We start from the raw sequence: 72,089 nt of genomic DNA, 5'->3' as shown, positions 1-72,089 counted from the left end.
TTCGTCTTCGCCCCAACGACGACAATCTCGCTCTCCCCAGTGTTAGGGTCGGCGTCTGACACCGCATGGCGAAAGGAATTTCATCCGACCATCTTCGTCGAAATGAGGCGTGACTTCTCCAGCGATGGTTGCGTCTCGCACATCGTGCACAAAGAACTTTCTCTCAACCGACCTTCTTCCACCAGGCCTCGTCGAAATGAAGCGTGACTTCTTAATTCGCCATGACCGTTTCGACTGCCTACCTGTCTGCCGGAAGCCCCGCAGTGTACAGCCTCTTGTGTGTGTGTGTGTGTGTGTGTGTGTGTGTGTGTGTGTGTGTGTGTGTGTGTGTGTGTGTGTGTGTGTGTGTGTGTGCGTGCGTGTGCGTGTGCGTGCGTGTGTGTGTGTGTGTGTGTGTGCGTGTGTGCGTGTGCGTGTGCGCGTGTGTGTGTGTGCGTGCGAAGAGGCGGACAGACGTCTACAATACCGGGAGGCGGGACGACTTCTTCCTTTCAGCAGGCTCGGTATAACGAGAGGAGGAGGGGCCCTCTTTCAGTGCCGGTCACGTGACATCGACGGAAGCAAGATCCCGCCCACGATTGTAGAGGGCCTATTTAAGGGGCTCCGAAATGTACTTTTACTCACTTCATGCTCTTCTCATTTTCTTTCATCTACCTTTGAATAAACCGCGCAAGTTTCGCACTAGAAATTGTCTCGCCCTTGCTTGGTCGCCGTGGTCTACCGGATGCCTGCAGCCCGCCGACACCGCCACGCTACCCAATAAGTAACGTCGGTCGAGCTTCGATAGGCAGGCGCCGCTACTTCTCTGCAGCAGTACGATACGCTACCTTGGAGTACGCAACAAACTGACTGGCAGCGATTGGGATACGGAACCCTGGAGACCCCAACTTGGACGAAAACTACGAGATCGTAGCATCTTCGTCCTGGCGACAACGTTCGGAAGGAAGGTGTCTGGATTCATGACTGGAATAATGAGTGCACGGCTTTTCTTCACTGATATATCACTTGGCATTACGTATTTTTTTTAAAGTACAGTGCAGTGATTTTTCTTTAACCGATTGATGGAAGTTTTGAGTACGTCAAGGTTATAACAGATTGAAGAGTTAGCAGCACTAAGGGCAGCCATGAACTTGAAGGCACTAAAGAAGCCGGAATTGTTGAGCTTGGCCAAAGAGTTGGACCTCCGAATTGCCGAATCAAGGAGAAAGCCGGAGATCATAGAAGCGATCGAAGCGACTGGGGCAGACAACGATGAACTGCCGGAATGCTTAGAGAGCATTGAGGAGAAAGAGCAAGAGCGTAAGCGCCTAGAGAAAGAGGAAAAAGAAGAGCGTAAGCGCCTAGAGGAAAAGGAAGAGCGTGTTGCCCGCGACGCACTCGAAATGAAGCGCCTAGAGATTGAGCTCTGAAAGCCCAAAATACTGGAAGACCTAGCACAGAGGCACGCGAAAGCGAAAGCAGAATAACAGGCTTGATGGCACCCTACACAGTAGGAGGGGACATAGGTCTTTTTCTGGTACAGTTTGAGCGCACCTGTGAGAAGGCAAAATTCGCGAGAAACACGTGGCCGCAACGCTTGCTTGCGTTACTGCCACGTGAGGTAGCTGATATTATCGCCTGCATGGGGAAAGAAGCAGAGGATTTCGATGAAGTCAAAGAAAATCTGCTTAAAATGTACAGATTATCAGCGGAATCATTCAGACGAAAATTCAGGGAAGTCGAGAAAATCAAAAGTGAGCCATACTCAGATTTTGCATACACCTTAGAGGTAAACCTGAAGGAATGGCTCAGAGAAGAGGGTGCACTCGGCGACGCTGAAAAGACAATGCAGTGCGTTGCTTTAGAACAGTTCTACCACCGGCTGCCAGTAAACATTAATATTGGGTTCAGGATAGGCCAGGCGTAGACACTATCATGAGAGCGGCCGATGTCGCTGAGGAGTACGTAACTCGCCGTGCGGACGAAGGCAACGAAGCTCCTAAGAAGGAGATGAATAAATACAGACCCGACAAGCCAAAGCGATGGTCAAAGTCGAGTCGGAAAGGTCAGATTCGGTGAAACTAGTGACGAGGAAAGCGAGGGAGAAAAGGAACCACCCGAATGGAGTGCAGAAAGGCAGAAGGAAAAACCTTTCGAGGCAAAGAAACCAGTAGTTTGCTACAACTGCCAGCAAACGGGGCATATCTCCGTGGAGTGCAGAAATCCCAAACTATTTTTGATGTCACTAAGTAGGGACGTAGAAAATCTGAACTTGCTAGAGCCATACATTCGAGACCTTATGGTAAACGGCAAACCGTGTCGGGTGCTTCGCAACTCGGCAGCCACAATGGACGTAGTGCACCCGTCGTACGTTTAGGAAGGCCAGTTCACGGGAGAATGTGCATGGATAAGGCAAGCCGTGGAAACCTCCAGTGTTTGTCTCCCTGTGGCCAAGATTCATATCGAAGGACCTTTTGAAGTACTAGACAGTGAAGCTGCCGTCTCGGCACATCTCCCGCCTCAGTATCCATATTTGTTTTCTAACAAATCTGAGGATTTGCTACGACGCAGGGGAATCGGGTTTAGTGAAGCGATAGCGCACGCTTTAACTCGTTCCAAGGCACGGGAGCTCGCGGCCAAGGCAGTGTATGAGTGTCCAGTGGTGGAGGAAACAGGTTTGACAGGTGATTCGTCAACCAGTACCGAACAGGAATGCCTTACAGGGGATGAGGCGGAAAGTACGCCAGCTCATGAAAAGGTCAGGAAAGCAGCGGAGCCTGAATTGTCTCGCGAGGCAGAATGCAGCAAGTTATTGAACGTAAGCCCTGCCACAATGATCGCTAAGCAGGAAATGCGTAAGGCACAAAACCATGCTGAGCATTACTATGACAGGACGGCTAGCACGCGACGCTTTGAAGTTGGGGAAAAGATAATGATCCTGAAACCCTCGTTGCTTAACCAACCTGAGGAAATGACTGTCGACTTTCCAGAGTTAACAGCAGTGACGGAGGCAGAATACATTCACGAGACCATAGACAAGTTAGTACAACAGGCGGAGTTGAATCCCAATCAAAGGGCCGAACTGAGGGAACTCGTGTTAGAATTTAAAGACGTATTTTCAGACACACCGGGCAGGACCACTGCGATCGTTCACGATATCGAATTAACCTCGTCGGACCCTGTTCGTTTGAATTTGAATTTGAATTTTATTTCTCGTTCATTCAAACGAGGGTAGACTGAGACTAAAGGCATAAAGCCTGACAAAGGTCTCAGCTCCCGCGAACGACAGGTTTGAAAGCAGGTCACACACATATGCACAATTTTGCGCGTTACAACAGCGTTGGTTACTGTGAAAATTCATGGTAGCAATGTTCATGGTCATTCAGTTCTACAAATATATGGTACAATGTACAACAACGGCTAAGTGCAAGTAAGAATTTGAGATGCTAATGGTATGCTAAAGTTGTACAATTATACCTGAAATAAACGTCAGCTAATTTATGGAGCAATATAGAGCAACAACATGCGCAAAAAAAGAAAAAATAACATCATAATTGTGTGCCAAAAGTAATAAAACACTGGGAACAATACGTGGATGCAAACATATTTGTGTTAATACAAAACCCAACAATAGATATTAAATGAAATGTGTGAATACTGAAAAGAAAAAATATGTAATTCATGGCAGAAACATTTTTCATTTATTACACGCATTCATTCAATTTTAAAGTATATGTCTTCCCTATCTAACCAATCTCTTATTCTTTCTTTAAATGTCTGTAAAGAAGTGTTTAAGGATTCAGATGCACTGTAACTGTTCATTATTTTTGTAGACTGATAGAGAAAGGTTTGTTTCCCGTAATTGGTCCTTGCTTTTGGTGTGTGTCGTGAGCTGTGTCGCAAAGAGTATCCGGAGAGGTTACATTCACTACATTGAGCGCTTCGATTTCTTTTGCGGATTTCCGGAAGAATTTGCATATAATATATCCTGTCCGCACGCAGAATATAATATTTTTGGAATAGTGGACCGGTTCTTAGATCTGAAAAACGGCCATAGTAATTTGTATATAAACGGATAACTTTTTTGTAAGGTAATCAATTTCGTGTAATTTGTTCTGGTGGTTGTACCCCAAACCAATATCCCGTAGCAAAGCTTTGAATAAATAAGTGCATTATACAGTTGTTTTTTCAGCCATAGAGGGATCAGGTGTGCAATTTTATAGATTACACCGATATTTTTTGATAATTCACCGCAGAGGGAATTTACATGTGTATTCCATGACAATTCTTCACTGAAATGTATTCACAGAAACTTTTGTTTTTTGACCTGTTTAATGAGGTAGTTGTTAAATTTTACTTGTATTCTACTATCAATTTTTTTATTAGGCGCCCTAAATATAATTTAGGTTGTTTTAGTTGCGTTCAGCTGGAGTTTGTTGGTCGCCAACCAGTCAGATAACAAAATTGTGTATTAATTTACACACTGTTGTAATTCGGTCGTGTTATCAGCTGTAAAGAACAAATTTGTATCATCTGCATACATTGCCAATGTTTGTGACCCTGATAAATCTGTAATGTCATTAACATAAATTAGAAATAGTAATGATCCTAACTTTGAACCTTGTGGGACACCTTGATGTGGGGTAAGCATGTCAGATGCAGTAGTTCCCAGCTGCACGAACTGTTTTCTATTACATATATAACTTTTTATCAAGTCATTTGCAACGCCTCGAACTCCGTATCTTTGCAATTTTTCAGTTAGGATATAGTGGTCAATCGAATCAAACGCCTTTCTCAGGTCCAAAAACAGGCCAAGCGTTAACTTCTTCTGCTCAGTGTTAGCAATAATTCGATCTTTAATATCCAGTAAGGCTTGCTCAGTTGACTTATTCTTTTGAAAACCGTATTGGCATTGCGCAATAACGTTGTGTTTCGTAAAAAAATTGGATAATCTTGCATAGATAACACCTTCAAAAAGTTTTGAAAATACCGTGAGAACTGAAATTGGCCTGTAGTTCGACAATTGGTCTGCACTTCCCCCTTTGTAAATTGGTGTGACACGCGCTATCTTAAGCTCGTCTGGAAAAACGCCTGTGCTAAGAGACAAGTTTATAACATGCACGAGTGCTGGCCCTATTTCGTGTGACACATATTTAACCGGAATAGGACTGACACCGTCTACGCCAGCTGAAACATCATGCTTCAATGTCTTGATAAGATCACGTACTTCACTCACACATGTCGGTTTGAAAAAAAGTGAGTTTGATATACGTGGTGTGGAAGACCTGTGATCGTTTCCGATTACAACGTGTGCAGGGTTCATACCAGCGTTAATAAAATGCGTATTCATGCAGCTAACCATTTCCGCACGTTCTATTTCCCGTCCGTTTAAGCGTGTCATTTGCGGATGCGCGTTTGGATTTTCTCCTGTTATATCATTAACGGCATCCCATATTTTTCTCGGATTGCTTCGTATATTCGCGAAAAGGCGCTCATAGTAATCACACTTTGCTTTCCTTAAATCTCCTTGTACTTCATTCCTAAATTTCTTGTACGTCGCGAATAGGTCAGGCTGCCGCGTGCGGATGAAGGTGTGATACATAGCGTCTTTCTTTTTGATGCGTTCGTAAGAATCTTTCTCGACCCAAGGTTTGCGCGCCTTTTTATGCTTCTTTCCAGAAGCAGCTCGCTGAAGTGGAAAAGCCAAATCATAGCACGCAAGCACATTTCGTTGAAATAGAGCAAACGCTCTCTTTACATCTGTTTCATTATAGATTTCTTGCTAGTGTACGCACTGGAGGAGACATCGGAATTGCTCTAGGGTATTTGATCGGATTATTCTGCGGAATCGCATTTTGCAGTCATTGTTTTGTTTGTCAGGGTCTTTAGGTATAAGACAAAACACAGGTAAATCGTCACTTACATCTGATATTAGTTCTCCCGACTTGACATCACATTCATTTAAGTTCGAAACGCATATGTCTAACAATGTAGCACTATTGATTGTTACCCTTGTTGGTGCAGTAATGTAATTACTGCAGCCGTAACAAGAGAACAATGTTTTGAGTTCTAGCGACCATGCGCTATCAGCGATCATGTTGACATTCACATCCCCCATAATTACACAAGTCTCACTAGTTGATCGGGTCAAAAGCAGTAGCCTTTCCATAAAACTACAAAATGTGGCCTTGTCTCCAGTTGGGGGCCTATATACGACACTTACAATAGTTTTATTTAGGTGCACGGTCAAGCATTCCACATCATTAGCAATAACAGAAAATTCATCAATGACAACTAACTTCAACGGTTCTTTAACATAAAGTGCTACCCCGACACCGGCTTTATTTTCTCTTCTTACATGATGCGAGCTATACCCTGAAAACTGTGGAACAGGATCATTTGCAGTTAACGATGTTCCCGTGAAAAGCACAACATCAAATTTTTCGGTTTTTAATTGTATTAACTCATTAATTTCATCCAGCTTATTTTTCATGCTTCTTGTATTAATATGTATACAGGATAACGTCTTGCATCCGGAATATTCTTTGTTCAGCTTTTGCATGTCATAATAAGCGTCTGTCACTTGGTGATCAGATGAATGAGTAGACGCCATATTAGTGTCATAGTTTATCATTAGGTCATTTTAGATAAGTCTTCAATAGTGGTGATGCGCAGAATGGGCGAGCCATCATCTTTCCGGGCAAGCACCACGCCATTGGCAGTCCAGACATATTTCCACTTTGTTTCCTTCCTTTTCTGTCGCGCAGACGCGAGAAGCTTTTTGTTTTGTTGCGTCAAATGCTCGTTGACGTACACTGAGTTGTCTGAGGTGAAACCAAGATCTTTACAAGTTAGCTGCTTTTTTCTTGCCTTCATGTGCACACGGTTTCTTTTCATTCTTTGCACGAAGCGCACAACAATGTTTTGGACGCCAGTCTTTGCAGTTGACACCCAGTGACACGTGTCAATATCACTTTCTGAAATGCTCTCGCCAACCGCTACTCCAATTCTTTCTATCACTGTCATGACGTCATTTCCACCGGGCACGCCTTTAATTTCTAAATTATTGGCTCTTTGATACTGTTCTAGTTCGTTTACTCTTTGTGACAACCTTTCGTTCTCTGCCTTGTAATGAACATTAAGTTTCACTAGCTCCTTGATCTCAGCCCTCAAATCAGCAATATCTTTCGTGAGGCCCTGCATTCCATCGCATGCAGTGGAACAAAAATTTACGCTGTCTTTCAATTCTCTGAGTTCCGTTCTCATGTCCCGCTTGAAATTCTCCAGTTGTCGGCACAACTCTTTCACATCCATTTTACCAGACTAGCTCACACAACAAAGCAAGTATACATCAATATCGACACACACTTTGTTCGGCAGCAGCCCACAGGACAATCCAATGAACGCTCGACTCCTAAACAGTTAGCTCATAGAGAAAGAAAAAAAAGTTAAGAGTGGACACTCCCATACACCCCAGCGGCCCAATCGACCCTAGCGCGCCTGACGGTTGGTGAGAGCAACTGGTCTGCACTTCCTGTTTCGGTTTCCCTGGCGCGAAATTTGGATTACCCCGCGTAACCGACGCTAGGCTGTAGCGGAAGCTTGTCATTTCAGTCCACTTTTCGTCGCCCAAATGGCAACGCTTTTATTTGTCGTTTTGGTTTAGCGATTCCCTATTTTGTCGAGTTAAATATTTGGTGTGAATTGAGGTCGTGACGCAATTTTTATTTCGATTAAGTTATAACAGATGGAGATAGAGGCAATCCTAATTCACTTCAGCTTTATCTATCGCGCTTGTCTTCTGTGTTTGGTACAAGCGGTCATATGTATCGAAGAGACAGAGTTTCCGCAACTTTTTTATTCCAAGGCAAGATAGGCTTCTTCTGGGTTCTGCCGTTGTTAAAGCACCACGACACACAGCAGTAGCTGCCGTAGCTTGGACCGCCAGACGGCATGGCATCAGCACGGTCTGAAAATGTCAATAAGTGCACGCTTCCTTAATTACCAAAAACATATGTAAGCATCCCAACTGAACCAGGAAACCGCTTTGAATGAATAGCGAACCGATGCACAATATAAAACCACCGACACATTCTGACCTCTGACCCATAAAACTCGCACTTACGAGGATAAATGTTAAGAACCCGTACAGGGGTGTTCAAAAGTTCCCAGGCCGCCATCCTATGTAATCCCATGGCATCGCGGCCTGTGAACTTTTGGACACCCCTGTACGTACTGAGTATAAGGAGTACATTGGTAGGCAAAATAGCAGTTCACATAAGCGTGGTAAAGATAAATTCGAAACCTCCAAATACGAGGCCTTTGTTCAAATGCGCGCCACGCCGCGCCTATGCGACAGTACGTTATGCAATGTATTCCGCCACGAAAAAATGGTAAGGAACCGAAAGTAACTAGAATGCGCAGTACTTTCCAACACGGCCGCCGCTATAAGTACATGCAGTAGTCATTGGGGACTTTTCCCCACCGTTACTTTTCTGTATAAACAAACCGCACGGACGTACACACCACCGTCCGTCCGTGCGCCGTAGATACACACCTCGCTGCAATACAAAACGCAATAAGCTACGCTCGCTGTTTATATGACATGCCATTGTTTGCAAGCAATATTATTAAAATATTCTGGAGCCCTAACTTTATAGGGGAAACGAGCAAGCAAAGCTTGACTACAGCGTGCCTAACGTCCTGATTTTCTTTATTTAGGTAGCGCCCGTCCCCGGAACGCCGTTTACGGTCTGAATCGACGTGGCGTCTTTTATGTTCTTTCCAGCGTTCGTCAGCCTCTAGAACGGGCCAACGAAAGGACCGTCAACCGTCACGCGATCATGTAAACGCGGGTTACGAATTCAGTTTTCTCGAAACCGGAATTTTCCTCAAATGTGCAATTCCTGATATTGACCTTAAGCGTTGTCCAGCAAATCGTTCTTTGTCCGCCAACACGAACTATTTTAATGGAGCGGCGATACCTTGGTTATCGCAAACAGCCCTGGGCAAGAACGGTTTACCCTGGAAAACCGAGACTCAGCGTCTCGATGGCGTCTGACAAGTTGTGTCTCAGTGCAGTGCACAGCCGTGAACCGGTGCAAGTTAATGGCAGCTGCGCGTTGTTTGGTGATTTTCACGGAACGCAACCAACAAAGATTATTCCGTTCTCGGCGGGGGTAGCAAGAAAGCACATGGTACAGCCCTCTCACTACGCGTTTCTTGAGTGGGCATGCTTTTCGAATTGTTCGCGTGTAGCCGCGTCATATACAGCCGTTAACTGTTTTTTTTAGCGAACCTCGTTGCCCTCACAAGTCGGTTACTCCAAGCTTCGCTTGAAAACGTGACTCACCTGTCTCACACACGAAAACACCGCCGCAGCCGACGTTCACGAAAACTTCCCGCTGGCACGCCGCTGGTACACGAATCGTTGATTTCTTCTCTACGTACGAATGGTGATTGGTGTTGATGGCAGTACGAATGAAGAACAAAAACACGGGAAGTGTCTTGGATAAATTCTGTTTTTATGCATAAGAAACACGCCAAATATGGGCGTATAATTATTATCTTGTAAAACGATTGAGCAGAATTAATTACAACATTTTCTTTTTTTGCGCCTGCGTCCTCTGGCGTTTGGTGAGAACACTAGTTCGTTACGTAGCCGTGACGTAGTTCCTGAGGCCAGATTTCTCGGAGTGTCCGCTCTTAGTCTTTTTCTTTCTCTATGGTTAGCTCACCTACAAAAGCAGACGATGGCTATTAGCGCTGTATGGATGGTGCGCTGCTGCCGAACTGTAGCCCATGCTAGCCGTTCCGTCGCCTTTTATAGGGGCACGGTGACGCCCTTTTCTGGAAGGTGGCAGTGGTAGTCTTGACTGTCACGTGATGCCTCCGATTAGCCCCTGCGTCGCTCCTTCACTTCTTGCTGATATGTCGGACCAGATGCAGCATGCTTCCTGCAAAAGCAGACGATGGCTATTAGCGCTGTATGGACGGTGCGCTGCTGCCGAACTGTGTATACAGGATAGCCTCTTGCATCCGGAATATTCTTTGTTCAGCTTTTGCATGTCATAATAAGCGTCTGTCACTTGCTGATCAGATGAATGAGTAGACGCCATATTAGTGTCATAGTTTATCATTAGGTGCACGGTCGAAAGCTTATCGCGTTTCGCCTCGTCAACGTGAAGTCATGAGCGCGGAAATAAACAACATGTTAGAGCTAGGTGTAATCGAGCCAGGAGAGAGTGATTATACCTCACCTCTTATCTTAGTTGAGGTCCCAGGAAAGGAGCCGCGCCCATGTATCGACTACCGCAGGCTCAATTCAATCACGAAGGACCAGACTTATCCAATACCGCATATCGAGGAAAGGCTTGAGAAAGTGAGCAGTGCTAATTTCATCTCTACGCTCGATTTAGTCAGAGGGTATCGGCAGGTTCCGTTTACCGAGAGGGCAAGTGCGCTTGCGGCGTTTATTTCCCCGATGGGAACCTTTCGTCCGAAAGTCCTGAGCTTTGGATTGAAGAATGCGCCATATTGCTTCTCTAGCCTTATGGACCAGGTGCTACGAGGAATGGAGGACTTTGCACTTCCGATGAAATAGCAATTTTTTCTTCATCATGGGCCGACCACATGCAACACCTGCGAACCGTGCTGTGTCGTCTACGAGAGGCCAACTTAACTGTTAAGGCTCCCAAATGCCAATTAGGGCGCGCGGAGGTAGCTTATCTAGGTCATGTCATAGGGCAAGGTCATCGTCGGCCTTCCGAGGTTAACTGATCGCCATAGACAACTTCCTGCAACCACGCACCAAGCGGGACATCAGATCATTCCTTCGCCTGGCAGGTTATTACCAAAGATATATCGCGCGGTATCCCGAGATTGCGAGTTCTTTAACGGATGCTCTCAGAAAAACAGAACCACAAACGGTAAAGTGGGATGACGCAAAAAAAAAGGCTTTTAGTATGCTGAAGAAAGCATTAACCAGTCAGCCAATGTTCAACGCGCCCGACTACTCTAAGCCATTCATTCTTCAGTGTGATGCCAGTGACAGGGTTATGGGGGTGGTGCTCTGTCAAAAGAGAGATGACGAGAACGAACACCCTATACTGTCAGCCAGTAGAAAGCGTTCAGTTCGTGAGGAAGCATACAGCGCATCATAAAAAGAATGCGCCTGCGTAGTATGGGCGGTGCAGAAGCTAGCTTGCTATATCACTGGTTCAAGATTCACCATAGAGACTGACCACTGTCCCCTCACATGGCTGCAGTCCATGTCTACGAAAAACGGTCGTCTTTTGCGCTGGAGCTTGGCTCTTCAACAGTACACCTTCGATATTCGCTACAAGAAGGGTAAGCTTAACGGCAATGCCGACGGTTTGAGTCGTTGCTCCTAGAGTAACGAAAGCCTCATGTTCATCCGGGTTTCCGTGGCAATTTTTCGTTCGTTCATAGGTTTTCCGAATTCATATGTTTTTCCGAAGTGAAGCCGATTGTTAGCTGATTTTAATAACCACGTCTTAAAGATTTCAAGAAATGGCTGTTTTTAGTGTTCAGGGGGGGGGGGGGAGAACGCGCGTAGGGAATGGGAGAGGTGTAGCGGGTCTTCCTTATTTTTTAAAGCCGGGTGTGTCATGGGGGAGGGTGGCCTTGTTCTCGCTGCTTTGTGGTTGTGGGTCCAGCACTGTTCTGGGGTGATTGCTTGCCCACGCAGGAGGCGAAAAGTTGCGAGACCTGCTTGCAAGACCAATTTCACCGGACCGGACCAGGGAGAAAAATAACAAGAGCGCCACGAGGACTGATGACCACTCCCAGGCATCTACCTGCGACGAACTAAGGGTTCGTCACCTCTAAGGGGAATTCTGCTACCGAAACGCCGATACCTCGTACAGCGTCTGCTGGCCTCTACACGTCTGGATCTTCCTACCCCGCCGGAGATGCTGTTAGGGTTGGCGTCTGACACCACGTGGCCAAAGGAATTTCATCTGATCATCTTCGTCGAAATGAGGCGTGACTTCTTCGGCGATGGTTGGCGTCCAGCACATCGTGCACAAAGAACTTTCTCTCACCCGACCCTCTTCCACCAGGCCTCGTCGAAATGAAGCGTGACTTCTTTATTCGCCATGACCGTTTCGAGTGTATACCTCTCTGCCGGAAGCACCGCAGTGTACAGCCTCTTGTGTGTGTGTGTGTGTGTGTGTGTGTGTGCGTGTGTGTGTGTGCGTGTGTGTGTGTGTGTGTGTGTGTGTGTGTGTGTGTGTGTGTGTGTGTGTGTGTGTGTGTGTGTGTGTGTGTGTGTGTGTGTGTGTGTGTGTGTGCGTGCGCGCGCGCGCGCGTGTGTGTGTGTGTGTGTGGGTGTGTGTGTGCGCGCGCGCGCGTGTGTGCGTGTGCGCGCGCGCGCGCGCGCGAGTTTAGAGAGGCCCTTACCTCGAATTGGACCTAGAAGAGAACTTCCACGAACCCGCAAAGCGCAAAAGAGGCGGACAGACGTCTACAATTCCGGAAGGTGGACGACTTCTTCCTTTCAGCAGGCTCGGTATGACCAGAGGAGGAGGGGCCCTATTTCCTTGCCGGTCACGTGACATCTACGGATGCAAGATCCCGCCCACGATTGTAGAGAGCCTATTTAAGGGGCTCCGAAATGTACTTTTACTCACTTCATGCTCTACTCATTTTCTTTCTTCTGCCTTTGAATAAACCGTTCAAGTTTCGCATTAGAAATAGTCTCGCCCTTGCTTGGTCGCCGTGGTTTACCGGATACCTGCAGCCCGCCGACAACGCCACGCTACCCAATAAGTAACGTTGGTCGAGCTTCACTAGGCAGGCGCCGTTACTTCTCGGCACCTGTACGATACGCTACCTTGGAGTACGCAACACCAGCCCCGTCGCTCCTATTCGCCGACTCCCTTCGGACGCCGCTCCCAGCCGGAAAACTAGACGATGCAGCGCCTCGAGGTGACGCTGCATTGCTCCCTACGCCGCCAAATCCTCTACTGACGTTGCCCACTCATCTGAACCTTCTTGACGTGCAAGTCAACGGTTTCTGTGTCTGCTCTTATAGACACTGGGGCGCATTTGCCGGTAATGAGCGCTGACCTTCGTAACCGGCTCAAGAAAACAATCACGCCCACCACGACGCCTGTTGTCCGTGTCGCCGATGGCGGCACAGCCCCCGTAATTGGTGTGCCGCCCGCGTCTCCTTCGCCGATCGCTCCACTATCGTGCTATTCACAGTCATCGCCCACTGTCCCCACGACATCACCCTCGGCTTAGACTTCCTCTCCACACATTCTGCTCTCATCCATTGTTCCGCCAGTGCTCTCTGCCTTGACCTGCCTGTTCTGGATCCCGCTGAACCACACCCCAGTCGCCTCAGTTCCGTCGACTTCGTTCGCTTTCCACCTTCGACACTGACCCACCAGTCTCCGACGGTCACTACATCGCGGCTCCTACGCAAGACGTCCTCCTTACACACGGGATCACAGTACCTCGTACAGTTTTATCTATTACGGCGAATTGCGTCTGCCTGCCAGTGGTCAATTTTGGCTTGACGACTCAAGCGCTGCCACGCGGGATGTCTCTGGCACAGCTTTGCTTATTCGAGGATCACTCAGTAGCATCTATTGCAGTAGACGACAATTACGACAATGTACGAATCACTTTTTATTCAGACAAATGCATTCATCTTTGGCGTAATTTATCGGCCACCTTCTGCGTCTCTTCAAGAGTTCTTCAACTTTTTAGAAATAGTATTGGGCGACCTCTCCTTACAAAGTAGGCCTGTGGTAATAATGGGTGATTTTAATATTAACCTACTAGAAACGTCAAATTCTGTCAATGAACTTGTTGATATGATGTTGGCCGACGGCTTTTCCAATATAATCACAACGCCTACTCGTATCACAGGCTCCAGCGAAACACTTATTGATCTATGCTTAACAAACAGTGATATTGGTGGTACCACGGCAGGAGTACTCCTGAGCGACATCAGTGATCACCTGTCAACCTTCTGCTTTATGGAAAGGTCAAATAAACAAATATTCGAACATACTTACCCACCAAATAGTTACCGCGTTATAAACCAAAGCAAAATTGAATATTTTCGTCAAATCGTCTACTCTGTCGACTGGAGCCAATTGCAGCGTGATGAAGATCCTAATATTTTATACAACAAATTCTTGCACAAAATGACAGAGTTGTATGAATGCGCTTTCCCAGTTGTAACAATAGCAAAGTGTAGAAAAGGAAGGAAGCCTTGGATTACACGAGACCTGCTCAGGCGAATCAAGGCACGAAATAGGCTTTTCTCCAAGTTTATAAAATCTAAAGACTTGACAGTTTTGAAAGAGTATAAAAAAGTTAGAAATTAATTAGGTGCAGATATAAAGAAATCTAGAATTCAATACTACGCTCATACATTTTCAGATATCTCCTTTGACCCTCAAAAAATGTGGCGTACAGTCAAAAATCTTCTACAGAAATCAGGAACAAATATACCTACACAAATGGCAATTGGAGGAACGGTTCTGAGTGGTAAAGATCTTGCCAATGAGTTCAACAGACATTTTTTGACAATTGGAGATTTTCCTGCCGGAACGCCCAATAATATTGGAAAATACATGGAATATAACCTTCAGCACAGCCTTTTCTTGTATCCAGCTACTCCTGCAGAGATTAATGATATTATATTGGGTTTCGAGAATAACTGTTCTTGCGGTTTTGATGGCATAAAAGTAGCACCAATTAAAGCAATTGCTGACCTAATAGTTAATCTACTTTGTCATATAACAAATCTAATTTTGACAACAGGTATTTTTCCCGAAAAAATGAAGATGGCAAGAGTTGCTGTTTTGTTCAATATAATTGGTAATTATAGACCTATATCAGTTCTACCGTTGTTTTCCAAAATAGTAGAAAAAGTGATTAATACACGGATTACTACCTCTCTTAACAAACACAAGTTAATCTCTTCCAGCCAGTACGGATTTCAGAGGAAGAAATCAACTGAATCTGCATTGCTCAGTATTAAGGATAAACTTATTAACAACATAGAAAATCAATTGTACACATTAGGTGTTTTTCTAGATTTCAGCAAAGCGTTTGATTCTATTAAACATAATATACTTCTTAGCAAACTACCGTATAATGGAATACGAGGCACTTCACTTAAGTTATTGCAAAACTACCTTTCCGGTCGTTCCCGGTATGTTGTTATTAATAATGCTACGTCTAATTCTGAGCTAATAAAATTTGGGGTTCCTCAGGGGTCAATCCTAGGGCCTACTCTGTTTCTTTTATACATCAATGACATGGTATCTATCCCACAAACCCCTTCTATTATCCTTTACGCTGACGACACAAGTGTATTTTTTTCTGGTGAAAATCTAGGTTCCTTAATTCCGCGTGTAAACTTATGGCTTAAGAATCTATCTGACTGGCTTGTTACAAATGAACTCTCATTAAATGTTGACAAAACTAAGTACATTGTTTTTACCCCTGTTCACAGACCTGTTTATATTAATAATGATGTGGCATTCGAGTCGCGACCGCTAAAGAAGGTAGCAGAAATTAAATTTCTGGGTGTTCAGTTTCATGAAAGCCTTCGTTGGTCTTGCCATATTCACTATATTAAGCGTAATATTGCACACTGTATTGGTATGCTTAATAAGTTTTGCTTATTGTTGCCTCATTATATACGACGTCAACTGTATTTTAATACCGTTCATTCGCGATTGCATTACTGCCTGCTTGTCTGGGGCACCACTACAAGGTCTAACATGGAAAGCCTCCATCGATTACAGAAAGAAAGTGTGCGCTTTATTGAAAATTTACCACAACGTGAATCAACATCTATATATTTTTCGCAGAATCGCATCCTGGACATTGAATCACTATACAAACTGCGACTATCAGAGCTTGCATATTCAGATTTCAAAATTGATCCACAACTCTTCTCCTTGAGGTATACCAAACATGAATCCCACTACGAGTTTAGGAGAACCAACTTCATCAAGTTTAAATGCAGGACGAATTACGGGACACAACTGTTAAATTGGCAAATTTCTAATCTGTTAAACCTTTATCCTGCTCTGATAGACTTCATGGAAAACTGTTCCTCTTTGCCTGCTTTCCGAAACCAGGCAAAGAGATTTTTCTTAAATCGTGTATAAACCAGTTAGAAATTTGTTTCCTTTGTTCTTTTTTGTCAAGTGAACATATTTATCATGTGAACATAATTTTTATTGCCGTATAGGAGATCCAGTTAGGATTCCTTGCTTTGTTTTTTTCTTTTCTTGGTCAAGTGAACATGTTTATAGGTATTATACATAATTAATTAGATTGATTTGAATGTACAGTGCATGTACATTGCTGTATGTGAATTGTTATAATCTTCCTGTAAAATAAAATTCCTGTAAAAAATTGTACTTCGCAACTTACCATGTCGAACCTGTGCCTGCGTGAACTCAGGGTGTCTTGGGCCTAGTCAGGTGACCACGTGTGTCACCTTTAGCCCTCTTCACCCGGACAACTGTATATTGTCTAAATTTCAATAAAGTCGAATTCATCCGATCCTCCTTACCATCGCAGTCGGCAACTTGTACCATCGCCGACTTACAGAAAATGGTTGCGCCCGACATGCCTTCCCAGCATGCTCGTGAGCTCTACCGCGTTCTATTTTCCTACCACGATATTTTTTGCTTTAAAGGAGTACTGACACAAAAAAAATCCACGCGGTTTTTTCTGCTTTAATAAGTAGTTAATGACCCAGTAATCACGGCACGAAACCTCATTTACTTCAGAGCGCGACAGGTAATTATTTGCAGTCTTTTTTGTAGCGACCAGTCGAAGTTTCGGTTCCAGAGACCAACGAGACGGGACAAACGGGAATGTAAACAAAGTGGTCACGTGTTCGCAAAAAGCCATGACGTATGCTCTGACGCGCAGCCAGCGTGCGCGACCAACTTGCTGAATATGGTCGTGCGACTGCCGCATCGGTCGGACGATCGCAGCCAATGACAGCGCCGGTAGCGTGAACGTCATGGCCACGTGGTAGACCCGGCGGGGCGGGGCAACACGGGTGGGGCCGGCGAGCGGGCGCCTCGCCGCTCCGATCATGTCTGTTTTTTTTTTCTCTCCCTGGTCGAAACGCGGGCCTCTTTCGCCGCTGACGGTGGCACATAAATGGGCTACAATTTGTTTCTGACACGAAATAACTTCTAGAATAAAGTGACCTCGAAAGAGTGCGAGTTATAAAACGTTGTGCGAAATAGTAAATAGTTGGCGTGATTTCTACTCGCACGCGGTAAGCGCAGACGCGCCAGCAATCGTCTGTATACGAAGCGGCTCGCCTGACTGGCCTGTTTACTCATCGCTACTAACGGCACCGGGAAAACTAAACGTATTTTCACTTCATCATCATCATCATCATCATCATCATCAGCCTGGTTATGCCCACTGCAGGGCAAAGGCCTCTCCCATACTTCTCCAACTACCCCGGTCATGTACTAATTGTGGCCATGTTGTCCCTGCAAACTTCTTAATCTCATCCGCCCACCTAACTTTCTGCCGCCCTCTGCTACGCTTTCCTTCCCTTGGAATCCATTCCGTAACTCTTAATGACCATCGGTTGTCTTCCCTCCTCATTACGTGTCCTGCCCATGCCCATTTCTTTTTCTTGATTTCAACTAAGATATCATTAACTCGCGTTTGTTCCCTCACCCAATCTGCTCTCTTCTTATCCCTTAACGTTACACCTAGCATTCTTCTTTCCATAGCTCGTTGCGTCGTCCTCAATTTGAGTAGAACCCTTTTCGTAATCCTCCAGGTTTCTGCCCCGTACGTGAGTACTGGTAAGACACAGCTGTTATAAACTTTTCTCTTGAGGGATAATGGCAACCTGCTGTTCATGATCTGAGAATGCCTGCCAAACGCACCCCAGCCCATTCTTATTCTTCTGATTATTTCAGTCTCATGATCCGGATCCGCAGACACTACCTGTCCTAAGTAGATGTATTCCCTTACCACTTCCAGTGCCTCACTACCTATTGTAAACTGCTGTTCCCTTCCGAGACTGTTAAACATTACTTTAGCTTTTTGCAGATTAATTTTTAGACCCACGCTTCGGCTTTGCCTCTCCAGGTCAGTGAGAATGCATTGCAATTGGTCTCCTAAGTTACTAAGCAAGGCAATATCATCAGCGAATCGCAAGTTACTAAGGTAATCTCCATTAACTCTTATCCCCAATTCTTCCCAATCCAGCTCTCTGAATACCTCCTGTAAACACGCTGTGAATAGCATCGGAGAGATCGTATCTCCCTGCCTGACGCCTTTCTTTATTGGGATTTTGTTGCTTTCTTTATGGAGGACTACGGTGGCTGTGGAGCCGCTATAGATATCTTTCAGTATTTTTACATGCGGCTCGTCTAACCCCGATTCCGCAATGCCTCCATGACTGCTGAGGTTTCGACTGAATCTAACGCTTTCTCGTAATCAATGAAAGCTATATACAAATGTTGGTTATATTCCGCAAATTTTTCTATCACCTGATTGATAGTGTGAATATGGTCTATTTTTGAGTAGCCTTTACGGAATCCTGCCTGGTCCTTTGGTTGACGGAAGTCTAAGGTGTTCCTGATTCTATTTGCAATCACCTTAGTAAATACTTTGTAGGCAACGGACAGTACACTGATCGGTCTATAATTTTTCAAGTCTTTGGCGTCCCCTTTCTTATGGATTAGGATTATATTAGCGTTTTTCCAAGATTCCGGTACGCTCGAAGTCCTGAGGCATTGCGTATACAGGGTGGCTAGTTTCTCTAGAACAATCTGCCCACCATCCTTCAACAAATCTGCTGTTACCTGATCTTCCCCAGCTGCCTTCCCCCTTTGCATAGCTCCCAAGGCTTTCTTTACTTCTTCCGGTGTTACCTGCACATGTGGGATTTCGAATTCCTCTAGACTATTCTCTCTTCCATTATTGTCGTGGGTGCCACTGGTACTGTATAAATCTCTATAGAACTCCTCAGCCACTTGAACTATCTCATCCATATTAGTAATGATATTGCCGGCTTTGTCTCTTAACGCATACATCTGATTCTTGCCAATTCCTAGTTTCTTCGTCACTGCTTTTAGGCTTCCTCCGTTCCTGAGAGCATGTTCAATTCTATCCATATTATACTTCCTTATGTCAGCTGTCTTACGCTTGTTCATTAACTTCGAAAGTTCTGCCAGTTCTATTCTAGCTGTAGGGTTAGAGGCTTTCATACATTGGCGTTTCTTGATCAGATCTTTCGTCTCCTGCGATAGCTTACTGGTATCCTGTCTAACGGAGTTACCACCGACTTCTATTGCACACTCCTTAATGATGCCCACAAGATTGTCGTTCATTGCTTCAACACTAAGGTCCTCTTCCTGAGTCAAAGCCGAATACCTGTTCTGTAGCTTGATCTGCAATTCCTCTATTTTGCCTCTTACCGCTGACTCATTGATCGACTTCTTATGTACCAGCTGCTTCCGTTCCCTCCTCAGGTCTAGGCTAATTCGAGTTCTTACCATCCTATGGTCACTGCAGCGCACCTTGCTGAGCACGTCCACATCTTGTATGATGCCAGGGTTAGCGCAGAGTATGAAGTCTATTTCATTTCTAGTCTCGCCGTTCGGGCTCCTCCACGTCCACTTTCGGCTATCTCGCTTGCGGAGGAAGGTATTCATTATCTGCATATTTTTCTGTTCCGCAAACTCTACTATTAACTCTCCCCTGCTATTCCTAGTGCCTATGCCATATTCCCCTACTGCCTTGTCTCCAGCCTGCTTCTTGCCTACCTTGGCATTGAAGTCGCCCATCAGTATACTGTATTTTGTTTTGACTTTACCCATCGCCGATTCCACGTCTTCATAGAAGCTTTCGATTTCCTGGTCATCATGACTGGATGTAGGGGCGTAGACCTGTATAACCTTCATTTTTTACGTCTTATTAAGTTTCACAACAAGACATGCCACCCTCTCGTTAATGCTATAGAATTCCTGTATGTTACCAGCTATGTTCTTATTAATCAGGAATCCTACTCCTAGTTCTCGTCTCTCCGCTAAGCCCCGGTAGCACAGGACGTGCCCGCTTTTTAGCACTGTATATGCTTCTTTTGGCCTCCTAACTTCACTGAGCCCTATTATATTCCATTTAGTGCCCTCTAATTCCTCCAATAGCACTGCTAGACTCGCCTCACTAGATAACGTTCTAGCGTTAAACGTTGCCAGGTTCATATTCCAATGGCGGCCTGTCCGGAGCCAGGGATTCATAAAACCCTCTGCAGATTTTCACTTAAGAGAAACATAAATGGTCAGGCATTGATTGTGCTGACGAATTTAGGCGCTTTATTACGAGCTGCGGACGCATCGCAAGGACCCTCGTCCCCGGATAGACGGCCGGCGAGCTAGGCCTACATCGTCTCCCAGCGATCGCAAGCTCGCTTGACATGCTCGTTCGCTTCTGTCGGCGCCAATAAAATCAAATGTGCTGCAATATAAGTGTGACGTAACTGTGTACACGTTGTGCCCACTAACATAGGTGCTTCGTTATACGAGCTGCAAGCGATCGTGTCAGAAGCGCAACCGATGTCGGATTCGATGGCCCAGCGATCTATGCCTGCCGGCTCTTGGCCATCGGCGGCTGTCAACGGATCCGATACTGCTAACGCGGCCTTGCGGAAACACGTCTACAGTGCTCGCACAGACGTGTTTATATTGTCATCGTTTGTTTCAAACAAGAAAGCTGTGCAAATACGGTTGCTGTCACTTTCTGTTCGAAGTTAAGCAGCATTCCGAACTTCTACGCAGGGGCGCCGGTTCTGGGCCGCCGCTCGCTCATTCGTACCATGTGTCCCGAATCGCCGCATGCGGCAAGTCGCACACGACGCGCCGTACTACAGATCGCGCGGAAAATCGCGCCATGTGTCTCGCGCTTTAGACGTGGCCAATCACTTAGCGACTCAGACATTGCGGCCGGCGATGGCGAGGACGAACCTCAACAAAACCCTCGCATCGGCCACTATCAATGGTAAGACAGAACAAATCGGCGTTGAACGTTGTGGCAGCGCAGTCAAGCTGATAGTGTGGGAAATATCCCGATGGACACGACAAAAACTGCAGTTGCAGCGACACGGAGAGCGTCCCACTACAACAGCTAGAACAAGCAACAACAGAGGAGAAGAGCACATATAAGCCGCATGGCAGCCAACGAAAATTCGTGACGTAGACACATGACGTAGCGTTTTCTTGGCTATTTACGATCCCGGTTGATGTCAATGTCGCGAGGTGCTCTGTTTTGCGGTTGGCTGCGCGCACGTACTTTAAAATGGATTTTAAATATGTTCTAAGCGATATTCGCCGCTGATATTTTATAGACGATGTGTATGTGACCAACTAAATCGATCTCACAAGTTATCTCGACTTCAAATTTTTGTGTCAGTGCTCCTTTAACGATCGTTCTTTGGCCCAAACTACAGCTGGTAAACATCGCTATAATACCGACGATGCCCCTCCTATTCATCGCCGCCCGTATCGAGTGTCATCGGCTGAGCGTCAAGTTATTCACGCCGAAGCTCGCAGAATGCTTGCCAAGAACATTATTGAACCGTCATGTAGTCCATGCGCGTCACCTGTTGTACTGGTCAAAAAGAAGGATGGCTCATGGCGCTTTTGCGTGGATTATCGACACCTTAACATGGTTACCAAAAAGGACGCGTATCCCCTACCACGGATTGATGACGCCCTTGACTGCCTCCACGGTGCTCGCTATTTCTCCTCTATTTACTTTCGCTCCGGATACTGGCAGATTGCCGAGGACGATCTCGACCGCGAGAAGACTGCTTTTGTAACACCCGACTGTATTTATCAATTCAAAGTGATGTCGTTCGGTCCTGCCACTTTTGAACGCATGATGGACTCCCTTCTTAGCGGTTTCAAATGGTTCACGCGCCTGTGCTACTTGGACGACGATATAGTATTCTCCCCAACGTTCGCTACGCACCTCGAGCACATCTCAGCAGTCCTGGACGTTTTTCGTCGAGACGGTCTGCAACTCAACGCATCGAAGTGCCGATTCGGCCGTCGCCAGATTATCGTTCTTGGACATCTCGTTGACGCGAACGGAGTGCAACCGGACCCAGGCAAGATCCATGCTGTTACGCACTTCCCTGTTCCGAAGTGTGTCAAGAATGTGCGCAGCTTCATCGGTCTTTGTTCGTACTTCCGGCGTTTCGTGAAAAATTTCGCCGCCATAGCACCACCATTAACCAAGCTTTTGAAAAAAGACACCCCTTTCCAGTGGGGCGATAACGAGGCCTCTGCATTCTCGCATCTAATCGACCTTCTCACAACGCCTCCCGTTCTGGCCCACTTCGATCCTTCTGCGCCTACCCAAGTCCGTACTGATGCCAGCGGTCACAGCATCGGCGCAGTACTGGCACAACGCCAGCGCGGCCCCGACCGTGTTATCGCTTAGCAGGCTCCACTCACCCACGGAGCGCAACTATTCCATCACTGAGCGTGAGTGCCTGGCCTTAGTTTGGGTGGTTGCGAAATTCCGCCCATACTTATATGGCCGACCCTTTTCCCTTGTCACAGACCATCACGCGCTTTCTGGTTATGCTCACTGAAAGATCCTACAGGAAGACTTGGTCGCTGGGCCTTACGTCTCCAGGAATATTCGTATTCTGTCATCTACAAATCTGGCCGACTACACAAGGACGCTGACTGCCTGTCTCACTACCCGGTCGACGAGCCTGCCGACGCCAGCAGTAGTACCGCCAATGGCATTTTCTCTGTGTCTGCCTTCTCTAACATCGCCGATTAGCAGTACCGAGACCTATCGCTGCGAGCACTCATCGAGCGTCTGCGCTCTACACCTACTGACGCATCCGTTCGCCGATATGTCCTCCAGGGCGACATTCTGTACCGAAGGAACTTCCTCCTTGACGGCTCTGATCTTCTTCTTGTCGTGCCAAAACATCCACGACAGACTGTGCTCTTTGAGATGCATGACGCACCCACTGCAGGACTTCTTGGGGTAACCCACACATACGACCGCGTCCGCGGCCGCTTCTATTGGCCTGGTCTCGCTCGCTCCATCCGACGCTATGTTGCTGCCTGTGATTCCTGACAGCATCGGAAAACACCTCACGTGTTACCTGCCGGTCATCTCCAGCCGATCACCGTCCCTGTGGAACCGTTCTTTTGTGTTGGATTAGACCTCCTCGGTCCCTTTCCCACGTCATCCTCTGGGAACAAATGGGTAGCCGTCGCAACTGATTACGCCACCCGATACGCTATCACGCGGGCTCTCCCTACCATTTGCGTCACTGACGTCGCGGACTTTCTCTTGCGTGACCTTACTTGCTTCATGGTGCCCCGCGCCAGCTACTTACTGACCGTGGTCGTAACTTCCTCTCGAAAGTTATCGCCGACACTGTGCGTTCCTGCTCCACTCAACACAAGCTGACTACCTCATACCATCCTCAAACCAATGGCCTGACAGAGCGGTTAAACCGTACTCTTACCGATAAGCTGTCCAAGTACGTTTCCAAGGACCACCACGACTGGGACATTGCCCTTGCTTACGTCACATTTGCGTACAATTCTTCGCGGCACGACACCGCCGGATTTTCTCCATTTTATCTACTCTACGGTCGCGAACCGACCTTGCCCCTAGCCACGGCACTTCCTCCTGCTGCGATCTCAACAAGCGAGTATGCGCGCGACGCCATCGCCCTCGCCAACCATGCACGCCAGCTTGCCCGTGCTCGACTCACGGCCTTACAAACCACTCAGCAGTGTCAGTACAACGCCCGCCATCGTGACGTACACTTTTCGTCTGGTGCGCTCCTGCTCCTGTGGTCGCCCTCTCGTCACGTTGGACTTTCAGAGAAGCTCCTTTCGCGATACACAGGGCCCTACCGCGTGCGGCGCCAGGCGACGCCTGTGACGTACGAAATCGCTCCGGTGTGTTCAACCTCGTCCTCTCCTCTGGCATCTTGTGATATCGTGCATGTTAGTAGGCTCAAGGCTTGCTACACTGCTTGCGAGTCTGGCCTTTACACGCTCCGGGACGGCGCTTTTGCCACCGGGGGTAGTGCTACGGAACAGTATTTGCGATCACGAAGAGGCGAGCAGTGCGAAGACGACGACGGTGATTTGAGGCCAGCGTGGGCTGTTGCCTCTTGGCCAAATGCGGCGTATTTTCTTGGAAATATACTTGTATATAGCTTTTCGTCTGCGTCTTCCTACGTAACAATATGACAGGCTCCCTCAAAGCGGCTGCGACGCAGCCACAGAGCCGATGCGTGGTTTTTGAAAACTGCGCACAGATTGGGGGGGGGGGGGGGGGCGTCGTGAAAGCGTGGAAAATAAAACTCCCATTGCCTTATTTAAATGCACGTTAACCGCAGAAATGCTTTTTGAGACAACCAGTAGGAGGATTTGAACGAAATTTATTGCATTCTAGAGAAAGGTTAGCTTCTAGTCATTACAGGAAGTACAATTTTGATATATTGCCTGAATGTTTCTAGGAAATTTCGAAATATTTCTTAAATTAAACAAAGATAGAAGCACGAAATTTGTAAATTGGTAACTCTGAGAGACAAACAGACATTGCAGTTCTGTAAATTGGATGGTGCTAGATCATCTAAAGGGGACAAATTTTATATATGAATTTGTAGATTACATAAATTTGCTGCACTGTTTCTGAGGGTATTGCAGAAGTTCTGTTCACAAGTTACGGGTATATTATAGAACGCTATATCAACTTTTTCCGCTTTCGATCTCTTCTTAGGAGCAATCGACAGAGTTGTAATATTTTTCTTTGTTCCTGTGTTACAGAGTTGCAAACTTGACACATGAGTGTTTCTTGCAATTTCGAATTTTTGAACAAAGTCTGTTTTAAAAATTGATACAATAAGATAAAAACGGTGCTTCCTACAATCAGTAGATCTCAACTTTTTTTTATGCAACAAAGCTCAATCATTTCGGTTATTGCCGGAGAAAAGGATTTCTTCACTCCCACGTGTATGGGAGCCCCCGAGCTTCCGGTTAAAAGCTAAGAAATGCGCACAACGAGTGGTGGGCTTTCTTGAAGGTCGCAAGAGTTTTCTGCAGCTTGCGGGATCTGAGGGATATTCAAGTGCGGGTGGCTGACTATGTTCGTCCATTTTCCATATTTATTGCGTGTCTCGGACTGCTGTCCCCAGTAAATGAGCTAGAGAATCTGAGTAACTGGAGTATTTTCCTTTTCCACATTTCTGGCACAGCACTTTATGAAGTCGTTCATTGATTTATTCGCCAATATCCCACTGAACTTATCTAGTGTAGCCAAAGCTTGCTTCGTCGATAGTGTTTAACGCTAGCTTGCAAGTTTCAGCTTCCGCAAACTAGCTCAGCTTGGCATTTTAGTTTGGCACCACCAACATTATTTTTTATTACTCTCAATAAATTTGCTGATTATTTGTCGTTCTGCTTTCTCGAGCATTAGTGAAAGCTTCGCGCTACGAGGAAGTGGGCAGCAAAGGGAGGCGAACCAAAACCTGCTGAAAGTTAATCACTTATCGCATTTCTGCTACTTTCAGGTTGCCTTAGGCCCTACACAACATGGTGCAATGCGATTGCTGAGTACAAAGGCATGGCATTGATTACAGGAGAGAAGGTACAAGTGTATGCAAAAGAAAGTAAAGAACGCTTACTTGTTTAGTATCGAATGCGCGTGAAACAACCCCAGGCGGTCAAAATTGATCCGTAAAACTTTGCTACGGCATGTTTCATATCTAACCATTAAGCTCTGGAATTTACAATAGCAAAGACTGTGGGATACGAAATCAGCAAACAAACTACACGTAATTTGGCCATATTTGGGGAATCGGATAACAGCAAGAAGAGAAAGGCACATAGCTGTCATATTTTGTAAATTGAGAATCGGACATACATACAACATTCATTCTTATCTCCTGAATCGCAGTGATCCTCCTGTTTGTAGCAGGTGTTGTAAGACGCTAACGGTCCTCCATGTTCTTTTAAAATGTCGTGAATTAGAGACAAAAACTTTTCTCTTGCCTATTGACCATGCATTACCTACCTCTCATCTACGATCATGTTTGGTGAAAACCGCCAGGGACTGGAACGGTCTGTCTGCCGACATCACGCACCACTCCGACGCTCTTCACTTCAAGGCTGCTCTCGAATCACTGTTTTGTTAAACTAAGCCCATCCCATCTCTGGGGCCTTTGAGCTATAATAAATAAATAAAAAAATAAAATAAAATAAACAAATTCCTATACATAATGGATTCTTTCTTAGCAACGAGCCACTTTTTTACCCCAGAAGTGCTTTAGAATTTTTAAGTGAAGTAGAGGCGCTGCACACGATGTGCCGAATTTATTAGTAGCACGGCGTCTCATTGTAGCTCGCTGCTGTGATATTTTTTTTTGCTAATAACTCTCGCCCCAGTTGTCCTTCTTTAGTAAGGACTTCTACTAGGGTACATGTAAAGCTCCCGCAAGAGTAGTTTACGTATATTGTCTTTATGTTTTCTTTAATATGTCATTGATTACACAATGTCATAGAACATCTACTCGCATGCACGTTCATTATGTATAAATATTGTTATGGTGAAGAGAACGAAGAAGATGACACAAACATGAGGAAGACGAAGACTCTGGGCGTTTCTTGATCACGACATTTATCGCTTTTAAATATACGTTATTCTACACTCGTGGGCCTGCTTTCTTCATGCAACATTTTTGACGGAGGTGGGGGGCACAATGACGGAACTTCGCAGTAGAGGTCAGCAACCTGACGCCACAAAGGCAGACCAACCGACACAACCGACAACGCCTCAGAAGTCCGTGGCAACGGTCATCCTCACTCATCCGCGGGACCCGGGGACGTTTTGTGGCGCGGGTCCCGAAGCCGAAGACTGGCTTGCGATGTACGAGCGAGCGTGCGTCAACAACAGGTGGAATCCGACATTGGTGCTAGCAAATCTGATATTGTATCTGAGAGTAACTGCGAAGCAATGATACGCTACACATGAAGCTGGCCTAACAAGGTAGGATGTCTGCAAAGAAAAAAATGAGACCTGTTTGGCATACCTGTCGGTCGTCGGTTGGCAGCAAAAAAAAAAAAAAAAGAACTTGCGTGTCGCGCTCAGACATCAACAGATTCCTATATCGTGTACATACAGGATGTGCTGGCCCTCTGTCGCAAGGCAGATAAAAACATGACCGAGGCAGACAAGATTGGTCACATATTAAGAGGTATTGCAGACGATTCCTTCAGTCTCCTGATGTGTAAGGACTGTGCTACGGTGGATGCAATTATAAAGGAATGTCAGCGCTTCGAATAAGCGAAGGGCCGCAGCGTCACTCATACTTTAGACAGATTGCCCAATACCGCCGCGACATCTTCGTGCCAAGACCCACCGCGGTTCGTTCAGCCGACGCTACCGGAAGTTGTAAGGCGCATCATTCGCCGGGAACTTGAGGTCATGGCTCCGGCTCCAGTTCGTTCCGACTGTCCAGAGAGCATGCCCTCTCTCTCTCTCTTATACGAGTGGTCGTTCTAGAGGAAATAGCGAGTTTGGGCATTCCATCTCTCTGCTCGGTCCGCCATACGAACCTGATGGCCTGTTGTGCCTGGCGATACCATGGAACAAAGCATGCTTCACCGGCAGACCTCTCGGGGGCCATTCGTCGTTTACTCGAGGCGACTAAATCAGCGAGTCTTACGGACAAGCAATTATGCTTTTCGACCACCTAGAGGTCGAGACGAGTGGCCGCCCTGACTGCGACTGGACCTAGCGCCGACGGTGACGCCTGAACAATGACAGCTCACTTCGATATGACAACGCCCCTATCCGATTTCCGCGAAGGCCAGTCTCCCGATCCTGACGGATTTACTGTCACGAAGAGGCCACTACTTGATAAAAGGGGCTATTGTCAAGGACTCCCAGGGAACGGCGTCGACGACAGGGTCACAGCTTGCCACAGGGTTGCCTCGTATTGTGCAACACTGGGGACAAGAGAGCCGGCAAAGGGGTGGGATGTGAACGGTTCGGCGTCTGTGATTGGCTAGTGAATTCTCTCGACAAGTGAAAGAAAGAAATAAACGGCATAAGAAGCGTGTCTGGACTGCTGCGAGAAAAAAGAGAAGCTCTGACATACAAAAGATATAGCATGTCGTGTGCTCCGAGAGTTGGAGACGTGTTTGAAAAACTCACTCATGTAGATATGAATCTCAAAAATTTTTCTCATCTCTTGAGCATAGCTCGGCACCTTTTTGTCTCCCGGTACCTGGCACGGCACCATACGTAGAACTATCGTAGTCGCACGAACCCCCGACTTCACAACAGATCGCTAGCTCCCACACACAGAGCTTTCCTCCACTCCGTCACAACCCGGCTGACTAGCGCACAGCGGATAATAGACTCATGTGTATTAATTGTTCCTGTATTGCCCACATCGTCCGTCACTACCGCAGCCGCTGGTCGTTGCCGCCTCGGTGGTCATCTCAGAGTCAATACCGCCAAGTGCCAGACAAGGGCACTTTCTCGCCCTAAACGCCGACTAGGAACATCAACGCCGACAGTGCTCCAACAAGGCCCAGGCGCTCCCCGTCTCCGCAAGGTCGTCGCTCCGGTTCGCCTTTCATTAACCGCTCTTCGTCCCAGTCTGCAACCGGTCGCATCACTCCAGGAAACTAGGTGGTGCAGCTCCCGGAGGAGAAGCTGCAACTCCGACCCGGTCCATGAATCCTCTGTTGACCCTGCCTACACGTCGAAACCTACAGGACCTTGAGTTTGATGATGTTCCGATTACATCTCTCGTTGACGCAGGAGCGCAGCTTTCCTTTATGAGCGCTGCTCTGCGCCGACGCCTCAAAAAGGTTCTGGTGCACGCTATGCCGTGCACTGTGCGAGTTGCCCATGTAGTAGTACTTCACCTGTTATTGGAATGTGCACAGAACGTGTGACCATTAGGGGTCATTATAGCGTTGTTTTAATTATCATCCTTGAGCACTGCCCGCCCGACCTCATTCTCGGCCTCTGCTTAATTTCGAAACGCTCAGCCCAAATTGACTGCTCCGCAGGTATTCTACACTTCGATTTGTAGTTTCCTGCCAACGCCTCAACTTGTGCTTCACATCGCTTATGTTCTGTTGAGCTTGTGAGGCTGTCTCCACAAGCTGCTACAAATGTCCTCCCGACGACCTGTCCTCCCGTACCCGATGGCGAGTACGTAGGGCCGCCGCTCAATGACGTGGTTTTGTGGCCTAATGTTGCCCTACTGAGCGCCATAAACCAGATCCTCGAAAACAGCGCTCCTGGGCCCATGCTCAATTTTGGATATGCGACGCACATGCTTCCAATCGGCATCGCCATAGGCCATATCACCCTTTGGAAAAATTTGAGATTTCTTCTTTGGTCTGTGAATTGTTCCTCAGCACCAACGGAGCTTCGTCACCTACACCTTCGTCCTGGACGACTGCGGTCGACGTTTGTAAGATGATTGCGCCTGATCTTCCTTCCGAACAAACAGCAGCTCTTCGTCACCTTCTGTCATCTTATCAGAAAATTTTTTATTTGGACGACTGTCCTCATGGCCAGACAACTGTTGTCACGCATCGTATCAACATCGGTGACGCCAGCCCCATTCATAGCCGGCCATATTGTGTCTCCGCAACAGAAGGGGTCATCGTACAGAAAGAAGTCGACAATATGACGGACGAGGACATCACTGAACCTCTCAGTAGCTCGCAGGCTTCACTGGTTGTCTAAGTAAAAAAAAGACAATTCGTGGCGCTTCTGCGTTGACTGCCGTCCCTTTATCTGAAGGTACCGACGCGATTCGCATCCGCGATGAGAGTGACACTGATAAAATGATATGATGTGCTATTTAGATAGTGTACATCTACTGTGAATGACAGTTCAAATGGATAACAGTCGTTATCACGATGCCAACACTTTAAAATGTATGAAGGTTGCAAAATCAAAATCCGGATGCTTTTCCTTTTATCATCTGAATGAATGCAGTTTAAGAAACAAAAAAGAAGCGGATATTTTTTGTCGTCATTGAACCATGGATTTGATGCACTGGCTTTCACTGAAACCTGGTATGCTGATTCAAATGATGTTCGCTTGCCTGGTTATAGGTGTGAAGCGCTGTTTAGGAAAACCAAAAAGGGGGGTGGTATAGCTTTGTACATGAAACACAGTTTTTCTTATGAAATACTTCCACAGTGCACAGTTTTGAGCCCTTCCTATGTATCACTTTTTATTCGGACAAATGCATTCACCTCTGGCGTAAGTTCTCGGCCACCTTCTGCGTCTCTTCAAGAGTTCTTCAACTTTTTAGATGTGGTATTGGGCGCCCTCTCCTTACAAAGTAGACTAGTGGTAATAATGGTTGATTTTATTGTTAACCTACTAGAACAGTCTCATTCTGGCAATTAATTTGTTGATATGATGTTGGCCAACGACTTTCCCAATATAATCTCAGCGCCTGCTCGTATCACAGGCTCCAGCGAAACACTTATTGATCTATGCCTAACAAACAGTGATACTCGTGGTACCGCGGCAGGAGTACTCCTCAGTGACGTTAGTGAATACCTGTCAACCTTCTGCTTTACGGAAAGGTCGACTAAACAAATATTCCCACATACTTGCCCACCAAATATTTACCGCGTTATAAACCAAAGCAAAATTGAATATTTTCGTCAACTCGTCTTCTCTGTCGGCTGGAGCCAATCGCAGCATGACGAACATCCTAATATTTCATACGACAAATTCTTGCGCAATATAACAGAGTTGTATGAATGCGCTTTCCGAGTTGTAACAATGGAAAAGTGCAGAAAAGGAAGGAAGCCTTGGATTGCACGGGTCCTGATTAGACGAATCAAGGCACGAAATAGACTTTTCACCCAGTTTGTACAGTCTAAAGACTTGACAGTTCTGAAAGAGTATAAAAAAGTTAGAAATTAATTAGGAGCAGATATAGAAAACCTAGAATTCAGTACTACGCTCATAAATTTTAGATATCTCTTTTGACCCTCAAAAAACGTGGCGTACAGTCAAGGATCTTCTACAGAGATCATTAAGAAATGTACCGACACAAATGACAATTGAACGAACAGTTCTGAGTTGTAAAGCTCTCGCCTGAGTTCAACAGACATCTTTTGGCATATGGATATTTTCTTGCAGGAATGTCCAGTAATATTCGAAAATACATGGAATATGATCTTCAGCACAACCTTTTCTTATATCCAGCTACTCCTGCAGAGATCAACGATACAATATTATGTCTCAAAAATAACTACTCTTGTGGTTTTGATGGCATTAAGGTAGCACCAATTAAACTAATTGCTGGCCTAATAGTTGATCTACTTTGTCATATAACAAATCTAATCTTGACCACAAGTATTTTCCCCGAAAAAATGAAGATGGGAAGAGTTGCTGTTTTTTTTTAAAGGTGGTGCTGCAAATATCATACGCAAAATAGACCTACATCAGCTCTACCGCTGTTTCCCAAAATAGTAGAAAAAGTGATTAATACACGGATTACTACCTATCTTAACAAACACCAGTTAATTTCTCCCAGCCAGTATGGATTTCAGAGGAAGAAATCAAGTAAATCTGCCTTGCTCAGTATTAAGGATAAGCTTACTAACAACAAAGAAAATCAATTGTACATATTAGGTGTTTTTCTCGACTTCAGCAAAGCGTTTGATTCGATTAAACACAATATACTTCTTAGCAAGCTACCGTACTATGGAGTACGAGCCACTTCACTTAAATTATTGCAGAACTACCTTTCCGGTCGTTCCCCGTATGTTGCTATTATTAATGCCACGTCCACATCTGAGGTAATAAAATTTGTGGTTCCTCCGGGGTCAATCCTAGGCCCTATTCTGTTTCTTTTATACATCAATGACATGGTATCTACCTCACAAACCCCTTCTATTATCATTTACGCTGACGACACAAGCGTATCTTTTTCTGATGACAATTTAGGTTCCTTAATTCCGCGTTTAAACTTATGGCTTAGGAATCTATCTGACTGGCTTATTACAAATGAACTCTCATTAAATGTTGACCAAACTAAGTACATTGTTTTTACCCCTGTTAACAGACCTGTTTATATTAAGAATAATGTGACATTCGAGTCGCGACCGGTAGAAAAGGTAGCGCAAATTAAATTTTTAGGTGTTCAGTTTCATGAAAACCTTCGTTGGTCTTGTCATGCTCACTATATTAAAGGCAATATTGCACAGTGTATTGGTATACACTGTGCAGTTTCGCTTACGGTTTCGCTTACGGTTGCCTCGTTATTTACGACGTCAACTGTATTTTAATACTATTCACTTGCGACTATACTACTGCCTGCTTGTCTGGCGCACCACTGCTAGGTCTAACATGAAAGCATCCATCGATTACAGAAAAAAGTGAGCGCTTTATTGAAAAGATTTTGCGCCAAAAGACAACACACACAAGAAAGACGACGACACCATAGGCGCTACTTCAACTGTTTAAGGAGGGTGAAAGCACTCGACATATATAGCCCTCCAAAACACCGCGCTTGCGTACAAGGCAAAAAGGAGTACAAGGTTTTATTAGAGTAGGCGCGATAGAAACTTCAACTCAGCCTCGTAAAGAAAAACCGATGCATCACTAAAACAGTTCCGACCCGCTTTCTTGATGTAGAAGGCTTCCAATGTTTCACGCGATGTCTGATGCCTGCCTCTACCCAAAATCCTCCCTTCGCGGAACCGTAGAAAACAATCGGTGCAAGCACTGCAGTGATCAACAAGTCGCTCACCTTCGTTATTCTTTATACCTTTTGCATGTTCCCTAAGTCAGTCGTTGACACAACGCCCCGTCTGTCCAATATAGGGTTTCCCGTAGGACAGAGGAATTTCATATATGACGTTTGTGGCACACTTTACCAAACGCTGGCCATGCTTCTTCTGGCAGCCAGGCATTTGGCTTTCGCAAGTTATGCGACGGCTTAGCTGGGCAAGCTTTTGGGGACCGGAGAACACCACCGGTACATTATACCGGTTAGCCACTTTTTTCACATTATGCTTGACTTTATGGATGCATGGGACCACTATAGGCCACTCTTTTTTCTTCGGCTCTACCCTGCTTAACCCAGCCTTCAACTTCTTAAAAAGCGTTTCTCCCACAGGGACCAAGACCGACTCAGGGAAGCCAGCTGCACCGAGCCTGCCCAATTGGTTGTCAAAACTTGTTTGCATCTCATGGATACACGACTTCCGGAGCGATGACTCCAGGCAGAGGTTGGTGATGGCTCTTTTCACTACCTTTGCGTGGACCGAATTGTACGGCAAGAGCCCTTTTTGCGCACGAGGGGAGTAAGCCAAACAAATGTGCCCATCTGAAAACTTTAACTGTAAATCTAAAAACTGAAGCGAACCCTTATCCGGTAGATCATAAGAAAAACATAGCCCTTTCCCCAGGTTTCTAAAATCATCTAAGACACTGGTCACTGTAGCAACATTCTAAACGGAGCACTTCTTGTTTAAAACCACTAAAAGGACGTCCATGTAACGAAACACTCTAAGGACTTTGTAATTAATAAAATGGTTAAAACGATCGTGTAGAGAGCGATCGATAGATGATAAAAAGATATTGCAAAGTATAGGGGCTATGCAAGAGCCTATGCATATGCCTTGCTTCTGCAGGTGACGTTGCTCGTCAAACAAGATAAAAGTACTTCGGAGATAAAATTCTAAAAGGTCTAAAAAGTTATCGACAGTGATACCAGCGGCGTTTTTGAAAGCCACCGGGCCACTCTCGTCTATGCAATCTTTAACAGAGGAAAACAGGTCCGGATAGGGCACTGAATAAAAAAGGTCTTCTACATCTACAGAAAAAGCATAATCTATGTCATTCCTTTCTTCGAAAAAATGGGCTACTTCCCCTGAACTTTTTGTAAGAAAGGGATCAGTTATTACTACGCTATTCAAACTTTTTTGAAGGAACTTACTCACGCAATTTTGCCAGGTACCAGCTTCACTCACAATGGTACGGAGGGGAGCTTCGGGTTTATGCGTTTTAACGGAAAAGAAAACATTTACGCCCCCCTCTCGCTCTTAGTTATATCGTTAGCTAGTCCTTGCAGATCTAGGCGCTTACAAAGTTCGATCGCTTTGCTCTTAATTCTCGTTTGAGCTTTTTTCACAACCACGAAGTTTTTGTTCACCGCCTGTGCTGCTTTCTCTCTATACATGTTTCTAGGCAATACTACGAAGCCGCCTATCTTATCTGCCTGCAAAAGGCTGAGATCATTATCCTTGAAGAAATTAACTAGAAAAGTCAAAGGGTCTTTAGAGCAGTTCTGTTCAGTCCACGTGACACTCTTGGCAAGGCAGTTCACTCTGGCCGAAAGGCAGCGCTCCCGATCTTCTTGTGGGGCCTTTGACGCCATAGCCCTGTTTAAGGCCATCAGTTCGTGGGGTGGGACCAATGGCTCTACCCAAGGATTTTGGGCCTACTCTGAGACAAAACCTTGTACTCCATGTTGCCTTGTACGCATGCGTGGTGTTTTGGAGGGCTGTATATGTCGAGTGCTTTCACCCTCATTAAACAGTTGAAGTAGAGCCCGTGGTGTCGTCGTCTTTCTTGTGTGTGTTGCTTTTCGGCGCAAAATCTTTTCAGTATGCAAGGTCACCAACTGGCCCAGCAGTTGACTCTTCTAAAGCTTTATTGAAAACCTGCCACAACATGAATCAACATCAGCATATTTTACACAGAATCGCATCTTGGACATTGAATCACTATACAAACTGCGATTATCAGTGTTTGCATGTTCAGATTTCAAAATTGATCCATAACTCTTCTTTTTGAGGTATAGCAAACATGAATCCCATTACGAATTTAGGAGAACCAATTTCATCAAGTTTATATGTAGGACGAATTACGGAACACAGATATTAAGTTGGCAAGTTCCTAATCTGTGAAACCTTTATCCTGATCTGACTGATATCATGGAAACCTGTTCCACTTTGCCTGCATTCCGAAAACAGGCAAAGAGTTTTTTTTTCTTGAATCGTGTATAAGCTAGGTAGGATTTCTTCCTTTGTGTTTCTTTTTTTGTTTTTTGTTTTGTTTTTGTCAAGTGAACATGTTTGCCAAGCAAACATTTTTTATTGTCGTTTAGGAGATCCAGTTAGGATTCCTTGCTTTGTCTCTTTGTCAAGTCAACATGTTTGTGGTTATTATAAATTTTTATTAGATTAATTTGAGTGTAAAATTTACTTTTCATACGTATATTGCTGTAAGTGAATTGTTGTAGTCCTCCTGCAAGAATTTGTTTCTACTGCGTCATTCACCATGTCGAAACTGTGCCTGCGTGAATGCAGGGTGTCTAGGGCCTAGTCAGGGGACCACGTGTATCACCTTTACCCACTTCACCTGGACAATTGTATATTGTCTAAATTTCAATAAAGTCAAAGCAAAAGTCAACAAGATAACAAAGAACGATGTTTATCCACTGCCTTGCATAGATGACGCTCTTGGCTGCCTTCACGGATCCCAATACTTTTCATCAATTGACCTCCGTTCCAGCTATTGGCAGATTAGTGCAGATGAGATGGGCCGCGATAAAACCGCCTTCGTCACATCGGTCTGTTTGTACCAATTTGCAGCCATGCCCTCTGGATTATGCAGTGTGCCAACTCGAGTGGATGATGAACTCCCTCCTGCACGGCTCGAAATGGTCAACATGCCTTCGTTGCCTCGATGATGTGATTGTGTTTTCGCCGACCTTTGAGATGCCTCACAACCATCCGCTATGTGTTTCTCAGTGCTGGCCTTCAGCTAAACTCTCCCAAGTGCCATTTCGGTCACCGCGAAATTACCATGCTCGGCCATCTCGTAAACGCCACAGGAATTCAACCTCATCCTAATAAAGTTTACACCTTGCGAAATTTTTTGTTACCTTGTTCGACAAAAGATGTGCGCAGTTTTATGGGCTTATGGGGAACTGTGAAAAAAATTGCCGACATTGCTCGCCCACTCACAGACCTTCTTAATATGTCTCTTTCTCTTGGGTACCACTGCAAGAGGAAGCCTTCTCTACCCTCATTGAGCAGCTTACAACTTCGCCGATTCCGTCACACTTTAACCCTTCTGCACCCACTGGAGTGCAAACTGACGCGAGTGCTCATTGCATCTGCGCTGTCGTCGCTTAGCGTCAACAGGGCCAGGAGCTTGCGCCTGCCTCCTTCTTTTCACGCCCGAGCGTAGTTTCACCGTTACTGACAGCGAATATCTCGCGCTCGTACGGGCGGTCGCGAAATTTCGACCGTACCTTTTCAGTCGGAGCTTCTGCATTGTGACCGATCATCACTCTACGGGATCTCCTCTTTGAAGTACCCAACTGGACGACTTGCACGTTGGACGTTGCGTCTGCAAGAATATACGTTTTCTATTATGTATAGGTCAGGGCGCCTGCATAAAGCCGCTGACTGCCTGTCCCGTAATCCTGTGGGTCAACCGGACGATACCGATACTTACGCGGGCATCTGCATTCAGTCCCTCTCCGGCTTTCTCCATTTGGAAACGAGCAATGCGAAGATCCTGTTCTCCGAAAACTTTTAAAGGCCCAACCACATTTAGTACTGGATGCGCGTCTCGTTACGCGTACACGTAAGCGCATGCGTTTCCGAGCGCGTACGCGTGTGATGAAGGGAAGGGCGGCCAGCCACACGATACGCGCCCCCGTGCGGGCTTCACTGCGCGCAGCGCATGGCTGACAGCGATGTCGGAAACGTCCGTCTTTAGCTTTGAGAAAATGTATCCTTAATTTCATTATGGCTAGCCTTTTCTATTTCATTTATCAATGTTAGGGCATCGGTTTTAAGTTGAGGAATGTACGCCGTTTGTATCTACACATCCTTATGGCAAGGAAAGCTTAATATCAATCATCAACATCACGCGCGATAGCGTCTGCTTGTCCACGACTGCAGCTGATATCTGCGCCCGACCATGCACGACGTTGCTGTCAAGCTTTTGCTTATCCGCTTGCTTCGCCGGCTTCAGCGTTCTCTGCCCGCAATGCACCACATCAGAAAGAAACATTGCTACTGCTAATCTTGTTAAGGCAGCGGGAGCACAGAAAGCGTCTGCAGCGATGTTAGTGGGTCCGGCCCGTATTTCAACCGCGTAAAGAATGACTTTACGGCTGTAACTTCTTTCCTTTCGATGATCTACAGTGGTAGAACTAGGAGCCAGTGTTTGGACATGGGGACTTGTCTTCGTCAGGACAGCAATTACTTATCAATGTTTTTTAAGTGCGCGCACATTGGAGACGTAAGTAATGCGGGGATCGTAGTTGCAGCGCGCTAACGCCACCATTCGCAGAACAACAACGCGTCGTCTGTACAAGGTTCGTCCAGGTGGACAGCCGATCGAGACGATAACGTGACGTACATGTACGCGAACAGAGCGAACTACAAGAGCGGGGTGTTCTTCGGAAAGCCCGAAAGCATAGACGAAGATCGGGCTGACGGGCTGATTAGCCGGCGAAAGCAGACAGATCGTATATTGGATACGCCGTGACGATGATTTGCACCGTTTCAACAGCCGTATGTCTAACCCGTGTATGCAGTACAACATACCGTCACTAATTCTGCAGCTTCAGAGGGGAAGAAACGCTTGATTCTATTCAACACACAATCTATTAATAAAAGAACTATTTTCCAGACCTTCATATTCTAGAACAGAGGTGTAACCATTGCTGGAATACTAATTTGGAGCTCCCTTCATTATTAACAGTAGACCATACTGTTTATACAGAGCTTGTGCAGCACCGTCTTTTCTTCCGCAAAATTTGTAAGGATTAGGTTTTGTAATACATTTCCTGCTATTTGATATTTTATTCGATATCCAGCTTATTATTCCTTCATTTGATTCGATATTCGATTCTAAATCTACTGTTCGGTATTAGCACACCCCTAAAAAAAGTTAAGGACTGCTAGTTATATTTGTGCCATTAGTATAACACATGGATTCAAGAACATATTTTATGCGTGTTTGTCGTCCTATATTAAGCTTGTAGACGAGATAGAAGTTCCTATATGTTCTGTCTCTCAGAAGTGTCTAGAATATTAAATGTAATGTAAATAAGTGGTGACCTGGCAGGTTAAGATGCTGTGCGATGGCATTCGGAAATTTCTTGGCAGTGGCCGCACGATTTTTGTTTAATCTAACATTGACTGGCTCTCCTGTTTTGCCGGCACACTGTTTGTATTCAAGCATATAAACAAAGCACAGGCTAAAGTTAAATGAGGGTCAGTGACCATGCATGTGAGTCACTTAAAAGTGCACCCGCCGTGGTTGCTCAATGGCTATGGTGTTGGGCTGCTGAGGACGAGGTCGCGGGATCGAATACCGGCCACGGCGGCCGCATCTCGATGGGGGCGAAATGCGAAAACACCCGTGTACTTAGATTTAGGTGCACTTTGAAGAACCCCTAGTGGTCGAAATTTCCGCAGTCCTCCACTACGGCGTGCCTCATGATCAGAAAGTGGTTTTGACAGGTAAAACCCCATAATTTAATTTTAACTTAATGTGTACAGCTCCCGATACATGCGCCTGTATGTGGGCAAGGCACGGGCCTTCTGCCAGGCAATAATGCACTATTTTTACAGATGCAACGGCTGCGTCAGGATGACCACGGATTTTTCTACAAGTTCTGTCGCATGACGCCACAGCTCTTTGGCAAGCTATTGAGCTTTGTCGCAGGAGACCTCACACGGCAGCGCCACATTCGAGAAACCCCTGCAGCCTGGAGAATGACTTGCTATAGCATTCCGAAGAAAACACGGGGAAGGCGGGAGATGGAAATCCAAGACGATGAGCAAAACGAGAACAAGGTGACAGCAGCAGCCAATGTTTCGACAAGTGGACTTGTCTTCTTCAAGGCGACATATGCTTTCCTCGCCGCAGTATATATACGTGGAGTTCTTCTAAAGGGTGGGGTGTAAGGCGGGTGGGTGCGGCAACGAGCGAAGGTGTGTTAGCGTGTCGAATTGAGATAAAGGAATGCTGTGCACAGGGCCAGGGAAGCAGCCGTTAGTCATTCACGTGCCAGCGCCTGCGTGTTAGCCGGCGTGTCAACGGTGTGTGACACGCCAGCTGGGAAAAAAATAAAAAATAAAGGAAAGAAAAGGGGAAAAAAAGAAGAAAAAAACGCTAAGAAACCGAACTAAGTGTGGTTGCCTATAGATTGAAATTTAACATAGCGAATAGATTCTAAAGCTCCTTTTGAAACGTTTATGGCTATTGGTTACAGTGTCTTGAACTTGTGAATAAGGTATGTATCTCCATATTTTCTTTCTCATTGAGAACGGAAATATGACTGTAAGATGTAGAGTTTAAGTTCATCAAAGTTATGACCTGGTTGGTTGAAATGCTCGGCGACGGCTTTGGGAATCTATTTAGCTGTGTCCGCGCGATGTCCGTTTAATCTGACGTTCATTGATTGTCCTGTTTCACCGATATACCGTTTCTTACAGAAGGAACATTCAAGCATATAAATCACATCCGAACTTGTAGAAGCGAAGCTAGATTTGACTTCGTGTGTATAATTATTTGCGGTGCTTTTATTTTTGCTGTCACTTTGAAGGTGCCTGCAAAGTTTGCACCTGGGTGATCACAAGCTTTTATTACGGGGGAATGCTGTTGGCTGACGTTTGCGTGCACTAATATGTCTTTAAAGTTGCTGTTGCGGCGATACGTAACCCTAGGTACACCCGGGAACGCTTTTCTCAGACGCGCGTTACTTGATAATATTGGATGGTATTTTCGTAGCATGTTGTTTATGTTTGGGAGTGCAGTATATTGTTTTGTTACAAAGGCCGGCGGTCTGTCAGATTCTGGTGTAGGCTGTTTCTTCGCCAATTCTGACTCTCTCTCCATTCTTGACGCAGCCTCATAAGCTCTATCAAGAGCAACTTGGGGATAGTTCCCTTCTGCTAGGGTTGTTTTACGGTCATTTAGATATTGGATATAATCGTGGTCTTCACTGCAGATTCTTCTGATTCGTTTCGCTTGCCCGACAAAAATTCCTTGCTTGCAGTGTCGCGGGTGATGACTGTTGTAATCTAAATATTGCTCGCTATCCGTGGGCTTCCGGTAAAGAGTCGTTCTCAGTTTGCCGTTATCTATGTAAACCGTCGTGTCCAGGAAGTTGATCTGACTAGGAGAGTGGTGAGCCGTAAATTGAGTACTCGGGTGAAAGCGATTGAAATGGCTAATTAAGTCGGTTAACGGGCTTTTGCCGTGTTCCCATACTATAAATATGTCGTCAATGCAACGATGACAGGTGTGGGGTTTTGAATGGTAGGATTTCAACAGGTCTGCTTCAAGCTGTCCCATGAAAATGTTCGCATATGCGGAAGAGAATGGTGTACCCGTGCTAGTGCCGAAAGTTTTCAGGTAGTGAATAGAATAGAATTCGAAATAGTCGAGGGTGAGAACTAACCTAAGGAGCCACAGGTAAACTTCAGGAGCGTGCGCTTGGAGATTGATTGCGAGGGATTTAGAAACGGCTTCAATTCCTTCACTCATGGGTATCTTGGTGTAAAGGGCAGAAACATCCAAAGTGACTAGAATAGCGCGGTCGAAAAGGATTTGATTGGCGCTGATGCCGTAGATAATTCGAAGAAAGGGCGGCGTGTCTTGAACGAAAGATAGTAGGGTGGTGGTGACGTTTGACAGGTGGTGATTTAAGAATTTAGATAGTGACTATGTAGGTGCGCTGTTATTAGGCACATTAGGCCGACCCGGGATTTCGGCTGTAAATATTTCTTCGACAGGAACTTTGTGCATTGTAGGAAGAAGATAAATGTGGCCTGCTTTTTCGTTCTTGGGCATCATGAAGCGATATTCAGATTGCGTGATTAGTTCCTAGGACAGGAGCTCCGCTATAGTGTTTTTCACAGTATTGCTGTAATGTGAAGTTGGGTTAGAGTCGAGTTTTCTGTAATGGGTGTGGTTGCTCAGTTTTTTAGAAGCCTCATTCTTGTACTTTTCTATAAGCCAGATTACGATACTGCCGCCTTTGTCTGCTGGTTTCATTACAATATCGTTCCTTTTCGCAGGTTCTTTAAGGATTTGGTGTTGAGCGGGAGACAACTTTTTGTGTTTCTGGCAATGCCGCGTTGACTCTAGAATTTCCTTGGATATCAGTTTTATGTATAAATCATTTAGTCTGGGCGCTATTCGGTTTATGGTGCCCACGTGCAAGGTTGTATAAGAGAGTCTCTATCTTGTTTTCCTACGTCTGGTCTATCGAAAAAGAACTTGATGCGCATGCGTCTTGAAAACTCTGTTATATCTTTGTGGAGTTCGTATTCGTTTACTGCGTTGTTCGTAGGACAGAACGTTAGACCATGTTTCAGGAGATGAACTTCCTCGAGGCTTAGACTCTGAGATATATCTGCTACATTGCTGCAGTGTTCTGGATGCTCGCCTGTAGGACTATCGGTGAAGCTACGTGCTGCAAGGGTTACATTAGTTTTTTTGAGTGGATCTGCAGCTCTAATATATTTGTGTTGGTATTTATCTAGTAATGTTTCCTCCCTAGTTTGGACGAATTGTTCCAGTTCTCTTTTTTCCGGTGCAGGTAAATTTATGTTGTCGAGTTGGTCAGCAATTATTATCAGTTGTTCCTTGCATGTTCTTCGAGAATATTAATAAGAGAGAGCGATGCATCTTCTAGGACAGCATTCCACTTTAATAATAGCCTGGAGGGTAGAAAACAGAGGGCGCCTCTAACCTTAATTCTGAGACCTTTTGGGATTTTCCTCTGTTTAATGCAACTAGTGTAAGTTTTTAGGTGAAATCTGTAATTTGTTTGTTTGGCGGCTAGTTTGCGGGATTGGAGGAAAGGGCGAGATTTGTTGTTGCGTGTGCTATCCCTGGTGTGTGGTAGCCATTTCTGTTTGGTACGGGTAGACCTCCGCGGCGAAAAACCTTCAGGTGGTGTCTTTTTACGCTTAATTTTTCGTATCGAGGCCTGCGCCGACGTCTGTCTGCGTATCGGTCTGCTTATTAGTGTGTGTAGCTGTTTGCGTGAAGGCTTCGCGGGTGGTTGCGGGCTTCCGTATGAGCGGGTGCTGTAAGGGTGGTTCCGCGTCCACTGTCTGTGTAGATGCTTCTTGGGTTCTAGCTTTGGTGGAGCGTGCGTGCGAGCTGATGTTGAAAAGGCGTGTGTTTCTGTGTTGAAACTAACTGGGACGCAGGATTTATTGGTGTTGTTCAAGGGTTGAAATCTGGGTCAATTGGTACACACTTAAAGTCGTTATGGTGCGAACCTCTCCTCTTGTCCTTTGTGTTTTTTGACTGGTTTTTTCATTCAAATGGTGTTGTTGGTTGCGTCAATTTAAAAGAGTTCCTGAGCCTGTACTTGATGTTGTTAGCCATGACCTTGACGCCAAAAAAATTGGGATGTACTCCGTCCCGGGCGAGCAGAACGTCGGGGTCCTGGTGTATTTCAGCGTGGTGGATGACATCGACGTTTTCGTGTTGGTTTCCAATGTCCAGAAAAAAATCATTTCACTTGTGTGTCCCTAGTGCGTGAGCTAGGAGTGTCTCTGATTGTTGAGTAAGTGACCTGTGTAAGCCCTACACCAGCATCTGACAGACCACTGGCCCTTATAACAATATATTGTAAGGCGCACACAAACATAAACATCCTACGAAAATGCCACCGAATATTATAAAGTAGCGAGCATCTGAGGAAGTCGTTCCCGGATGTACTTAAGGTTACCTATCGCCGCAACAGGAACAGTAAAGACATGTTAGTGCACGCAAAAGTCCGCCAACAGCATTCCCCCGTAACAAAAACATGTGGTCGCCTCAGGTGCAAAAGCTGCAGGCGCCTTCAAAGTGACATTAAAAATTGAAAGCCCCGCAAATAGTTATACACACGAAGTCAAATCTAACTTCACTTGTACAAGTTCTGATGTGATTTATATACTTGAATGTTCCTTCTGTAAGAAACGATTTATCGGAGAGACAGGACAATCAATGAACGTCACATTAAACAGGCATCGCGCGGACACAGCTAAAAAGCTTTCCAAACCAGTCGCTGAGTATTTAAACCAACCAGGTCATAACTTAGACAAACTTAAACTCCACATCTTACAGTCAAATTTCCGTTCTGAACGAGAAAGAAAAGACAGAGAATCATACCTTATCCATAAGACATTGCAACCAATACGCATAAAAGTTTCAAACGGAGCTTTAGAATCTATTCACTATGCTAAAATTCAAGCTATAGGCAACACACTAAATTTGATTTCTTAGCGTTTTTCTTTCTTTTTTTTCCTTTTCTGTCCTTCATTTTTTTTTTCCAGCCGGCGTGTCAGACGACGTTGACACGCTGGCTAACACGTGGGCGTTGACACGTGATTGACAGACGGCCGGTTCCCTGGCCTTGTGCACAGCACTCCTTTATTCTCAATTCGACACGCTAACACACCTTCGCTCGTTGCCGCACCCACCCGCCTTACACCCTCTCCCCATTAGAAGCACCCCACCTATATATACTGTGGCGACGAAAACACATGTCACCTTAAAGTATAAGACAAGTCCACTTGTCGAAACGTTGGCTCCTGCTTTCACCTTGTTCTCGTTTTGCTCATCGTCTTGCTATAGCATTGAGGTTTGTAAAGGATCGTTGCCTCTATAGCAATAATGTTCGATTGGAAGAATACAAAAAAACACCGTTTCATTGTCATTTGATGTATCATTTATTTTACTTTATTTACTTACATAATACTGATCGCCGCCGTTCGGCGGCCAAATCAGGAAGGGGTTACAAAACATTGAAGCAAAAAAAAAAAAAAAGGAACGAAGGAACAGACAGTGAGCGTGCATAAAAATAATAATACACAGTCTAGTTCATTATATACTAATAAATATTTATTAATTCATAAAAAATAAACTATGGGACACAAAACACTGATACAAAAGAAGAGAAATAGTTATCACATGATCACAGAGACTGAAGGTTTGAACTTAGTGCATCACCAGTGTAGCAGTTATGGCTAACTTAATCAAAAACTTTGCCATCGAGTGGCATCGCACAAAAGCTACTTCAGCGCTTTTGGCCTTGCGCAACTTGTAAAACATGCACTGAGGAATTCTTGCATGTGTAGTATTAAAGAAAAGTGGTAGCTAACCTACACAAATAAAATTTGACAATATGTGACCCAATATGTGCCCCACAGCCATGGAAATCATTGTCAAGAAAATTCATGTCATCATAATTAATGTGCAAACAACAATTGAGACATCGGAACTAATCTTTTTGCAACTTACATTCCAGCTACTTGGCATCCGAGCAAGACATAAAAAGCATTGCCTTTGCTTACCGCGTGGGGATTGAGACGCTAGGCTGTGCAATGGTGTGTAAATTATATTGTGATGATCGTGTCTGCAAAGTATTAAACTTCTGCACAGCACGACTGCAGCAAAAATTGCATGCATTTTTTTAAGCTGAAGAATTTTTTAAAGCTCACATGCTGTTTACGGCTCCTGTGAGGTCGCCCGTCTTCCTGCCAAAGAAGCAGAGTCATATGTACAAATGCCTCACTTACGCACTGCCTTCAATGTCACTGATTACGTGCAAGGACTTTGGCCAAACATCCAATGCAGAACATGCAAAACCAACTAAGCAAGCGAGCCATGCAACAACAAAAAACAACAAGGAATGTGGCTTGTGGACGCTAGTTGTGGGAGAGGGAGAGGTTGTCTATATGGGCAGTGAAGCTCGCCTCCTGGCTTGATGATGGCAAGACTTTTCACTTTCTGCTAGCTCTTCTAATAATAAAACAACTTGAAAAGTGCTTGCAGGGCTAGAACGCCCCGAGACAACGCTTTACATCTTGCAGCATATAACTGAAATGTCCAATGGGGACTGGTTGAAGGTCCATTACATTTCTTTTTACTCTACATGCACAGGTGGTGAACTCAAAAAGGTTCATTGCTGCAAGCGAGGTTCAATGAGTAAGGACAGATGAAAGCGATGAACACCTGCCTTGCAACAACAAACCTTTAGTTGCAAGTCAGCGCTTGTTTCTCTCTCATAGGTGTGTTGCTAAAACATGTTCACACATATCTACAGCAACAATGGCCAACCAACCACGCCCACAGATATCAACGTTATCAAATTCTTGAATATTTACGCGCAAAAATACAAACACAGCACAATGTAAAATTAACACAAAAGAATTCTGGGGCTTTCACACCAACAGACAGGAAAGCGTAGTAAAGCATAGAGGAAAATAACTCTAGTTTTATTTGTAATGTCGACATCACAAGAAGATGGGAAATGAAAGTGGACAAAATATAAACTGCCGCTGGTGGGAGCTAAACCTAAAGCCACTTGAGCTACAGTGGAGGCTATTTCCTGGAATGTTTACGTGTACTAGATTGGGCTCTGGGAGTGTTGCCGCACGAGTAGCACTGGCTAACACTATCAGGGCGAGGTCTAGTCCATGCCCATATATGCACAAGAAAGCTTCCAGAGGGATAGCGAATGCTGCAGCTCTATTGGTAAAGCAGCACAAGCATAATTCAAAGGTTGCGGGTTCGTCTCCCATCAACGGCAATTCTCTTTTCATCCACTTTCATTTTCCTTCTTATTTCTCCATTTCAATATAAAGTATTTAATTTCCGCAATGATTTCCTTTGTTTCATTGTCTCTTAGCTTTATTATATTAAATGTATACATTAAAAACATTAATGTTTGAATTACTTTACTACTTGCATCGATGTAATTTTCATATCGAGATGCTTATCCTCACTGACCTCTTTCATGTGTTTGAGCCGAGAGAAAGCAAAAACTCGAGGTCGTCTTGTGGTTTGCATCTTTTGATTGCACAGGAAACATTGCCTAATTCCTATAATATTACCTGTCTCTCATCTTTCTTTTTTCCTTTTCCTCTCTCTTGACATCGTTTCAGAAGCAATCCATGGTAGAGTGTATAAGCGCGACTGTACGAGGACGTAGGAAGAAACAGACACACAGACGCAGCGCTTCACATTCAAGTATAGATTTCATTTTCACACGCATAGATAAATATATACCGTACGAGCGGAAACAAACGTAACAACAAAAAATAATATTGAGTGGTGAATTTCGATAAACCGTAAACGTGTGCAAGGCATGGGGAAAACATGTACTGCAGTGGTGGTCACAAAGATAAACCGAGGAATCGTATCTCCTTTTCAGATAGCGATACCGAAGGCTTGCTTACGCACTTTTCCTCTAATTTTGCAATCTCGTAAGCCTCCACAATCTCCCTCGTCATCCTGCTATGAGACCTATACAGAATGGAAGTACTTTCAAACATTGGCTTGCAGGAACAATCTCGGCAGTGAATACCCAAATGACCCGAGATTACCCTAGTGAGGTTACATCGATGCTCTTTTAATCTCTCATTGATGCATCTGCCGGTTTCACCAACATTCGTTCTTCCGCATCAAAGTGGAATGGCATAGACAACATTATGAGTACAGGTCACAAATTGTTTGCGATTTTGAGTAGAACATGCGTGCCTTTTGTTATTCTCTGTGTTAACCTGTTTGCATAGCTTCTGTAGACGCTCAGGGGCAGAAAAAACACGTCCACCCCCGATTTCGCCGCTGTTCTTCTGAGATTGTCTGAAATGAAGTGAATGTATGGTACAATAGCAACTTTCTTTGCTCTGGCATTGGCACTGTTTCCATGCGACGCGCTTTTGCACTTCCTGCTTAAGCCCTCCGCGACAGAGGTGAGCACACGCATCGGGTAACCAGAATCTGCCAGGCGCTTGACCTGATCTCTGACACTGGATTCCATTTTGTGGTCACATGACTTCGTCAGAAAATTATTGAAACACGATGCTACTACTGCGTGTTTTACAAGTTTTGAATGAGCGAGCAGACACTAGCTTTATTGACAAGCTCAACTGCGCCCTAGATGCACTAATGAAGAAATACACTAACGCTCAGATTTTGCTCTTCGGAGACTTTAATTTCCCTAATATCAATTGAGATAGCTATCCACTTTCGTCACATAGTACAACCGAAAATGATTTCCTCGAAGTCTGCTTTAATTTCAACTTAACCCAGCTAGTCATAGAACCAACAAGCGTAATGAATGACTCGGCCAAGATTTTAGATCTCATATTAACTAACAATCCGTCTAGCCTATTTTCGATATCTTATCCCCCGGCAATTAGCGACCATAAAGTAATCCACACTGCCTTTACCTTCACCTTTCGAAAACGAGAATCAAGGAGTAAAATAATACGCTTATACGGCAAAGGCAACTACGAAGCCATTAACAACGAACTTACATCCTTCTACCCCACTTTCTGTGCTGAATTCCACAACCACACACTTCAAGCAAATTGGTCGATCTTGCAACAAAAAAATCACTGACCTTGCTACTAACCACATTCCAGTAATTTCAGTACCGACTAACATCATTAAACCTTGGTTCACAAAAAAATTATCAACTTTAGATAACAGCAAAATACTATTTTTTCGGTCGGCAAAGCAAAGCAATTGTTCTGTGGCCTGGGACAAATATTACGAGGCAGAGAAAGTTTATCTCTCAGCTATACGCCGCGAAAAACACTCCTTTTTCCGTGACACGTTGCCTCGTGTACTGAGCACTAAGCCCCAGAAATTATGGCAATTTCTAAACCCCAAGCCACCGGATACTATCACTATCGCCGACCAAAGCGATATAGTGACCCCAGAAGAAGAGTGCGCTGATGCATTTAACCGCGCGTTTTCATCAGTATTCACGACTGAACCTGATGCTCTGTTACCTATACCACCTTCATTTGCGGAATCTGTTATGTCACCCATCGAATTCATTGAACATGGCATAACGGCAATAATTGAAAAGCTAAAACTCTCATTGTCATCAGGGGCGGATGGCATCTACTCTAAACTGTTAAAAAATATTAAACTCATCTGCGCATCGAACTTTAGATTATTCTTCTCAGTCTTTATCCTCCTGTAGCATCCCCGTCACCTGGAAGAAAGGGCAGGTCGTTCCAATCTATTAATCAGGTAATAAAAACTCCCTTCTTAACAACAGACAGATTTCCCTAACTAGCGTACCCTGCACGATAATGGAGCACGTCATTTTCACCCAAATTATGCACTTCCTTGACACTCACAACTTCTTTCACCTATCCATGGTTTCCATACGGGTCTCTCGTGCGAAACGCAACTTGCTATGTTCGCCCATGACTTACACGTTAATCTCGATGGTGAGGGGCACGACATCGTTTTAGACATGGAGCATTCACCGATGCTTCTGTTCTAGGTGCACCTACTTCTGCTGGCCCTGCCGTCGTCTACCTCATCATGTGCTACTCAGGAAGCTGTCAGCACGCCAGCAACTAACCGCTCCGTGGAATTCCCGCCATCGCCAAAGTTGGGATTCAATTCAATTCAATTCAAAATCAGTTTATTCAAACGACTAATAAGAAGTACATGTGAATCATCTGGGCCCTTAGCCTTCTCGGCTAGACTTGAGCCCATGCAGGAAGTGAGAAAAAATAATTGTAGCGAGACAACTCAGTATTTTACACAGGTTTCATATAACAGCAGTTATGCGACAGTTATACTCAAAGGAAGGCGAAATTCTCAAGAAATTATACAATAGTTCGGAGGACAAAATAATAGGAAGAATGCATGAAGGAAAAAACACAGACTTATAGTGGAGTCGAATATTGCTCGCTCAGGAAAAAATTTTTTATATCGGAGATTGAGAATTGACGTACTTTTAAGTTAGCAGGCAGTTGGTTCCAAATTTTAGCAGTGGCATAGGCGATAGTTCTTTTACCGTACACATTATTAACAGCTGGAAGGTTAAAACGGCAACTGAAAAAATTTCTAGTTGGACGAGATGGATATACAAAAACAGATGATGATACTGGGATGTTATGGTTTAGTATATGTATAACCACACACGCTAGTTTGAAATTCCGCATAGCAAAGAAAGGTGGATAGCAAAGAGCGGAGCGGATCTATCTGTGTGTTTACTATGTGTTATTATTCGAAGTGCTCTTTTTTGCAAAATGACTGTTTGATTTAAGTACGTGTTATACGTAAGTCCCCAGGACTCCAGACAGTAAGTCATATTGTTTTGAAAAAGGCAATAATACAAAATTTTTAATGTGCGAAGCGAGAACATTCTAGCTTTTATTAGGACAAAGCAAGCCAGTCTTCGATCTGCAAGATGGCGAAGGGCGTTTTTAGCAGCGCTGTTCCACGCGAGCTATTCCCACTGAGTCGCCTGCTGCTCTGTGCCGACAGGGTTCCACCACCTTGCTTTTGTAGCTGCAGGACCGCCGGTGCACAGGCGCAATGATGGCTTCTTGTCAGTAGAGTTGAGGGGGCGTCATCCAAGCTCTCCAGGTAATCACCGCGTCGATCTGCAAGATCGCGAAGGGCGTTTTTAGCAGCGCTGTTCCACGCGAGCTATTCCCACTGAGTCGCCTGCTGCTCTGTGCTGACAGGGTTCCACCGCCTTGCTTTTGTAGCTGCAGGACCGCCGGTGCACAGGCGCAATGATGGCTTCTTGTCAGTAGAGTTGAGGGGCGTCATCCAAGCTCTCCAGGTAATCACCGCGTCGATCTGCAAGATGGCGAAGGGCGTTTTTAGCAGCGCTGTTCCACGCGTGCTATTCCCACTTTGTCGCCCGCTGCTCTGTGCCGACAGGGTTCCACCGCCTTGCTTTTGTAGCTGCAGGACCGCCGGTGCACAGGCGCAATGATGGCTTCTTGTCAGTAGAGTTGAGGGGCGTCATCCAAGCTCTCCAGGTAATCACCGCGTCGATCTGCAAGATGGCGAAGGGCGTTTTTAGCAGCGCTGTTCCACGCGTGCTATTCCCACTTTGTCGCCCGCTGCTCTGTGCCGACAGGGTTCCACCGCCTTGCTTTTGTAGCTGCAGGACCGCCGGTGCACAGGCGCAATGATGGCTTCTTGTCAGTAGAGTTGAGGGGCGTCATCCAAGCACTCCAGGTAATCACCGCGTCGATCTGCAAGCTGGCGAAGGGCGTTTTTAGCAGCGCTGTTCCACGCGTGCTATTCCCACTTTGTCGCCCGCTGCTCTGTGCCGACAGGGTTCCACCGCCTTGCTTTTGTAGCTGCAGGACCGCCGGTGCACAGGCGCAATGATGGCTTCTTGTCAGTAGAGTTGAGGGGCGTCATCCAAGCTCTCCAGGTAATCACCGCGTCGATCTGCAAGATGGCGAAGGGCGTTTTTAGCAGCGCTGTTCCACGCGAGCTATTCCCACTGAGTCGCCTGCTGCTCTGTGCTGACAGGGTTCCACCGCCTTGCTTTTGTAGCTGCAGGACCGCCGGTGCACAGGCGCAATGATGGCTTCTTGTCAGTAGAGTTGAGGGGGCGTCATCCAAGCTCTCCAGGTAATCACCGCGTCGATCTGCAAGATGACGAAGGGCGTTTTTAGCAGCGCTGTTCCACGCGAGCTATTCCCACTGAGTCGCCCGCTGCTCTGTGCCGACAGGGTTCCACCACCTTGCTTTTGTAGCTGCAGGACCGCCGGTGCACAGGCGCAATGATGGCTTCTTGTCAGTAGAGTTGAGGGGGCGTCATCCAAGCTCTCCAGGTAATCACCGCGTCGATCTGCAAGATGGCGAAGGGCGTTTTTAGCAGCGCTGTTCCACGCGAGCTATTCCCACTGAGTCGCCCGCTGCTCTGTGCCGACAGGGTTCCACGCCTTGCTTTTGTAGCTGCACGACCGGTGGCGCGCAGGAGCAATGATGGCTTCTTATCAGTAGAGTTGAGGGGGCGTCATCCAAGCTCTCCAGGTGATCACCGCGTCGATCTGCAACATGGCGAAGGGCGTTTTGAGCAGCGCTGTTCCACGCGAGCTATTCCCACTGAGTCGCCCGCTGCTCGGTGCCGACAGGTTTCCACCACCTTGCTTTTGTAGCTGCAGGACCGCCGGTGCACAGGCGGAATGATGGCTTCTTGTCAGTAGAGTTGAGGGGGCGTCATCCAAGCTCTCCAGGTAATCACCGCGTCGATCTGCAAGATGACGAAGGGCGTTTTTAGCAGCGCTGTTCCACGCGAGCTATTCCCACTGAGTCGCCCGCTGCTCTGTGCCGACAGGGTTCCACCACCTTGCTTTTGTAGCTGCAGGACCGCCGGTGCACAGGCGCAATGATGGCTTCTTGTCAGTAGAGTTGAGGGGGCGTCATCCAAGCTCTCCAGGTAATCACCGCGTCGATCTGCAAGATGGCGAAGGGCGTTTTTAGCAGCGCTGTTCCACGCGAGCTATTCCCACTGAGTCGCCCGCTGTTCTGTGCCGACAGGGTTCCACCACCTTGCTTTTGTAGCTGCAGGTTCGCCGGTGCACAGGCGGAATGATGGCTTCTTGTCAGTAGAGTTGAGGGGGCGTCATCCAAGCTCTCCAGGTAATCACCGCGTCGATCTGCAAGATGGCGAAGGCCGTTTTTAGCAGCGCTGTTCCACGCGAGCTATTCCCACTGAGTCGCCTGCTGCTCTGTGCCGACAGGGTTCCACCACCTTGCTTTTGTAGCTGCAGGACCGCCGGTGCACAGGCGCAATGATGGCTTCTTGTCAATAGAGTTGAGGGGGCGTCATCCAAGCTCTCCAGGTAATCACCGCGTCGATCTGCAAGATGGCGAAGGGCGTTTTTAGCAGCGCTGTTCCTCGCGAGCTATTCCCACTGAGTCGCCTGCTGCTCTGTGCTGACAGGGTTCCACCGCCTTGCTTTTGTAGCTGCAGGACCGCCGGTGCACAGGCGCAATGATGGCTTCTTGTCAGTAGAGTTGAGGGGCGTCATCCAAGCTCTCCAGGTAATCACCGCGTCGATCTGCAAGATGGCGAAGGGCGTTTTTAGCAGCGCTGTTCCACGCGTGCTATTCCCACTTTGTCGCCCGCTGCTCTGTGCCGACAGGGTTCCACCGCCTTGCTTTTGTAGCTGCAGGACCGCCGGTGCGCAGGCGCAATGATGGCTTCTTGTCAGTAGAGTTGAGGGGGCGTCATCCAAGCTCTCCAGGTAATCACCGCGTCGATCTGCAAGATGGCGAAGGGCGTTTTTAGCAGCGCTGTTCCACGCGAGCTATTCCCACTGAGTCGCCCGCTGCTCTGTGCCGACAGGGTTCCACCGCCTTGCTTTTGTAGCTGCAGGACCGCCGGTGCACAGGCGCAATGATGGCTTCTTGTCAGTAGAGTTGACGGGCGTCATCCAAGCTCTCCAGGTAATCACCGCGTCGATCTGCAAGATGGCGAAGGGCGTTTTTAGCAGCGCTGTTCCACGCGAGCTATTCCCACTGAGTCGCCTGCTGCTCTGTGCTGACAGGGTTCCACCGCCTTACTTTTGTAGCTGCAGGACCGCCGGTGCACAGGCGCAATGATGGCTTCTTGTCAGTAGAGTTGAGGGGCGTCATCCAAGCTCTCCAGGTAATCACCGCGTCGATCTGCAAGATGGCGAAGGGCGTTTTTAGCAGCGCTGTTCCACGCGTGCTATTCCCACTTTGTCGCCCGCTGCTCTGTGCCGACAGGGTTCCAACGCCTTGCTTTTGTAGCTGCAGGACCGCCGGTGCGCAGGCGCAATGATGGCTTCTTGTCAGTAGAGTTGAGGGGGCGTCATCCAAGCTCTCCAGGTAATCACCGCGTCGATCTGCAAGATGGCGAAGGGCGTTTTTACCAGCGCTGCTCCACGCGAGCTACTCCCACTGAGTCGCCCGCTGCTCTGTGCCGACAGGGTTCCACGCCTTGCTTTTGTAGCTGCAGGACCGGTGGCGCGCAGGAGCAATGATGGCTTCTTATCAGTAGAGTTGAGGGGGCGTCATCCAAGCTCTCCAGGTGATCACCGCGTCGATCTGCAACATGGCGAAGGGCGTTTTGAGCAGTGCTGTTCCACGCGAGCTATTCCCACTGAGTCGCCCGCTGCTCGGTGCCGACAGGGTTCCAACACCTTGCTTTTGTAGCTGCAGGACCGCCGGTGCACAGGCGGAATGATGGCTTCTTGTCAGTAGAGTTGAGGGGGCGTCATCCAAGCTCTCCAGGTAATCACCGCGTCGATCTGCAAGATGGCGAAGGGCGTTTTTAGCAGCGCTGTTCCACGCGAGCTATTCCCACTGAGTCGCCCGCTGCTCTGTGCCGACAGGGTTCCACCACCTTGCTTTTGTAGCTGCAGGACCGCCGGTGCACAGGCGCAATGATGGCTTCTTGTCAGTAGAGTTGAGGGGGCGTCATCCAAGCTCTCCAGGTAATCACCGCGTCGATCTGCAAGATGGCGAAGGGCGTTTTTAGCAGCGCTGTTCCACGCGAGCTATTCCCACTGAGTCGCCCGCTGTTCTGTGCCGACAGGGTTCCACCACCTTGCTTTTGTAGCTGCAGGTCCGCCGGTGCACAGGCGGAATGATGGCTTCTTGTCAGTAGAGTTGAGGGGGCGTCATCCAAGCTCTCCAGGTAACCACCGCGTCGATCTGCAAGATGGCGAAGGGCGTTTTTAGCAGCGCTGTTCCACGCGAGCTATTCCCACTGAGTCGCCCGCTGCTCTGTGCCGACAGGGTTCCACCGCCTTGCTTTTGTAGCTGCAGGAGCGGCGGTGAGCAGGCGCAATGATGGCTTCTTGTCAGTAGAGTTGACGGGGCGTCATCCAAGCTCTCCAGGTAACCACCGCGTCGATCTGCAAGATGGCGAAGGGCGTTTTTAGCAGCGCTGTTCCACGCGAGCTATTCCCACTGAGTCGCCTGCTGCTCTGTGCCGACAGAGTTCCACCACCTTGCTTTTGTAGCTGCAGGACCGCCGGTGCACAGGCGCAATGATGGCTTCTTGTCAGTAGAGTTGAGGGGGCGTCATCCAAGCTCTCCAGGTAATCACCGCGTCGATCTGCAAGATGGCGAAGGGCGTTTTTAGCAGCGCTGTTCCACGCGAGCTATTCCCACTGAGTCGCCTGCTGCTCTGTGCCGACAGGGTTCCACCGCCTTGCTTTTGTAGCTGCAGGAGCGGCGATGAGCAGGCGCAATGATGGCTTCTTGTCAGTAGAGTTGAGGGGGCGTCATCCAAGCTCTCCAGGTAATCACCGCGTCGATCTGCAAGATGGCGAAGGGCGTTTTTAGCAGCGCTGTTCCACGCGAGCTATTCCCACTGAGTCGCCCGCTGCTCTGTGCCGACAGGGTTCCACCACCTTGCTTTTGTAGCTGCAGGACCGCCGGTGCACAGGCGCAATGATGGCTTCTTGTCAGTAGAGTTAAGGGGGCGTCATCCAAGCTCTCCAGGTAATCACCGCGTCGATCTGCAAGATGGCGAAGGGCGTTTTTAGCAGCGCTGTTCCACGCGAGCTATTCCCACTGAGTCGCCTGCTGCTCTGTGCCGACAGGGTTCCACCACCTTGCTTTTGTAGCTGCAGGACCGCCGGTGCACAGGCGCAATGATGGCTTCTTGTCAGTAGAGTTGAGGGGGCGTCATCCAAGCTCTCCAGGTAATCACCGCGTCGATCTGCAAGATGGCGAAGGGCGTTTTTAGCAGCGCTGTTCCACGCGAGCTATTCCCACTGAGTCGCCTGCTGCTCTGTGCCGACAGGGTTCCACCGCCTTGCTTTTGTAGCTGCAGGAGCGGCGGTGAGCAGGCGCAATGATGGCTTCTTGTCAGTAGAGTTGAGGGGGCGTCATCCAAGCTCTCCAGGTAATCACCGCGTCGATCTGCAAGATGGCGAAGGGCGTTTTTAGCAGCGCTGTTCCACGCGAGCTATTCCCACTGAGTCGCCCGCTGCTCTGTGCCGACAGGGTTCCACCACCTTGCTTTTGTAGCTGCAGGACCGCCGGTGCACAGGCGCAATGATGGCTTCTTGTCAGTAGAGTTAAGGGGGCGTCATCCAAGCTCTCCAGGTAATCACCGCGTCGATCTGCAAGATGGCGAAGGGCGTTTTTAGCAGCGCTGTTCCACGCGAGCTATTCCCACTGAGTCGCCCGCTGCTCTGTGCCGACAGGGTTCCACCACCTTGCTTTTGTTGCTGCAGGACCGCCGGTGCACAGGCTGAATGATGGCTTCTTGTCAGTAGAGTTGAGGGGGCGTCATCCAAGCTCTCCAGGTAACCACCGCGTCGATCTGCAAGATGGCGAAGGGCGTTTTTAGCAGCGCTGTTCCACGCGAGCTATTCCCACTGAGTCGCCCGCTGCTCTGTGCCGACAGGGTTCCACCGCCTTGCTTTCGTAGCTGCAGGAGCGGCGGTGAGCAGGCGCAATGATGGCTTCTTGTCGGTAGAGTTGACGGGGCGTCATCCAAGCTCTCCAGGTAATCACCGCGTCGATCTCCAAGATGGCGAAGGGCGTTTTTAGCAGCGCTGTTCCACGCGAGCTATTCCCACTGAGTCGCCTGCTGCTCTGTGCCGACAGGGTTCCACCACCTTGCTTTTGTAGCTGCAGGACCGCCGGTGCACAGGCGCAATGATGGCTTCTTGTCAGTAGAGTTGACGGGGCGTCATCCAAGCTCTCCAGGTAATCACCGCGTCGATCTCCAAGATGGCGAAGGGCGTTTTTAGCAGCGCTGTTCCACGCGAGCTATTCCCACTGAGTCGCCTGCTGCTCTGTGCCGACAGGGTTCCACCACCTTGCTTTTGTAGCTGCAGGACCGCCGGTGCACAGGCGCAATGATGGCTTCTTGTCAGTAGAGTTGAGGGGGCGTCATCCAAGCTCTCCAGGTAATCACCGCGTCGATCTGCAAGATGGCGAAGGGCGTTTTTAGCAGCGCTGTTCCACGCGAGCTATTCCCACTGAGTCGCCTGCTGCTCTGTGCCGACAGGGTTCCACCACCTTGCTTTTGTAGCTGCAGGACCGCCGGTGCACAGGCGCAATGATGGCTTCTTGTCAGTAGAGTTGAGGGGGCGTCATCCAAGCTCTCCAGGTAATCACCGCGTCGATCTGCAAGATAGCGAAGGGCGTTTTTAGCAGCGCTGTTCCACGCGAGCTATTCCCACTGAGTCGCCCGCTGCTCTGTGCCGACAGGGTTCCACCACCTTGCTTTTGTAGCTGCAGGACCAACGGTGCACAGGCGGAATGATGGCTTCTTGTTAGTAGAGTTGAGGGGGCGTCATCCAAGCTCTCCAGGTAATCACCGCGTCGATCTGCAAGATGGCGAAAGGCGTTTTTAGCAGCGCTGCTCCACGCGAGCTATTCCCACTGAGTCGCCCGCTGCTCTGTGCCGACAGGGTTCCACCACCTTGCTTTTGTAGCTGCAGGACCGCCGGTGCACAGGCGGAATGATGGCTTCTTGTCAGTAGAGTTGAGGGGGCGTCATCCAAGCTCTCCAGGTAATCACCGCGTCGATCTGCAAGATGGCGAAGGGCGTTTTTAGCAGCGCTGTTCCACGCGAGCTTTTCCCACTGAGTCGCCCGCTGCTCTGTGCCGACAGGGTTCCACCACCTTGCTTTTGTAGCTGCAGGACCGCCGGTGCACAGGCGCAATGATGGCTTCTTGTCAGTAGAGTTGAGGGGGCGTCATCCAAGCTCTCCAGGTAATCACCGCGTCGATCTGCAAGATGGCGAACGGCGTTTTTAGCAGCGCTGTTCCACGCGAGCTATTCCCACTGAGTCGCCTGCTGCTCTGTGCCGACAGGGTTCCACCGCCTTGCTTTTGTAGCTGCAGGAGCGGCGGTGAGCAGGCGCAATGATGGCTTCTTGTCAGTAGAGTTGAGGGGGCGTCATCCAAGCTCTCCAGGTAATCACCGCGTCGATCTGCAATATGGCGAAGGGCGTTTTTAGCAGCGCTGTTCCACGCGAGCTATTCCCACTGAGTCACCTGCTGCTCTGTGCTGACAGGGTTCCACCGCCTTGCTTTTGTAGCTGCAGGAGCGGCGGTGAGCAGGCGCAATGATGGCTTCTTGTCAGTAGAGTTGAGGGGGCGTCATCCAAGCTCTCCAGGTAATCACCGCGTCGATCTTCAAGATGGCGAAGGGCGTTTTTAGCAGCGCTGTTCCACGCGAGCTATTCCCACTGAGTCGCCTGCTGCTCTGTGCTGACAGGGTCACACCGCCTTGCTTTTGTAGCTGCAGGAGCGGCGGTGAGCAGGCGCAATGATGGCTTCTTGTCAGTAGAGTTGAGGGGGCGTCATCCAAGCTCTCCAGGTAATCACCGCGTCGATCTGCAAGATGGCGAAGGGCGTTTTTAGCAGCGCTGTTCCACGCGAGCTATTCCCACTGAGTCGCCTGCTGCTCTGTGCTGACAGGGTTCCACCGCCTTGCTTTTGTAGCTGCAGGACCGCCGGTGCACAGGCGCAATGATGGCTTCTTGTCAGTAGAGTTGAGGGGGCGTCATCCAAGCTCTCCAGGTAATCACCGCATCGATCTGCAAGATGGCGAAGGGCGTTTTTAGCAGCGCTCTTCCACGCGAGCTATTCCCACTGAGTCGCCCGCTGTTCTGTGCCGACAGGGTTCCACCGCCTTGCTTTTGTAGCTGCAGGACCGCCGGTGCGCAGGCGCAATGATGGCTTCTTGTCAGTAGAGTTGAGGGGGCGTCATCCAAGCTCTCCAGGTAATCACCGCGTCGATCTGCAAGATAGCGAAGGGCGTTTTTAGCAGCGCTGTTCCACGCGAGCTATTCCCACTGAGTCGCCCGCTGCTCTGTGCCGACAGGGTTCCACGCCTTGCTTTTGTAGCTGCAGGACCGGCGGCGCGCAGGAGCAATGATGGCTTCTTATCAGTAGAGTTGAGGGGGCGTCATCCAAGCTCTCCAGGTGATCACCGCGTCGATCTGCAACATGGCGAAGGGCGTTTTGAGCAGCGCTGTTCCACGCGAGCTATTCCCACTGAGTCGCCCGCTGCTCGGTGCCGACAGGGTTCCACCACCTTGCTTTTGTAGCTGCAGGACCGCCGGTGCACAGGCGGAATGATGTCTTCTTGTCAGTAGAGTTGAGGGGGCGTCATCCAAGCTCTCCAGGTAATCACCGCGTCGATCTGCAAGATGGCGAAGGGCGTTTTTAGCAGCGCTGTTCCACGCGAGCTATTCCCACTGAGTCGCCCGCTGCTCTGTGCCGACAGGGTTCCACCGCCTTGCTTTCGTAGCTGCAGGAGCGGCGGTGAGCAGGCGCAATGATGGCTTCTTGTCAGTAGAGTTGAGGGGGCGTCATCCAAGCTCTCCAGGTAATCACCGCGTCGATCAGCAAGATGGCGAAGGGCGTTTTTAGCAGCGCTGTTCCACGCGAGCTATTCCCACTGAGTCGCCTGCTGCTCTGTGCCGACAGGGTTCCACCACCTTGCTTTTGTAGCTGCAGGACCGCCGGTGCACAGGCGCAATGATGGCTTCTTGTCAGTAGAGTTGAGGGGGCGTCATCCCAGCTCTCCAGGTAATCACCGCGTCGATCTGCAAGATAGCGAAGGGCGTTTTTAGCAGCGCTGTTCCACGCGAGCTATTCCCACTGAGTCGCCCGCTGCTCTGTGCCGACAGGGTTCCACCACCTTGCTTTTGTAGCTGCAGGACCGCCGGTGCACAGGCGCAATGATGGCTTCTTGTCAGTAGAGTTGAGGGGGCGTCATCCAAGCTCTCCAGGTAATCACCGCGTCGATCTGCAAGATGGCGAACGGCGTTTTTAGCAGCGCTGTTCCACGCGAGCTATTCCCACTGAGTCGCCTGCTGCTCTGTGCCGACAGGGTTCCACCGCCTTGCTTTTGTAGCTGCAGGAGCGGCGGTGAGCAGGCGCAATGATGGCTTCTTGTCAGTAGAGTTGAGGGGGCGTCATCCAAGCTCTCCAGGTAATCACCGCGTCGATCAGCAAGATGGCGAAGGGCGTTTTTAGCAGCGCTGTTCCACGCGAGCTATTCCCACTGAGTCGCCTGCTGCTCTGTGCCGACAGGGTTCCACCACCTTGCTTTTGTAGCTGCAGGACCGCCGGTGCACAGGCGCAATGATGGCTTCTTGTCAGTAGAGTTGAGGGGGCGTCATCCCAGCTCTCCAGGTAATCACCGCGTCGATCTGCAAGATAGCGAAGGGCGTTTTTAGCAGCGCTGTTCCACGCGAGCTATTCCCACTGAGTCGCCCGCTGCTCTGTGCCGACAGGGTTCCACCACCTTGCTTTTGTAGCTGCAGGACCGCCGGTGCACAGGCGCAATGATGGCTTCTTGTCAGTAGAGTTGAGGGGGCGTCATCCAAGCTCTCCAGGTAATCACCGCGTCGATCTGCAAGATGGCGAACGGCGTTTTTAGCAGCGCTGTTCCACGCGAGCTATTCCCACTGAGTCGCCTGCTGCTCTGTGCCGACAGGGTTCCACCGCCTTGCTTTTGTAGCTGCAGGAGCGGCGGTGAGCAGGCGCAATGATGGCTTCTTGTCAGTAGAGTTGAGGGGGCGTCATCCAAGCTCTCCAGGTAATCACCGCGTCGATCTGCAAGATAGCGAAGGGCGTTTTTAGCAGCGCTGTTCCACGCGAGCTATTCCCACTGAGTCGCCCGCTGCTCTGTGCCGACAGGGTTCCACGCCTTGCTTTTGTAGCTGCAGGACCGGCGGCGCGCAGGAGCAATGATGGCTTCTTATCAGTAGAGTTGAGGGGGCGTCATCCAAGCTCTCCAGGTGATCACCGCGTCGATCTGCAACATGGCGAAGGGCGTTTTGAGCAGCGCTGTTCCACGCGAGCTATTCCCACTGAGTCGCCCGCTGCTCGGTGCCGACAGGGTTCCACCACCTTGCTTTTGTAGCTGCAGGACCGCCGGTGCACAGGCGGAATGATGTCTTCTTGTCAGTAGAGTTGAGGGGGCGTCATCCAAGCTCTCCAGGTAATCACCGCGTCGATCTGCAAGATGGCGAAGGGCGTTTTTAGCAGCGCTGTTCCACGCGAGCTATTCCCACTGAGTCGCCCGCTGCTCTGTGCCGACAGGGTTCCACCGCCTTGCTTTCGTAGCTGCAGGAGCGGCGGTGAGCAGGCGCAATGATGGCTTCTTGTCAGTAGAGTTGAGGGGGCGTCATCCAAGCTCTCCAGGTAATCACCGCGTCGATCAGCAAGATGGCGAAGGGCGTTTTTAGCAGCGCTGTTCCACGCGAGCTATTCCCACTGAGTCGCCTGCTGCTCTGTGCCGACAGGGTTCCACCACCTTGCTTTTGTAGCTGCAGGACCGCCGGTGCACAGGCGCAATGATGGCTTCTTGTCAGTAGAGTTGAGGGGGCGTCATCCCAGCTCTCCAGGTAATCACCGCGTCGATCTGCAAGATAGCGAAGGGCGTTTTTAGCAGCGCTGTTCCACGCGAGCTATTCCCACTGAGTCGCCCGCTGCTCTGTGCCGACAGGGTTCCACCACCTTGCTTTTGTAGCTGCAGGACCGCCGGTGCACAGGCGCAATGATGGCTTCTTGTCAGTAGAGTTGAGGGGGCGTCATCCAAGCTCTCCAGGTAATCACCGCGTCGATCTGCAAGATGGCGAACGGCGTTTTTAGCAGCGCTGTTCCACGCGAGCTATTCCCACTGAGTCGCCTGCTGCTCTGTGCCGACAGGGTTCCACCGCCTTGCTTTTGTAGCTGCAGGAGCGGCGGTGAGCAGGCGCAATGATGGCTTCTTGTCAGTAGAGTTGAGGGGGCGTCATCCAAGCTCTCCAGGTAATCACCGCGTCGATCTGCAATATGGCGAAGGGCGTTTTTAGCAGCGCTGTTCCACGCGAGCTATTCCCACTGAGTCACCTGCTGCTCTGTGCTGACAGGGTTCCACCGCCTTGCTTTTGTAGCTGCAGGAGCGGCGGTGAGCAGGCGCAATGATGGCTTCTTGTCAGTAGAGTTGAGGGGGCGTCATCCAAGCTCTCCAGGTAATCACCGCGTCGATCTTCAAGATGGCGAAGGGCGTTTTTAGCAGCGCTGTTCCACGCGAGCTATTCCCACTGAGTCGCCTGCTGCTCTGTGCTGACAGGGTCACACCGCCTTGCTTTTGTAGCTGCAGGAGCGGCGGTGAGCAGGCGCAATGATGGCTTCTTGTCAGTAGAGTTGAGGGGGCGTCATCCAAGCTCTCCAGGTAATCACCGCGTCGATCTGCAAGATGGCGAAGGGCGTTTTTAGCAGCGCTGTTCCACGCGAGCTATTCCCACTGAGTCGCCTGCTGCTCTGTGCTGACAGGGTTCCACCGCCTTGCTTTTGTAGCTGCAGGACCGCCGGTGCACAGGCGCAATGATGGCTTCTTGTCAGTAGAGTTGAGGGGGCGTCATCCAAGCTCTCCAGGTAATCACCGCATCGATCTGCAAGATGGCGAAGGGCGTTTTTAGCAGCGCTCTTCCACGCGAGCTATTCCCACTGAGTCGCCCGCTGTTCTGTGCCGACAGGGTTCCACCGCCTTGCTTTTGTAGCTGCAGGACCGCCGGTGCGCAGGCGCAATGATGGCTTCTTGTCAGTAGAGTTGAGGGGGCGTCATCCAAGCTCTCCAGGTAATCACCGCGTCGATCTGCAAGATAGCGAAGGGCGTTTTTAGCAGCGCTGTTCCACGCGAGCTATTCCCACTGAGTCGCCCGCTGCTCTGTGCCGACAGGGTTCCACGCCTTGCTTTTGTAGCTGCAGGACCGGCGGCGCGCAGGAGCAATGATGGCTTCTTATCAGTAGAGTTGAGGGGGCGTCATCCAAGCTCTCCAGGTGATCACCGCGTCGATCTGCAACATGGCGAAGGGCGTTTTGAGCAGCGCTGTTCCACGCGAGCTATTCCCACTGAGTCGCCCGCTGCTCGGTGCCGACAGGGTTCCACCACCTTGCTTTTGTAGCTGCAGGACCGCCGGTGCACAGGCGGAATGATGTCTTCTTGTCAGTAGAGTTGAGGGGGCGTCATCCAAGCTCTCCAGGTAATCACCGCGTCGATCTGCAAGATGGCGAAGGGCGTTTTTAGCAGCGCTGTTCCACGCGAGCTATTCCCACTGAGTCGCCCGCTGCTCTGTGCCGACAGGGTTCCACCGCCTTGCTTTCGTAGCTGCAGGAGCGGCGGTGAGCAGGCGCAATGATGGCTTCTTGTCAGTAGAGTTGAGGGGGCGTCATCCAAGCTCTCCAGGTAATCACCGCGTCGATCAGCAAGATGGCGAAGGGCGTTTTTAGCAGCGCTGTTCCACGCGAGCTATTCCCACTGAGTCGCCTGCTGCTCTGTGCCGACAGGGTTCCACCACCTTGCTTTTGTAGCTGCAGGACCGCCGGTGCACAGGCGCAATGATGGCTTCTTGTCAGTAGAGTTGAGGGGGCGTCATCCCAGCTCTCCAGGTAATCACCGCGTCGATCTGCAAGATAGCGAAGGGCGTTTTTAGCAGCGCTGTTCCACGCGAGCTATTCCCACTGAGTCGCCCGCTGCTCTGTGCCGACAGGGTTCCACCACCTTGCTTTTGTAGCTGCAGGACCACCGGTGCACAGGCGCAATGATGGCTTCTTGTCAGTAGAGTTGAGGGGGCGTCATCCAAGCTCTCCAGGTAATCACCGCGTCGATCTGCAAGATGGCGAACGGCGTTTTTAGCAGCGCTGTTCCACGCGAGCTATTCCCACTGAGTCGCCTGCTGCTCTGTGCCGACAGGGTTCCACCGCCTTGCTTTTGTAGCTGCAGGAGCGGCGGTGAGCAGGCGCAATGATGGCTTCTTGTCAGTAGAGTTGAGGGGGCGTCATCCAAGCTCTCCAGGTAATCACCGCGTCGATCTGCAAGATGGCGAAGGGCGTTTTTAGCAGCGCTGTTCCACGCGAGCTATTCCCACTGAGTCGCCTGCTGCTCTGTGCTGACAGGGTTCCACCGCCTTGCTTTTGTAGCTGCAGGACCGCCGGTGAGCAGGCGCAATGATGGCTTCTTGTCAGTAGAGTTGAGGGGGCGTCATCCAAGCTCTCCAGGTAATCACCGCATCGATCTGCAAGATGGCGAAGGGCGTTTTTAGCAGCGCTGTTCCACGCGAGCTATTCCCACTGAGTCGCCCGCTGCTCTGTGCCGACAGGGTTCCACCACCTTGCTTTTGTAGCTGCAGGACCGCCGGTGCGCAGGCGCAATGATGGCTTCTTGTCAGTAGAGTTGAGGGGGCGTCATCCAAGCACTCCAGGTAATCACTGCGTCGATCTGCAAGATGGCGAAGGGCGTTTTTAGCAGCGCTGTTCCACGCGAGCTATTCCCACTGAGTCGCCCGCTGCTCTGTGCCGACAGGGTTCCACGCCTTGCTTTTGTAGCTGCAGGACCGGCGGCGCGCAGGAGCAATGATGGCTTCTTATCAGTAGAGTTGAGGGGGCGTCATCCAAGCTCTCCAGGTGATCACCGCGTCGATCTGCAACATGGCGAAGGGCGTTTTGAGCAGCGCTGTTCCACGCGAGCTATTCCCACTGAGTCGCCCGCTGCTCGCTACCGACAGGGTTCCACCACCTTGCTTTTGTAGCTGCAGGACCGCCGGTGCACAGGCGGAATGATGTCTTCTTGTCAGTAGAGTTGAGGGGGCGTCATCCAAGCTCTCCAGGTAATCACCGCGTCGATCTGCAAGATGGCGAAGGGCGTTTTTAGCAGCGCTGTTCCACGCGAGCTATTCCCACTGAGTCGCCCGCTGCTCTGTGCCGACAGGGTTCCACCACCTTGCTTTTGTAGCTGCAGGACCGCCGGTGCACAGGCGCAATGATGGCTTCTTGTCAGTAGAGTTGAGGGGGCGTCATCCAAGCTCTCCAGGTAATCACCGCGTCGATCTGCAAGATGGCGAAGGGCGTTTTTAGCAGCGCTGTTCCACGCGAGCTATTCCCACTGAGTCGCCTGCTGCTCTGTGTCGACAGGGTTCCACCGCCTTGCTTTTGTAGCTGCAGGAGCGGCGGTGAGCAGGCGCAATGATGGCTTGTCAGTAGAGTTGAGGGGGCGTCATCCAAGCTCTCCAGGTAATCACCCCGTCGATCTGCAAGATGGCGAAGGGCGTTTTTAGCAGCGCTGTTCCACGCGAGCTATTCCCACTGAGTCGCCTGCTGCTCTGTGCTGACAGGGTTCCACCGCCTTGCTTTTGTAGCTGCAGGACCGGCGGCTCGCAGGCTCAATGATGGCTTCTTGTCAGTACAGTTGAGGGGGCGTCATCCAAGCTCTCCAGGTAATCACCGCGTCGATCTGCAAGATGGCGAAGGGCGCTTTTTGCAGCGCTGTTCCACGCGAGCTATTCCCACTGAGTCGCCCGCTGCTCTGTGCCGACAGGGTTCCACCACCTTGCTTTTGTTGCTGCAGGACCGCCGGTGCACAGGCGGAATGATGGCTTCTTGTCAGTAGAGTTGAGGGGGCGTCATCCAAGCTCTCCAGGTAACCACCGCGTCGATCTGCAAGATGGGGAAGGGCGTTTTTAGCAGCGCTGTTCCACGCGAGCTATTCCCACTGAGTCGCCCGCTGCTCTGTGCCGACAGGGTTCCACCGCCTTGCTTTCGTAGCTGCAGGAGCGGCTGTGAGCAGGCGCAATGATGGCTTCTTGTCAGTAGAGTTGACGGGGCGTCATCCAAGCTCTCCAGGTAATCACCGCGTCGATCTCCAAGATGGCGAAGGGCGTTTTTAGCAGCGCTGTTCCACGCGAGCTATTCCCACTGAGTCGCCTGCTGCTCTGTGCCGACAGGGTTCCACCACCTTGCTTTTGTAGCTGCAGGACCGCCGGTGCACAGGCGCAATGATGGCTTCTTGTCAGTAGAGTTGACGGGGCGTCATCCAAGCTCTCCAGGTAATCACCGCGTCGATCTCCAAGATGGCGAAGGGCGTTTTTAGCAGCGCTGTTCCACGCGAGCTATTCCCACTGAGTCGCCTGCTGCTCTGTGCCGACAGGGTTCCACCACCTTGCTTTTGTAGCTGCAGGACCGCCGGTGCACAGGCGCAATGATGGCTTCTTGTCAGTAGAGTTGAGGGGGCGTCATCCAAGCTCTCCAGGTAATCACCGCGTCGATCTGCAAGATGGCGAAGGGCGTTTTTAGCAGCGCTGTTCCACGCGAGCTATTCCCACTGAGTCGCCTGCTGCTCTGTGCCGACAGGGTTCCACCGCCTTGCTTTCGTAGCTGCAGGAGCGGCGGTGAGCAGGCGCAATGATGGCTTCTTGTCAGTAGAGTTGAGGGGGCGTCATCCAAGCTCTCCAGGTAATCACCGCGTCGATCTGCAAGATGGCGAAGGGCGTTTTTAGCAGCGCTGTTCCACGCGAGCTATTCCCACTGAGTCGCCTGCTGCTCTGTGCCGACAGGGTTCCACCACCTTGCTTTTGTAGCTGCAGGACCGCCGGTGCACAGGCGCAATGATGGCTTCTTGTCAGTAGAGTTGAGGGGGCGTCATCCAAGCTCTCCAGGTAATCACCGCGTCGATCTGCAAGATAGCGAAGGGCGTTTTTAGCAGCGCTGTTCCACGCGAGCTATTCCCACTGAGTCGCCCGCTGCTCTGTGCCGACAGGGTTCCACCACCTTGCTTTTGTAGCTGCAGGACCGCCGGTGCACAGGCGCAATGATGGCTTCTTGTCAGTAGAGTTGAGGGGGCGTCATCCAAGCTCTCCAGGTAATCACCGCGTCGATCTGCAAGATAGCGAAGGGCGTTTTTAGCAGCGCTGTTCCACGCGAGCTATACCCACTGAGTCGCCCGCTGCTCTGTGCCGACAGGGTTCCACCACCTTGCTTTTGTAGCTGCAGGACCGCCGGTGCACAGGCGCAATGATGGCTTCTTGTCAGTAGAGTTGAGGGGGCGTCATCCAAGCTCTCCAGGTAATCACCGCGTCGATCTGCAACATGGCGAAGGGCGTTTTTAGCAGCGCTGTTCCACGCGAGCTATTCCCACTGAGTCGCCTGCTGCTCTGTGCCGACAGGGTTCCACCGCCTTGCTTTTGTAGCTGCAGGAGCGGCGGTGAGCAGGCGCAATGATGGCTTCTTGTCAGTAGAGTTGAGGGGGCGTCATCCAAGCTCTCCAGGTAATCACCGCGTCGATCTGCAAGATGGCGAAGGGCGTTTTTAGCAGCGCTGTTCCACGCGAGCTATTCCCACTGAGTCGCCCGCTGCTCTGTGCCGACAGGGTTCCACGCCTTGCTTTTGTAGCTGCAGGACCGGCGGCGCGCAGGAGCAATGATGGCTTCTTATCAGTAGAGTTGAGGGGGCGTCATCCAAGCTCTCCAGTTGATCACCGCGTCGATCTGCAACATGGCGAAGGGCGTTTTGAGCAGCGCTGTTCCACGCGAGCTATTCCCACTGAGTCGCCCGCTGCTCGGTGCCGACAGGGTTCCACCACCTTGCTTTTGTAGCTGCAGGACCGCCGGTGCACAGGCGGAATGATGTCTTCTTGTGAGTAGAGTTGAGGGGGCGTCATCCAAGCTCTCCAGGTAATCACCGCGTCGATCTGCAAGATGGCGAAGGGCGTTTTTAGCAGCGCTGTTCCACGCGAGCTATTCCCACTGAGTCGCCCGCTGCTCTGTGCCGACAGGGTTCCACCACCTTGCTTTTGTAGCTGCAGGACCGCCGGTGCACAGGCGCAATGATGGCTTCTTGTCAGTAGAGTTGAGGGGGCGTCATCCAAGCTCTCCAGGTAATCACCGCGTCGATCTGCAAGATGGCGAAGGGCGTTTTTAGCAGCGCTGTTCCACGCGAGCTATTCCCACTGAGTCGCCTGCTGCTCTGTGTCGACAGGGTTCCACCGCCTTGCTTTTGTAGCTGCAGGAGCGGCGGTGAGCAGGCGCAATGATGGCTTGTCAGTAGAGTTGAGGGGGCGTCATCCAAGCTCTCCAGGTAATCACCCCGTCGATCTGCAAGATGGCGAAGGGCGTTTTTAGCAGCGCTGTTCCACGCGAGCTATTCCCACTGAGTCGCCTGCTGCTCTGTGCTGACAGGGTTCCACCGCCTTGCTTTTGTAGCTGCAGGACCGGCGGCGCGCAGGCTCAATGATGGCTTCTTGTCAGTAGAGTTGAGGGGGCGTCATCCAAGCTCTCCAGGTAATCACCGCGTCGATCTGCAAGATGGCGAAGGGCGCTTTTTGCAGCGCTGTTCCACGCGAGCTATTCCCACTGAGTCGCCTGCTGCTCTGTGCCGACAGGGTTCCACCACCTTGCTTTTGTAGCTGCAGGACCGCCGGTGCACAGGCGCAATGATGGCTTCTTGTCAGTAGAGTTGAGGGGGCGTCATCCAAGCTCTCCAGGTAATCACCGCGTCGATCTGCAAGATAGCGAAGGGCGTTTTCAGCAGCGCTGTTCCACGCGAGCTATTCCCACTGAGTCGCCCGCTGCTCTGTGCCGACAGGGTTCCACCACCTTGCTTTTGTAGCTGCAGGACCAACGGTGCACAGGCGGAATGATGGCTTCTTGTTAGTAGAGTTGAGGGGGCGTCATCCAAGCTCTCCAGGTAATCACCGCGTCGATCTGCAAGATGGCGAAAGGCGTTTTTAGCAGCGCTGCTCCACGCGAGCTATTCCCACTGAGTCGCCCGCTGCTCTGTGCCGACAGGGTTCCACCACCTTGCTTTTGTAGCTGCAGGACCGCCGGTGCACAGGCGGAATGATGGCTTCTTGTCAGTAGAGTTGAGTGGGCGTCATCCAAGCTCTCCAGGTAATCACCGCGTCGATCTGCAAGATGGCGAAGGGCGTTTTTAGCAGCGCTCTTCCACGCGAGCTATTCCCACTGAGTCGCCCGCTGTTCTGTGCCGACAGGGTTCCACCGCCTTGCTTTTGTAGCTGCAGGACCGCCGGTGCGCAGGCGCAATGATGGCTTCTTGTCAGTAGAGTTGAGGGGGCGTCATCCAAGCTCTCCAGGTAATCACCGCGTCGATCTGCAAGATAGCGAAGGGCGTTTTTAGCAGCGCTGTTCCACGCGAGCTATTCCCACTGAGTCGCCCGCTGCTCTGTGCCGACAGGGTTCCACGCCTTGCTTTTGTAGCTGCAGGACCGGCGGCGCGCAGGAGCAATGATGGCTTCTTATCAGTAGAGTTGAGGGGGCGTCATCCAAGCTCTCCAGGTGATCACCGCGTCGATCTGCAACATGGCGAAGGGCGTTTTGAGCAGCGCTGTTCCACGCGAGCTATTCCCACTGAGTCGCCCGCTGCTCGGTGCCGACAGGGTTCCACCACCTTGCTTTTGTAGCTGCAGGACCGCCGGTGCACAGGCGGAATGATGTCTTCTTGTCAGTAGAGTTGAGGGGGCGTCATCCAAGCTCTCCAGGTAATCACCGCGTCGATCTGCAAGATGGCGAAGGGCGTTTTTAGCAGCGCTGTTCCACGCGAGCTATTCCCACTGAGTCGCCCGCTGCTCTGTGCCGACAGGGTTCCACCGCCTTGCTTTCGTAGCTGCAGGAGCGGCGGTGAGCAGGCGCAATGATGGCTTCTTGTCAGTAGAGTTGAGGGGGCGTCATCCAAGCTCTCCAGGTAATCACCGCGTCGATCAGCAAGATGGCGAAGGGCGTTTTTAGCAGCGCTGTTCCACGCGAGCTATTCCCACTGAGTCGCCTGCTGCTCTGTGCCGACAGGGTTCCACCACCTTGCTTTTGTAGCTGCAGGACCGCCGGTGCACAGGCGCAATGATGGCTTCTTGTCAGTAGAGTTGAGGGGGCGTCATCCCAGCTCTCCAGGTAATCACCGCGTCGATCTGCAAGATAGCGAAGGGCGTTTTTAGCAGCGCTGTTCCACGCGAGCTATTCCCACTGAGTCGCCCGCTGCTCTGTGCCGACAGGGTTCCACCACCTTGCTTTTGTAGCTGCAGGACCGCCGGTGCACAGGCGCAATGATGGCTTCTTGTCAGTAGAGTTGAGGGGGCGTCATCCAAGCTCTCCAGGTAATCACCGCGTCGATCTGCAAGATGGCGAACGGCGTTTTTAGCAGCGCTGTTCCACGCGAGCTATTCCCACTGAGTCGCCTGCTGCTCTGTGCCGACAGGGTTCCACCGCCTTGCTTTTGTAGCTGCAGGAGCGGCGGTGAGCAGGCGCAATGATGGCTTCTTGTCAGTAGAGTTGAGGGGGCGTCATCCAAGCTCTCCAGGTAATCACCGCGTCGATCTGCAAGATGGCGAAGGGCGTTTTTAGCAGCGCTGTTCCACGCGAGCTATTCCCACTGAGTCGCCTGCTGCTCTGTGCTGACAGGGTTCCACCGCCTTGCTTTTGTAGCTGCAGGACCGCCGGTGAGCAGGCGCAATGATGGCTTCTTGTCAGTAGAGTTGAGGGGGCGTCATCCAAGCTCTCCAGGTAATCACCGCATCGATCTGCAAGATGGCGAAGGGCGTTTTTAGCAGCGCTGTTCCACGCGAGCTATTCCCACTGAGTCGCCCGCTGCTCTGTGCCGACAGGGTTCCACCGCCTTGCTTTTGTAGCTGCAGGACCGCCGGTGCGCAGGCGCAATGATGGCTTCTTGTCAGTAGAGTTGAGGGGGCGTCATCCAAGCACTCCAGGTAATCACTGCGTCGATCTGCAAGATGGCGAAGGGCGTTTTTAGCAGCGCTGTTCCACGCGAGCTATTCCCACTGAGTCGCCCGCTGCTCTGTGCCGACAGGGTTCCACGCCTTGCTTTTGTAGCTGCAGGACCGGCGGCGCGCAGGAGCAATGATGGCTTCTTATCAGTAGAGTTGAGGGGGCGTCATCCAAGCTCTCCAGGTGATCACCGCGTCGATCTGCAACATGGCGAAGGGCGTTTTGAGCAGCGCTGTTCCACGCGAGCTATTCCCACTGAGTCGCCCGCTGCTCGCTACCGACAGGGTTCCACCACCTTGCTTTTGTAGCTGAAGGACCGCCGGTGCACAGGCGGAATGATGTCTTCTTGTCAGTAGAGTTGAGGGGGCGTCATCCAAGCTCTCCAGGTAATCACCGCGTCGATCTGCAAGATGGCGAAGGGCGTTTTTAGCAGCGCTGTTCCACGCGAGCTATTCCCACTGAGTCGCCCGCTGCTCTGTGCCGACAGGGTTCCACCACCTTGCTTTTGTAGCTGCAGGACCGCCGGTGCACAGGCGCAATGATGGCTTCTTGTCAGTAGAGTTGAGGGGGCGTCATCCAAGCTCTCCAGGTAATCACCGCGTCGATCTGCAAGATGGCGAAGGGCGTTTTTAGCAGCGCTGTTCCACGCGAGCTATTCCCACTGAGTCGCCTGCTGCTCTGTGTCGACAGGGTTCCACCGCCTTGCTTTTGTAGCTGCAGGAGCGGCGGTGAGCAGGCGCAATGATGGCTTGTCAGTAGAGTTGAGGGGGCGTCATCCAAGCTCTCCAGGTAATCACCCCGTCGATCTGCAAGATGGCGAAGGGCGTTTTTAGCAGCGCTGTTCCACGCGAGCTATTCCCACTGAGTCGCCTGCTGCTCTGTGCTGACAGGGTTCCACCGCCTTGCTTTTGTAGCTGCAGGACCGGCGGCTCGCAGGCTCAATGATGGCTTCTTGTCAGTACAGTTGAGGGGGCGTCATCCAAGCTCTCCAGGTAATCACCGCGTCTATCTGCAAGATGGCGAAGGGCGCTTTTTGCAGCGCTGTTCCACGCGAGCTATTCCCACTGAGCCGCCCGCTGCTCTGTGCCGACAGGGTTCCACCACCTTGCTTTTGTTGCTGCAGGACCGCCGGTGCACAGGCGGAATGATGGCTTCTTGTCAGTAGAGTTGAGGGGGCGTCATCCAAGCTCTCCAGGTAACCACCGCGTCGATCTGCAAGATGGGGAAGGGCGTTTTTAGCAGCGCTGTTCCACGCGAGCTATTCCCACTGAGTCGCCCGCTGCTCTGTGCCGACAGGGTTCCACCGCCTTGCTTTCGTAGCTGCAGGAGCGGCTGTGAGCAGGCGCAATGATGGCTTCTTGTCAGTAGAGTTGACGGGGCGTCATCCAAGCTCTCCAGGTAATCACCGCGTCGATCTCCAAGATGGCGAAGGGCGTTTTTAGCAGCGCTGTTCCACGCGAGCTATTCCCACTGAGTCGCCTGCTGCTCTGTGCCGACAGGGTTCCACCACCTTGCTTTTGTAGCTGCAGGACCGCCGGTGCACAGGCGCAATGATGGCTTCTTGTCAGTAGAGTTGACGGGGCGTCATCCAAGCTCTCCAGGTAATCACCGCGTCGATCTCCAAGATGGCGAAGGGCGTTTTTAGCAGCGCTGTTCCACGCGAGCTATTCCCACTGAGTCGCCTGCTGCTCTGTGCCGACAGGGTTCCACCACCTTGCTTTTGTAGCTGCAGGACCGCCGGTGCACAGGCGCAATGATGGCTTCTTGTCAGTAGAGTTGAGGGGGCGTCATCCAAGCTCTCCAGGTAATCACCGCGTCGATCTGCAAGATGGCGAAGGGCGTTTTTAGCAGCGCTGTTCCACGCGAGCTATTCCCACTGAGTCGCCCGCTGCTCTGTGCCGACAGGGTTCCACCACCTTGCTTTTGTAGCTGCAGGACCGCCGGTGCACAGGCGCAATGATGGCTTCTTGTCAGTAGAGTTGAGGGGGCGTCATCCAAGCTCTCCAGGTAATCACCGCGTCGATCTGCAAGATGGCGAAGGGCGTTTTTAGCAGCGCTGTTCCACGCGAGCTATTCCCACTGAGTCGCCTGCTGCTCTGTGTCGACAGGGTTCCACCGCCTTGCTTTTGTAGCTGCAGGAGCGGCGGTGAGCAGGCGCAATGATGGCTTGTCAGTAGAGTTGAGGGGGCGTCATCCAAGCTCTCCAGGTAATCACCCCGTCGATCTGCAAGATGGCGAAGGGCGTTTTTAGCAGCGCTGTTCCACGCGAGCTATTCCCACTGAGTCGCCTGCTGCTCTGTGCTGACAGGGTTCCACCGCCTTGCTTTTGTAGCTGCAGGACCGGCGGCTCGCAGGCTCAATGATGGCTTCTTGTCAGTACAGTTGAGGGGGCGTCATCCAAGCTCTCCAGGTAATCACCGCGTCGATCTGCAAGATGGCGAAGGGCGCTTTTTGCAGCGCTGTTCCACGCGAGCTATTCCCACTGAGTCGCCCGCTGCTCTGTGCCGACAGGGTTCCACCACCTTGCTTTTGTTGCTGCAGGACCGCCGGTGCACAGGCGGAATGATGGCTTCTTGTCAGTAGAGTTGAGGGGGCGTCATCCAAGCTCTCCAGGTAACCACCGCGTCGATCTGCAAGATGGGGAAGGGCGTTTTTAGCAGCGCTGTTCCACGCGAGCTATTCCCACTGAGTCGCCCGCTGCTCTGTGCCGACAGGGTTCCACCGCCT

Source organism: Dermacentor andersoni, chromosome 1, assembly GCF_023375885.2.
Source record: "Dermacentor andersoni chromosome 1, qqDerAnde1_hic_scaffold, whole genome shotgun sequence".
In the NCBI taxonomy this organism is placed as follows: Eukaryota; Metazoa; Arthropoda; class Arachnida; order Ixodida; family Ixodidae; genus Dermacentor; species Dermacentor andersoni.
The sequence above is the reverse complement of the archived record's forward strand: the minus strand, read 5'-3'. Positions refer to the sequence as shown.